This window comes from Aptenodytes patagonicus, chromosome 1 (assembly GCF_965638725.1).
Source record: "Aptenodytes patagonicus chromosome 1, bAptPat1.pri.cur, whole genome shotgun sequence".
In the NCBI taxonomy this organism is placed as follows: Eukaryota; Metazoa; Chordata; class Aves; order Sphenisciformes; family Spheniscidae; genus Aptenodytes; species Aptenodytes patagonicus.
In genome coordinates, this window is record NC_134949.1 from 59,219,731 (window position 1) to 59,280,010 (window position 60,280).

Below are 60,280 nucleotides of genomic sequence, written 5' to 3' on the forward strand. Positions count from 1 at the left end.
GCAAAAATACTCAGCTGAATCAATTCTGATGACAGCACTACATACCACGTCTACTAGGGCAGCAGCTACTGTATCATTTTGGCTGTGCATGTCTGTACGCTCTAGAATAATGGCTTCCCTCTGAGGCACCTGATGGTAGAAAAGTGCTGCATAGTTATGTTCAGTCACCAGCCGTAGAAGAAATTTGTTAAGTGACAGAATAAAGTGAACAAGAATAATATTCTTAAAAGATGTCTGCTCTCATCACAGATTAATCTGTAAAGGAAGTAACATTTTAACAACCACTGCAAGGAAGCTGAACATCAAATAGAAACACGTATAGCAGAGTTGGCCTGCAAGATACTTTCATTCAACCTACTGTTTTCAAAGGGTATGTGGAATATCTGTTTCTGTATGTCGTGGTTTAACCTCAGTTGGTAACTGAGCACCACACAGCTCCTCGCTCACTCCCCCCCACACCCCCCGGTGGGGTGGGGGAAAGAATTGGAAGAGTAGAAGTGAGAAAAACTCGTGGGTTGAGATAAAAACAGTTTAATAATTTAAATACAATAATAATAACAATAATAATAATAACAATGTAATAATAATAATAATAATACACAAAGCAAGTGATGCACAGTGCAATTGCTCACCACCCGCCGACCGATGCCCAGCCAGTCCCTGAGCAGTGGCCCCCCCGGCCAGCTTTCCCCCAGTTCATGTACTGAGCATGACGTCACACGGTATGGAATATCCCTTCGGCCAGTTTGGGTCAGCTGTCCTGGCTGTGCCCCCTCCCAGCTTCTTGTGCACCTCCAGCCTTCTCAGTCGGTGGAGCATGGGAAGCTGAAAAGTCCTTGACTGGTGTAAGCACTGCTTAGCAACAACTAAAACATCGGTGCGTTATCAACATTGTTCTCATCCTAAATCCAAAACACAGCACTGTACCAGCTACTAGGAAGGAAATTAACTCTATCCCTGCCGAAACCAGGACATTGTAGCATACACATCATTAGCAGTTGAGTGTCTTTCTTTCTGTGGTTGCTTGAGACCAAACTGCAACTGATAACACTGATTTGGGAAAAGTGATTTGGGGCTATATTCCATTTTCCATTCATATTACATACTTGTACAGATTTTGCTTTTATGGCTACCATCAGCTTTACAGAATGCTTTAATACACTTTTACAATATTTATTTTCAAATACAGTCATGTTTAAACTCCTTATCGTTACTATAATAGCACATGAATAATGAATTACAGCTCTGCAAAATTTTTGGACAAAAGTTACATAAGATAAGCTACTCATGTCTGCCCTGTAATCTTCAGTGCTCTTTTGCAGGTAGTGCTACAAAATCCTTAGAAGGCAGTTGGTCCAATGGTAAGTAACAAGACTCTCTTTCTTCAAGATATGCTTTCAGGACAGCTGAAAACAAACTCATAAAAAAAAAAAAAAAGTTGTTGAAGTTGTCCTATCTTTCTGAGCTTCAAAAAAAAAAAACAAAGAGGAGATAAGTTGAGCTGATTGGTTTTATATGCTTCATTAGATAATGACTAAATCCATATTGGCTTAGTGCATAGATATTCTCCCTGTCACACACTGTGTTGGGAGGAAAAAAGGCACAGGAGTATAGATAAATAGAACTTTGGAAATTTGCTTTGATTTAAATCTGGATACAGTTTCCCTGACTGCTTCTTTAGGGTGAAAAGTAACTAGTAGGCATTTGCAGAAACGGACTGTGATCATGCCCTGCTAATATAAACACAACTAAACAATCCATTGTGAACTAAGAAATTTAAAGATCAGCATCTACCACTGTTCCTGACAGTGAATTTGATGGTGTCATTTCTAGAATAAATTACTACTCAGCATGAAAGTACTTTACAGAACCAAATATTAAAGAAACAGCAGTCCTTTTTTTTAATGACATTTTTCTTGGAACATCACACTAAATCCCATAACTGAATCTTGGCTTTTGCACCTTAATTGCTTGAGCAAAACAAGGAATAAGTATTGCAGGAAAAAATACCCCCAAAAGTGAGGTTTTTCTTTAGTCATTATCAGCTATTTTGGAAATATGCATTCAACAGTATCATACTGGGTTTTGTTAGTTCATGATGCCATAGCCAGATCTTGCCAGCTTTTCTTATGCAGACCAGTATCACAAGCAGTATTATTATCTTCCTCTCTGTGGAAAACAATTTTTCCTTTACAATAAACCTGCTTCCTTTAAAAATCTTTTTAAAAAATACAGGATTTCTCTCTGATATAGTAGGATCACGTAAGATTGGAAGAGTTAGAGGAAGTCTTACCAGAACAGTAGTAACTTCTCCTTGATGAGCAATAGGGCTTTTTGTTCTTGCAGAGCTCAGATGGATATTGATGCCCAAGACTAGGCTAAGGGAGAAAAATGGAAGCTCAGAAACAGCAACAGAGCATTTCTTCATCCAGATAGCATGTCACTTCCAGAATAAAAGAGACAAATAGGGAAGAAATAGGGCAGAGCTTGAGATCTTGAGAGTCAAAAATCTGTCAGAGTTATTGCTACTCAAGACAAAGAAAATCCTGCTTCATCTGTTTCACAAGTTCAAAAGACCTGTCAAAATTACTCAAAAAAAAATTTCACTGAACTTTCCCAAATCTCAAAATAGGGTTCGGATTTGCTAAAATTTGTGCGGTGCTGCATTCAAACCATCCTAAGCTGTTCCTAATAGTTTAATTTCCCCATCCATTTGATGAAATCTTGTGACCAAATTCCTTTTACTTAATTTAGAAACTTTAGGTAAGTGCCTTTAGTTAAGTGGAACTTCTCTGAACAGACAGTGAAGAGAGACAGGCACCACTGGCCAGTAAATCAGAACTTAAGTGGGCCAACTCCCCCTCTGAAGGTTTTATCTGTCTCCTTGGAATATACATGAATTATAAAGTACCATATTCCCAATTTTGTCACCTCACATTCCTAAAGTTAAGGAAATAAATCTGTGCCTTACTGTGGACCTAGTTATTACTTGTATAAAGGTACCTTCCCATTCGGGACTCAGCTATATTTGGATATGCACTTTTACACTGGTATAATTGTCTTTACCCTAGGGGAGTTGTACTACTTAAACTACACTTAAAGAAGCACATTTTTCTGGTGCAGACATATCAGTCTGCTCGTTATAGAGAGTTTATGGCTCATTTTCTAATGGTTCATAAATTGGGACAATATTTCCTTATAAAACTAGAGGGCAAGGGGGCTAGAGATTAGGATAGGCAGGCAAGAGGCGAATATAGAGGCAATAAGTATCAAGATCGTGTAATTTTCAAAGTTCTGTTCTGTCAGTATTCCTCACAGCGTATACTTATAGCCTGTCTCACCTGCTGCCTCACCTACTGGCCTTTTATTACTTCAGCCTTTATTCCTTGGAAGATAAACTGTGGAATGAGCCCGCCAATTACCGTACCAATAAGCAATCTGATCCCAAGCCAGCTGTCAGTCTGTCCATTTGAAGTGTGGAAGGCTGCAGTTTGTGTCTCCCATACCTCAAGAGGCAGAAGGCTGCCTTGTTATGTGAAGCCGGGTCTAAATAAGAGACCTCTCAATTAACTGCATTTCGTTCAGCCACTGGCTTGCTATGTCATTCCTTATGCCTCAGCTTTGCCATCTGTAAAATGGGGCTGACAGTAATACTTTTCTCATGGCGGGAGGGTGAGGAGGACAAAGGCTCAATAGAAGTATAATTCTTTGGGAAAGTCAGGTGAAAAGTGAGAAACTACAGTCATTATCCGTAGCAACCCACCTGCACCCAAAATCACCTACAGTGCAAATTGAAAACAATATAAAAATGTAGCTCTTTAAAAATGTGCCAGTAATGCTCTGATGCCAGGCCTTAGAACTGATTCCCAAACCCTTAGAAAAGAATGTAGTTGCTAAACTATCACATATGTTAAACAGCAGTAGCCAATGGGCCTGCCCTACTACGGAAAAGAACAAGGAAACGAAATGAAGAATAGGTTTCTGCCCCAGAGTGCTATCTATCTAATCTGGGAACACATCATCCTGCTTGCAGATTGCTTCAATAATCTGAGCCAAACAAAGGTAATGGGGGACTTTGAGTTGTGGTTTCAAGAAATGAGTATATGGTGATGGAATCAGCTTAGGAAATTCCCTGTCCTCACATACTCTTGCTTTTTCCTGCCCCACAGGACGGCACATCTGAGGCTGTGCTGTAAAATACATCAGCTAACTAACCCAGCTGTAAAAACGTTTTTTTAAGCCACAGATCAATTTCCCAGCCAAGCTCACACCACAGACATCAATATGGAGAAGGAATGGGGAGGAAAACATTAAACCAGCATTGCTGCCTGAAAACTTTGTCTTACCAAAGCACTCTGACAACACAGTGAATGTATGTGTGTACATGTACATCCCCAAAAATTCAGGCAAGTGTACATTTATGTGTCTTGGCAATCCACTTCCACATACAGATGCTAACGCAGCCTCTCTCACACATATGCTTCAGGGTAATCTAACAGTGGTGTGGCAAGGATTTTACCGCTTTTATGATGTAAGGAAGGAGCCAAAACACACCCTCAAACCATGACCTTTTCTGTAATAGTTTTTCTGAATGAGATAGCTGCTACTGAGATAGTATCTAAAGAATCCAGTCCTTGAATAGCTGCTTCTCTCCGCTTTAGTGCCTTTGCCCTGTTTGCCAGCACTTTATTTAGTTTTCCAGATTTCACTACAAACAACTTGTATAAGCTCTTGCACAATCTGAATGTAGTGCCATTGCAGTGGGTTTCTCACCAGGAATCAGACCACAGGGAGGTGGAAAGGAAGGCAGAAAACTGTATGTCAATAGCACTTCTACATGAGTGAGAAGCGATTTCCTTGTGAAAGGACAAAAAGTAAGAAATTTTCAGAATAAAGGAAAAAGAGCAAGTGAAGGGGGAAAAAAAGGAAGAAAAATCAAACATCCCTGTTACTAAGACATACAATAAAATCTATTTACTACCCGAATAATCTTTGCTCCAAGCCAACTGGTTATGACACTCTCAGATATGTCTGCGGCAAAACAGTGAAAGGCAGAGGGGGATTGATGTCCCGTTCCAGTTCTTTCTGTTCCACCTCTCGCCTCTGAGTTCTGCTGAATGTGACATTTTTCCCTGGTGCCTAATACACAGAACTCTGCTGCTAATTTTATGCAGAGTTGTCATGCTGTGTAATTTGAGGCCAGAGACTCCTCCAACAGCCTGCCAGACAGAGTACGCACCCTTCAACACTGCTGCTGCTGCAGAGAAATGGGGGAAGGGAGAAGGAAATGAGCCAAACAAGAAACAAGAAACAAGCTTCCAAACTTGTCCAAGATGTTTGGCCGATTTTTGGCTCTCACATCTACCAGGGATCTATCTCCAGCTCTCCCTGTCCTGTTTGTCAACAGACTGGTCCAGTGGATTTGCCAGCTATTACAAAGACTCAGTCAACTTAAGGTGCTCACTTCTCCCCTTTTTTTCCTGTATTAGATTCTATCTGGCTGCTCTAATACTAAACCAGGCCGTTGGCCACAAGGCTCTTTTAATACTACCCTGAGACAGAATAAGAAGTGATTTCTGCAAGATTATAATCAATGATTTAAAGAGAAACTGATGTCTCTTTTTCCCCACCTTGGTTAACATCTCTGCATCTCACAGAGATAGTCTGCACTGTAATATATTCCACTAACATGAGAATGGACAAGTAACCTTCAAAACCTGGCCTGATCATACTCAAAAGGGGATTGAACTGGATGTATCCCCATTAACTGACTAGAAAAGACTTTGTGCCAGACACCCCTCTTTGCTTCCAGCTAACTGGACCAATTTTTGCTGAAGCCTTTTAGTGGAATCATCACTTTCCACAGTAGAGAAAGTATTGAATTAGACCCATTTTCGACACTACTTACTTCTACCCTGGTGCTGATAATGCCAGAAGGAGAACACCCCATACCACTGTCTTCTCCCAACCCCAACTTTTCTTTCTCTTGACTGTATCAACCAATAGACAGTGAGGGAACTACAGGTTAAAAAGAAAAAAGAACTTTGATAACAGAATTATATCAATAACTTCTCCTACTGCAAACACTTTATGCCAGAACAAAATAAACTGCACTACCTAAAGACTTCTTTGGATGGTACAGCATCCTCCTCACTAATGCTTCTTCTCTTATAATTACGTTGATCAGCAGAATTAAGTACAGACCTGGTCTTAAAAATAATGGATCTCAGGCCCTGCTGTACAGCAAGGGCTATTATAGCCCAGAGACCTATCTGAGACTAAATAAAATCTTTCTTGAGAATTTGAGAAGAGCTGGGACTTTTACTGCTGTTCCGCTGCAACAGAACATCATGAGCTTTGACATCCAAAGAACTTTCTTTGCAGTTCTTCTCATCATGAAATATGTGCCTACGTAGAGAGAGAAAGGGAGGAAAGACTGGGAAGAGGAACATAGTCCTTTATTCCATATCTGGGGTGTGGGATAAACAAAAGATTAGGCATAAAAGTCAGATAAGTCCATCTACTGATCTGGTACAGCCATCAACATGCTCAACTGGAGAAAAAGAAGAGAATGAGAGGAAAAATAGGGACAATGCACAGTTGACAAAAAGAGGAACGTAAAAGGGAAAAAATAGGGATGTGTGGAAACAATCAGATGTAAAGAAGGATTGGGAAGAATCCATCCCTCCTCTAAAGATATGCATTGCATTTCCAAACTTGACCCACATGTGTCTGGCTGTCTAATTTATGAGAGACATGAAGCTGACCAGCCAGCAGGCTGGCCATAAATTATATCTCTTAGATAAGCCAAGATGATTTACATTAGGAGAGAGGAAGGGAAAACTGACGAATAAGAATCTTGCCCTTGCCCTCCTGGGCACTGTCTGGGATATACTCTGTTGGCACCTAAAAATCTGCAGGTGTCCTGAGGTGGCAATATTCCTTGCCAAGACCTCTCCATTATAAAAGCTAATAGATCAGAGCCTTTTTTCCACTGCCTGATAGCATGGCTGCCTAGCACAACTACACTTTCAGATCCACGATACTTGCAATTTTGCTGACCACACTTTGCTCTTTTCTTGCTTCTTCCTCTTCTTTCATATATCTTCATTGTTTATCTATCTCCTTTATTTCTCTCTATATATGCACTTTTTTTTTTTTTTTGCATTAGCAAAACAGTAGCCAGTAGGTCAAGAGAAATTATTTTTCTTCTATACTAAATGCTTATAAGGGTGTATCTGGAATACTACCACTAGTTTTGGAGCCCCCAAAACAAGAGAAATATTGACAACCTGGATAGAGTTCAACAGAGGACCAATAAGGCTGGAGCATATGATATACAAGGAAAGGCTGAAGTAAATGGGTTTGTTTATCTTAGAGAAGACTGGGAGGGAGATTTAATTGCTAATCCAACTAAACAAAGTGGGATTAAAGAGGAGACATAGCTAGACTCTTCTTCTAGGTGCACAATGAAAGGACAGGAGACAAGGATCACAAGTTGCAACAAGGGAAAAGTCTCATTGGACATAAGAAAAAATAATTCAACATGACACTGGAACAAGGGTCCAGGAAGGCTATGGGATCTCCATCCGGGGAGATTTGCAAACTTTGACTAGGCAAGCTTGATCTATCTTTTATATTAGCCCAGCTTTGAGCAAGGCATTGCATAGATAACATCCAGTGGGCCCTTCTAATCTTATTTATCCTATGTTCAGATACCAGATGCTATCTTCAGCTAATCAAAGTCTCCATCGGAGTTACTGGTGACCTTATCCAAGACAGTCTGCTTGACCTAAATTAAAATCTCACATGCATTTGGCAACTGTGAACATTTCAGACAGTCTATGGTACAGTGCTATAAAATTAAATTTCCTGTATAAAAAGAAAAAAAAAAGGAACGGGGGGAAACACAAGTTCTCCTAAAAACAAGACTTCTAAAAACATTATCTTTAATAACTTCATAGCAAAACATATTGATGGATATTCTCCGACTGGATTGCCAGTAAGAAGCAATCAACTGACCTCTGTGCCTTGCTTATACTACCTACCTCATGCATCTGCAAATTCTTTTCTCTTTCACTACCAACTTTTCCCTCCTCACCATTTTCCCCTTGTGACACTCATAGAATCATAGAATCATAGAATCATTGAGGTTGGAAAAGACCTCTAAGATCATCGAGTCCAACCGTCGACCCAACACCACCACCCACTAAACCATATCCCTAAGTGCCTCATCTACTCGTCTTTTAAATACCTCCAGGGATGGGGACTCAACCACTTCCCTGGGCAGCCTGTTCCAATGTTTAACCACTCATCCCTCTCCAAGCCCATCTTCCTCCTCAACCTACATTCCTCTCCATGTCACCTTTTTTTGTCTTTTTTTGATCCCTATCTCACCCTTTATTCTTCTAGTCCTAAATCTCTGATCCTGAATCGGAAAAGAATTCTTCAAGGCACCTCCCCTAAAGAGCAGCTAATTATTTGGCTTTGGGCCTGCTCCTACTGTGTCAGCTCTCTCTTGTCAATAGGTCTATCAAGTGTGTGGGGAAGCTTTGGAATGACCAAGAAACCCATAAACTGACCCAGTGATCCCAGGGAAAGCCTGGTCTGCATTAATGATTCTTGTAAAATAAACAAGAGAGTTTGATGCCTAAAGTACCTTAAAGCAGCCTTCCTCAAATGTTGCCTGACACATCAAGTGTTCGGTGCTTGAAATGCGGGAAGGAGGGGACTATGGCTACCATGAAAATTAATAGAGAGGCTAAACTTATGCATCACACAAGCACTAGACCTGCACTAATTTTATTAGCAATAAATATAGTTCTTCAAGTTTTCTTTTGCCTTAGTAGCTTGGCTCCCATTACCCTCAGTCTCTTTATTCTTGTTAGTGCTGTTGCCATTAGACACCAAGAGTCTTACTGTAAGAAATAAAATGGTTATAAAAACTTAGCATGCCTGGCTGTATGTCTGACACAGTGAAAAAAAGGATGAAGAAAAATTTACACAACTCGAAATTGGACTCTTAAGACCATTAGTGAACAATCAGAAAGGCTGCAGAGCTTTGCAAACATATATGGTTCAGAGAACAAGGATCACAGAAGATAACACTTTCACCACATAACTACATAAATCCAATTGGTATTTCAGAGATATAATTTGAAAATTCAATGTAATTTTGCTCTCAGTTACAGAAAAGTCGCTGTTCATGTATGTTTGAATGCCAGACATAATGCTTACCAGTCCACCTATGTCATGATGCAAATATACAGAGTTTATGAACATCGGAAATTTTTATACTAGAAAAATTGTTAGTTTCTCTCACTCTTGAATCCATATTTTGATTCATCAGAGCAGACCTGTATTCCTACTCTGAATACTTTCTTTCCAATAGTGCTTTATTCCATATGTTGCAGAAAAAAAAATTTGAATACCAAACACACTTGCTTGCCTTGGCAATATAGTTCACATTCTTACTCCTACTGATGATTGTCTTATGCTTTCAAAGTCTACCAGATTTAGCTAGGCTAACAGCAGATACTCTACTTTTACATATAATCCTTCTTCAAATCTCAGTCAGCTCTTTGCTGAAATAATAGCCATCCAGCTGCTAAACCCACAAGATAATTAAACACTGTGTGAAAGGACCTTTCTTTTTAAGCAGATTTAAATTTTATCAAATGATTACTCCATCTTAATTTGAATAATAATTATTAAAATACTTTTTTCTTTTTAACCTGTTTTCCCCTAAGTCCTTTCTTGGGCCCTTGGGCAATAGAAAAACTAAAAATGTAACTGTGGGATAGCAGAAGAAGGCGTAAAGAAGGCAAGAAAAAAAAAGGCATGAAATAGTTGCTGGATTCTCATTTAGGCTCCAGATCTGGATTCAGAGGGACTATTCATAGTTGAAAAGTTAAGCATAAAGCAGAAGGCTGTGCAAGATCACAGTGTCTTTGGCACAAGGATTGTTTCTCGCTACGAGACATATAAGTACAATACTTATGAAAGGCCCGAGTCACAGTTGGATCTACAAAATTTGATGCAGTATAAAAAAAAGTGAGAAAGAAGCATCTAGGAAAAGAAACTTCTAGTAATTTCTAATAAATCTATTCTCCAAATAAATATCTGACTGAGTTTTCTTGTATTGATCTGGTTTGAGTCTCCATTTTTGACTGCACATATGAAGTACTGGTCAACACGTCTACTTTACTATCCACAGACAGTGTTAAGAAGATGCGGTAGCCAGTTCACACTCAAATTAATGCTGCCACAGAAGTGCAAAGACTTCATCTAAACATGACAGTCTATTAAAAAGATGCAATGGGAAAAGGAGTTAACAATAGCTATTTTTATGGGCTAGCAAACTATCTAGAGCTACAGGAGAAGGGTGTTTGCTATATGCTATTGATTCCAATCAGGATATCCTTTCCTTCACTTTGTAAAGGGAACAACTCTCTTAAATACTTACACATTTGGTTTTCTTTCTCCAAGTGTCTATATCTACAAAAATCCCTTCTCACCCCAAACCAACCTATTTATTTCTCTAAACTATGACTGTATGGTGTGCTACCATTCTAAGGGAGACTTTAGCAGATGTTTTTGTTTTGCTGTCTCATCTTCAGGCTCCTTTTAAGGAGCTATTAGTCTTTAAGGTTCCCTAATCCCCCAACTAAATTTATCAGCAGTTGATTGCAGCCAAGAGTTAAGCTAAATTAAACTTTGAAATCCCCGTACAGTGTATCAGATGCACTTCTGGTAGGGGAGGTGGAGCAGAAAGCTCCAAATGTTCCACTTACCAAGAGGTAGGAGAACCATGCTTTTCTCTAAAGGTTTCTCAAAGCTTCCACACATTTTTTAAGATCACCACAACTTCCCTGATTTTATAAGAGCAAGAACTCAACCACTGAAACAACTTGTCATTAAACTCCATATCAGGTGTGCGCATGCATATATGTGCATAAATTTGCACACAGGTACATACTTTCCTCTACAAGTTTGTGTATTATATATGGAGGAGGTATGTGTACACACACACTTAGGTTAAGGCTGCATGCAGGCTTAAGACATCTGTTCCAAATGACACACGTGGTGAAAAAGTATTTATCTACATATATATCTCTCTCACATACACACACATATATATGTGTGTATATATATGTATCTGTTCCCCGGTCTTTGTCCTCACACAATCAATCATTCCCTTGTTTGCTTCTCCCTGGAGGTATTTAAAAGACGAGTAGATGAGGCACTTAGGGACATGGTTTAGTGGGTGGTGGTGTTGGGTCGACGGTTGGACTCGATGATCTTGGAGGTCTTTTCCAACCTCAGTGATTCTATGATTCTATGATTCTCACTCACACTCATAAGTAATTATCAGAACAGGTATCCCTCCTGCTCTCAATCCTGCTCTTAGTGAGTAGTAAAATACACGGTCTCTTAAATAATTTGCATGTCAACATCAATAGTTGGTTAGTTTTTATGACAATATATGATAATCCCTTCTTATTCCAGAACTGTGAACTTCTATGGTACTGCTATGTCAGAAGAGGAACAATTATGTATCCTTACACACACACACAAAAACCAACCCAAAAAACCCCAAACCCCACACAAAACAAAACAAAACAAAACATAAAAAGGGACAGTCCAGTGTGTACTCTTTCTTAAAAAGAAAGAAGCACATCGAAAAAATATGGATGCTTAAGAAGAAATGGCGTAAGATGCGGATTTTTTACCTGTGGGCCAGTAATTGCAATCTAAACCATCAGTAGTTTTCAGAAGTCACTGATATCTAACAAGAGATCAGTACCCACATAGATTGATGGTGTCAATCAAATTCCTAACAGATTGGCCTTTTCTCTACAAATTAATTATTCAGTGGTACTAATTGATCCCTATCTCTTTGCAATTTCTGTAAAAAGCTTTAGAGGAGGGGCCTGGTGAAATCTCCATTAAAAACACCAGGAGGAGTCCCAATGACAACTGTGGAAGATGGCTCAGGTCCTAAAAAGACAACTGAGTTGAGGCTACAGCTCTCTGGATGTAAAAGCAATTCTTGCAAACCAGGTTACAGTAAACTGGTGAAATAAAAACAAACTTCCTTTCCAAAGACTTCATAGCTTTTACACTGAGGACACATCAAAGATTTGTTTCCAAAATCATTTGTCTATCATTTTCACCAGCTTTTTTTCAGGAGGGAAAGTGTGTGTGAGAAGTGTGATTTCTGCTGTCTGTATCCCCATGGCTACTAGAAACAGCTAGAAAGCGAATCGGGCACATCACAGCACACAAAATGTCAGGTTAACAAATTCCAACACAACAGCTCAGAGAAACAGACGCTTGCTTTCTCCCACCTTCATCCTCCCATATCACACCAAAAGAAAAGGGAAAAAAAAGTCAACAACAGAAAACTAGCCAAAGCCATGTATGGGAATCAAATACGTCCTTCAGAAATGTAAACCTCTCTAAAAATAGGATGAAAGGCAAAGCAAGTCACTTGTTTTTGCTCATAGCAGTAACAAAGGGTCCTTGTAAGGGATTCGCACAAGTTCTGTGCTGTTACAGTAGCATCTGTCTCCTCATTGCTGGAGAGAAACGGTGAAGAGGATTTAGAGCGTGTGTAACCTGAGAGAGAAATCATCTGTCATTCCCTCACAGGGCATTAGCAAACTTTCCCTCTCCTGGGAGAATGAAGAGGCACCCTCCTTCCCCTGCCTATTGTGATTACAGCTTTAAGCATTATTATAATAAACATGCTTATGAATAATATTAATAATTAGAAAAAATCTAACTCTATTAAGAAAGGGTAAGATAAGCCCAGCTGAAAAGAGACAACATTCCGTGCAATACACAGGGTGAACCTGGTAGCAAAGAAGAGGTCAAGTAACAAACAGATCCTCTCTGTGAAAGGGATGATCCCTTTGCTCCACCCAAGTGAGACTGCTATCACAAGCTATACTTCTCACAATCAAGATCTAGAGCAACAAAAAAGAAAAAAAGTCCGTTTTGGAAGTTATTATCCCAGGACAGGATGCAACATACAATTTCTTGTGCCACTATATTGTGTGGTCTCATGCAAAGAGTTGATTTGTCGGTGTTTCAGTTGTCTGCCCTTTAACAGGAGAAAGCGTTGTTGGAAAAATAAATCCCAAGACAGTCATAGTAATGGAAGACATGGAGGTACACTAAAAACCTCTGAGATCAACGAGGTTTTTAGTATGCCCTGCTACTTGTTTTTAATTTCCCAAATTAGAGGGTAGAAATGTCAACAGAAGTGCAGAAAAATAACAGAGATGATACATTTCAAAGAGGCAAAATGCTGCCAGCCAGCACATCACTTGTGTCTTGCGAGTCTCTGCTTCATCCAAAAGCAAGATATTAATGATAAATTTACTGAAATATCTCATTCTTCTTCAAGACAGCAGCTTCTGTGTCCCACTGAGATCAAAACTCAAAGGGCCTGGGAGCTACTGCCTCTTACAAATAACTGTCAAAATACCACAGCGTGAGCTAAAAGTGCTGTTGCATATCAATCAGATCTGTACCACATGCTACATTGATACCCCACTTCTAGATTAGAACTTTTCTTTTACCTACACAAGGAATATTCACAAAGTTTTGAAAGGAGGGGTGCAAAAAGGCCCTGCAATAAGGTGATTTATGCACGAGGTCGCCACCATGAACCTTTTTAGGAAGGAGAAACAATACAAACATCGAAGAAAAAAAAAGTATGCCCATAATGAGCATCAATTCAGATGTGCAGAATACAAAAGAACGTAATATAAGTTTCTATAAAATGGGTTAGTCCAATAAAACTATTTCTTTTTTTGCAAATAATGTTGTAAATAGTGGGAATAAACTTTTTCACATTGCCCAGGAAAAAAAGAAATCCCCACACATAAGATTATGAACAAGGTGATAAAATTATCAGAAGGAATACCTAAAAGGGAATTGTAAGAAGAAGTTGTGGTACACTGGTAATGGCAGGGAAGATATACTTCCCTTAGGAATATGCCAGTGAGTCCTTCTTCAATAAAATTCTCTCCAGAAGACAGAGGATAAGGATGTTACAAAAGATAAATTTTCAATCTGACATTTACCTGAGGGAATCCCAGATGCAGCAGAAGTGAATGCTGCTGGACAAGCTAACACTTGGATGTCCGTCCATTCTCTGAAGAAGTTTAGCACAGGTAACAAAAGTAGAGATTTCCTTACTGCAGTCCTCCCTTTAGACAACCTAAAGAGATAAAGAAGAGAAAGTACAGGAGAATTTAGTGTTTGGGTCTGATTGAGGCTATGAATTACATGGAGATATTCTTTTAGTGCCAATAAGTTTGTTTTGTGTGTATTTGTCTATTAACAACTGGAATGGGGCTGTTCAATTCATTTCATCAGGATGACTGAAACAGTACTACAGACTAATGACTTTTATTTACTGATATTCTCCTTGGCTGGATTCAAATCATGACCTAAATCTGAGAAGATATCTCCTTTAGCAATCCTGTAAGTGGAAGAATTGTTTTCTAATGAAATATTGACAATAAATAAACAGCTGACACAACCCTGCTCCTTTTCTGCTGCTAGTTATAGACTTTCTTAGCCAGCACTTTCTACTGGGGAGGTTGGCAGGAAAAGCCCTAACTTGCCATTTGAGCATCACTGCTATAAAATTCTTCCCACTCGCTGTTTACCCAGAAACATATGACTCCTTTACAAACCTCTGTCTTTTAAATCTGTCTCACATGTGCACTAACAGTTCTGTAACAAATTATAAGAGCATAAGGGAAAAAAAAAAAAAAAAAAACAACCCAGATTCATTAAAGAATAACTACCAAAATTTGGGTTACCACAGGATTCCAGCTGCTAAAACTGAAGTCAAATTTCCCCAAAAGCTGTTTACCCTGATCTAAATGCTTTGACTGCACTCCTACCAGCAGTCTAGTATAAATGGGAATAAGTAATGAAGCCATCTTTCTGCTGTGCTAGATTTCCTGGAATATAACCCCTGTGGTAATAATTACATGAGCTTATCCATCCCAGTGTGAACAACACCAGAGTGTCAATTATGACAAACGTCTGATACCCACAAGTGTCTGTTGTAAAGAAAACCAACCGCTTCCATTCTCTTAACCTTGGGTCAGGGTTTCCCACTGGGACTAACAGCTTTTTTTCCTGCTGTAAGCATCCATTTGAGAGTTGCTAGGAGGTGTTATGATCACAGACCTACTCTTTCAGCACTAGCTTTTTTCGCGTTTGGTAATCTGAGCCTAACTCTCACCAGGGGTTTACACAGAAACACCTATTGCTGTTTCTCATTTGTATTATCTCCTTTGGGTGATACTGTTCAAGACATCTCACTTTCTTTTCCACACCATTTGCAATACAAGCTGGAGAGTCTCCAAAGCCCACTGGTAGCATGGACTATTAGTGACCTACTTCTAGCCTCCGGGATATCTCTTGTAGCCATTTGCTATTTCCAGCTTTTGAGCCAATTATCAGAGGAGTCGTATGTAAAAATGGAACCACCAGGCTTTGATCGTAGGAATACAGACTTCTCTCAGGCAAACCAAAGAATAGTCCCTTGCATGGACTATGAAGAAGCAATGGAACCTAAAAAGCCTCAATCAGACTGATATATTCCATCTGGCAGAAGGAAATGGTAATTAGTATATACAAAACAACTGACACTTTCAGTCACGGGGTAGTAGTGTAAAATACACATACACCTGAACAAATATGCTCATATGCAGCCTAAAGAGGGCATATATGAACTCAAGAGCAGCATATAAACAAAGAGTCACAGTAAACATGGACTGAAGTTTCCTGGTTTATATTAGCGAGGAAAAAGATTTTTTTCTGTGAGTACTGTGAGTCATTCTTTTAACTGATTTATTTTTCATATAAATTCTGTCCACCTGATCCTTCCACTTTTCACACGTGTGTGGTATTATGAACTACACTGAGGAAAATAAGTTCAGAATGACCATACCGGATCAAAATAAGCTTCCTCTAGTCCTCTATTCCAGTACTATGTCCCCAACAGTGGACATAGACAAAAGCCTTTAGAGGAATGTAAGCACAAGGCAATCACATTATGACACTTTCCCCTAATCCTATCCCAAATCCCAACCACTTTAGCTCAGGAACTTCACAAGCTGGATGTGGCCTGTATGAGTTTGGTAACCTCCAATGGATCTCTCTTCCATGAATTTGCCCATTCTCCTCTCCAACACACAAAAGCTCTCAACGTCACGACATCCTTGGCAGACTAAATTTAATAGGTGCTACATTCTTTACTATGTAAATGTACCTTTTGAAAAAGCTACAAATTGTACTCACCAACATGAAAGGTTTAGTGGTACTTTTGTCAGGAGAGGTTTGTCCTAAAATTCTGGACAACTTCTAATGTGGGTATTGACATTTCATCTTCCTAATAATCCCCAATTGCGTTACATTAATTAAAACTCATATTTACTCCTAATTCTCCAAAAGAGTTTTGGTACAGGGTTTCTGGAATACTGAATCACAGTATTGTATGGTTTATGGTTATACGGAGCACCTAAGGCACGTCATTTCAGCTAAGAAGGATAGCAATATGGTATTTCTTCCTTTTTCAGAAGTAAGACAAAAGAGGACAAAAGACCTTATGAGAAGGGGCAAGTTTGATAGCAGGAGTGGGAGGAAGAAACATACACTTATGTCATAACTTACAGGGAAAACACCAAAGAAAATACTGCCATTGTAAGGATTCTTATCCGGCCTCTAAACGTCGGTGAGACCAGCACTGAGCTTTGCCTTAGAGGAAAATGAAGGAGTTCCTATATAATGGATGTTGGCTATAAAATGCTTCAAAATGTTTTTAACCAAAATATGCTGCAGGCATACAAAATATTTTTTAGAAGATTTTAAATTGTTGCATGAATTCTTTCCAAATCTAAATGCAATGTGGATGGGTACTAGATTGTATATGCATCTTGGACTGCAGCAAATTCAACCTGATTTGTCGTTCTTGTCTTATATAACAGGGTGGAGACTATAACAGACACTTTAGAATATTCTACAAGCTCAGACAGCAAAGTGTCTCCATATTATGCTGGGCACCACAATACCAAGAAGATGCCAACAAAACCAGAGGAATACCAAAAACAAGTAAGAAAAAATGATTACAGGTCTAGAGAGGCTGATTTATGAGGAAAAATGTAAAATAAATAATTCTGTATAGCTTGGCTAATCCAAGGACTGAAGGATATTATAACTGTTTGTAAAATCAAATGAAAGGCATAAGCACCAAGAAGACCGTGAAAAAGAAGGCTGATCCAGAGACTTATATGAGATATTGATGAGATAAAAATGTATAAGAGAAATGTTAACTGGCAACCAAGAAACATTTCTTATCAATGAAACCTCTAAATTTTAGAATATGTTTTCAGATAAAGGAAGTCATATGGCTTCTTTAACAAATAAGTAGGAAAAGAAATGCAGGGCGAGTGAAAGATGGCTGACCAGTATCCCTGAAGACTGAAGTCGCTTGTCACAACACATGTACTAGACATGGGCGATAGCAGCAGAACAAGCTTTCTTTTTAAAGTGCTATGCTAGCACTGTGACGATAATATCAAAAATCTCAGGTACATTGGCTGATACGGAGCTGGAGCACCTTATTATTCAGATTACAGTTATTTATGTGTGGTGGGAAAGAGAAAAAGAAATGATAATGGATGAGTGTCCCAATTAACTCTGCAGTGTCTATGTGTCCTAAAGGGGAAGCCCAGTCCTAATCTTTTCCCGAATGAACCTGGCTGAGATGATAGTAAATATGTAACCACATTACTGAAAGTGATGAGTGCAGTAACACAAACCTCCTCCCTAAATTCTACCATTTCACATAAGTGAACTCTCAGTGATCCTGCTGCCACAACTCTCCGTGTCTTTCAGCTTCAGGCAGATTTGTATGAATAACCTAGAAGTGTCAGGTTTTGATTGTGTTCTTCTCACCACAAAAAAATCCCAACAGCAAAACCCCTTTTAATTAATGAAATACTTGACATGTAACAAAGACCTCACTATATGCCCGATGAGGTCATAAAGCTGCTTCTCTCTTTGTAAATAAGCCATAGTAGGAACTAACTAAAAGGATAAGAAAGGATTTCCACTAATCAGGATTGCTTTCACATGGCTGAATTACACAGAGGAATCACAATGACTAGCCCTGCGCTTGCTCTCCTTTCACCAGTGGACAAATGCACTCATTCCAATGGAGCAGATGGAAATGGAAGTCACACAGCCAAGAAGTAGCCAAGAAGACGGTCCTACAATCCTTATCCTCTCCAAGCTGCCAGAAGAAGGTAAGAGAGAAAAGTTGTTCTGCCAGCTACCAAACGGAAATAGAGCATCCAGCTAACAACCACGAGATACTGGTATCTCTACACCAGAATCTAATCTTGGTATTACACCAAGGGTATATAATATGTGAAAGTGTAATGCAAACCCCACACCACTGAATTTAGTGAACAGCTTACTATGAATCATACTGCTCCAAAGGCAACACACCAGTTGACTGAAACATTTTGACCCACAAGAGTCAGCTATCTCACACTGTAATTAAATACAAAGTCTCACCTGCTCTGAGCTAGGGCACAGGCACAATGTTTGAGAGAAATAAAGGAGGCTACCTGAAAGGTAATGTTACTTCCCCTACTACTGTCGCACACTGAAAATTCAAAAACCGCTACAGGAAGTGTAATGAAAATAAATAAGAGAGAGAGCATTAAACTGATTGAATTAACCTTTGTCATGTTTGACTCAATAAAGCTTCCTCTCTAGAAATTACCTAAAGCTGCTGGAAAATTTCCAGTTTATCACAGAACTCGGCATCAAAATGATACTGGCAGTAGAGAAATATTTTTAAATATTCTTATCCTATACATACGTCAATTATCTTTCCTCCCTTCTAGGATCAATTAATCAAGCTAGAAAAATCAATTCTCACGTTTGCAGCACCTGCTTTTCCCAGAAGATAATTTCAGTTATATCACAACAGCCTCGGCTGCTTTTTAACCTAAGAACTGGTGGGTTTGAGTCCTGAAACGGGAAAGATTTTTTTTACTCACAAATATACTCCAGATAAATGTGATTCCTAGTTCTTTATAAAATGCTTTCCCTTGCCAGAAAAACATTAAGTATCAGGAAAGGTGTCCCCGGATGGATTGCAGAATGGCAAATAGGTCTCAATGGCATTTTTATTGTTGTTATTATTGCTTGACAGAGTAAAAATAGAGGTGCCTTCAAAGGTGTCTTTCCCTGGAATGAGCAACTCAGCATAAAGAGAATTTATATGCTGAAAAGATTACAGTCAATGTATTATGACTGCATATATGGTACCTCTTCGTGTACAACACTCCGCCTCTCCTAAGAAAGCTCAGGTTGTAAATTTTTTAGACTTCTACAGCACCTTGGCCATTGGGGCCCAGAATGGAGATTCTGGATGCCCCTGTAAGTATGAGCAACCATAATTACACAATCACGTTTGCTGTTGCCTGCAGGAAAAATTATTTCTGCCTTCCTTCAAGGCCAGGAGGTAAAGCTGAATGTTGCAGCTCTAGGTGCGGGAGGCACTCTAGGGCTCTTCTCTCTTGCTTCGAGCAGTATCTGCCGAGGCTAAGGAGAGAAAAGAACAAACTCCTGAGCGTAAGTCTTCGCTTTCCCTCACTCTGATGAGGAGGTTGCATCTTCCTATTCCCTTCCTTCTGAGCAGAGTCCCAGCTCTCGAACTGAACCTCCTGATTCATCGTGACAGTTCTTCCCGACGCCACCTCCTCCATCTGATGGAAGATGAAGCGCCTGTTTGCCCCCGAACAGCCGGTTCATACCGCCTGCCTCTCCCCTTAACAATAAAGTTTCAAGCGGACCATCAGTTTGCCGAGGTAATAGGTTTTCACAGCCAGGGGAAGGTGAGTGCCAAGGATTATTAATAGTGTACCTTAATTAGTTAAGGGAGAGATAAATGTGACACCGCCACCAAAATCCCTGAATATCTGATACCAGTGAGGAGTGGGTATCACCTGCCAAAAATAGAAAGAGCAAGAGAGATTATATAAGTGGGGTTCCTACCCCGAGTCCCACCTCTTTTTGACCTCCTCCATACCTAACGCCCTTTTCAAGCGTGCTTAGGAGAGATCCAAAAGGTAAGTAGCAAGAAAATGTTCAAACTTCCACAGCAAACGTGGATTCGCCCGCTCCCGGCAGGAACCCAGGACCTTCGCCCGAAGGAAAGCCGATGAGGATGCCTTCCATCACTCCGACCCTATCCCCCTTCCCACGAACAAAAGCCCAGAGACAAAGAGGTGCAAATCTTCCAAACACAGAGGAATGGCTTCCCGCAGAGAAGACTCCAAACAAGAAGAAAGGGACATTAAAAGGAGGAAATAGGTGAACACGCTGAGGGGGAATGAGGAGAAAAGGCGGGGAGAAAGGGAGAAAATGGAAGTAACAGAACAGGGAAGGGGAGAAAGTGAACCAGAACGCGAGCAACGACTCGGTGAACGGAATTTACCGAAATGCTCAGTCGCGAACCAAAGGCAACCCCCACCCCAAAACACGTCGCAGAAGTGAAACCTCTCTTTATGGACAGACGATCGTAAGCGATGGGGTGAAGTTGCTCCCCTTGGTGTGGTCATTAGGAAGATAAGGGAAATGTGTCACCCTTTTTGCAAAGGACTCCCGGCTTTCTGCTTCAACTTTTGGCGTGGGGGCTTCTTGCCGTTCATGAAATTCTCCCTGAATCGTTTGCTTTTGACAAGGGCGGGTTGATTTCTACTTAATTTACTGGATCGTTTCCTTAGTAAGACTATCATCATTCTGGCGCTGGTGGAAGGGGGAGTTGATCTATACGAAAGCTTCTGTGCAGACAACTTGGAAATCCGCGGTGTGGATTTTGCAAATAGTTCGGGCAGGAAAACTGGCAAAATCTCAGAAATAAAGAAGAACGCGTCATTCATCTCGCAGGGATGATGAGAAAAAGGTGAAGGGTCGAGTGTGAAACTGCCAATTCGTGAAACGCCTTTTATATTAGAATAACATAACAGTTTTGACTAAAGCTGGGTGGTTAAAAGCTTCTAGAAGTTTGCCAGCCGTCCTTAAAACGCACGCACTGCTGAGATGAGAGCCGGGCCTCAGCCGCTCCTCCGTGTGAGGTCCCCGCCCGCCCGCCCGCTTCGTAAACCTGGGTGTCGCTGCTTTTCGCTCCGCTGGCCGCGGACGGCCCGGCCTCTCGGCTTCTGGACAGAGGACGGGAACCTGGGGGAAATGCAGTTTACGCTGTACAGACGGCTCCGCCTGATCTGAAGCCTCATTTTTCCGGCACCTCTCACTTTTCGCCTTCACAGCATGATCAGGCCGTAGCGGCCTGACGGATCCGATGACGAGGGAAAGCGGGGCTGCTGGCGCATCGTTAGGGATGCGGAGGGAGCTGCCGGGCTGCCGTCCCCGGGACGCGGGCGCGGAATGCGCCTCAGACGCCGGGCAGCTACGCGCCTCTGCGGCCGGCTTGCTTGGCATGAGGCTAGTTAACCTGACTGGCGTCTGCCAGCACAGCAGGCAGCGCTGCGCCAGCTACCGACTTGAGTTACTTGCGAGGGCAGCCCTCCAAATGTGCTCTGCGTTGTCAGCAGAGCGGGGCTGACGCCGAAAGAGGAGTCAGCCGCGACGAGAGCATCCTCGCTGGCGGATGGTCAGGAGCGCTCCCGGTCGTAGGGACCTAAAAGGAGGCTCTGCGGCTCCCAGAACGAGGATACCTCAGCAACGGGTTTGCGAAAGGCTCGTAAGAAAGCAAAGAGACCGTGGAGACCGAGGCCCGGCTCCTTCGCGGGCTGCGCCGATGCTGAGCCTGGCACAGCAGGGGAGCGGACGGCGACGTCGTACCAGGCCGGAGGCGTCTCCGCTGGGAACACGAAGGGACTCTTCTCTCTTCCGCCAGCTAAAAAGTAAAGGGACGCCAATTACCGAAGATGACGCACATTGATTTCCCTTGTAAATAGCTGTATATTGATGGGTCTACGTTTAGCCGAAGCGTGAAACAGACTAACGATTGGGTTTTAACCTGTGCTACACGGTTCTCCAAGCTGAACTCCGCTAAAGCAAGAGACCCGAGCAACCCGAGTACTGTCTTTACTGCACCCCTTCACCTCCCAGCTCCGAAACGACGGGGGCAGCTGAGCGGGAGCTACCCATGCGGGAAGGTGCGCGGAGCCCTTCTGCGGGGCTGCGGTTTATCCCGGGTCGGCACCCCGGCGCACAGCTCCTCTTCCCCTGTAGACCAGGGAAGGATGCGTTCAGCCTAGGGAGGGAGAGGGACTCGGCTCCCCCATCCGTCTCCTTGTTTGTCCTTGGAGAAAACTAAGCCTCTCTTGCATCCCAGGAAATACACGGGAATGGGGGGGAAAGGTTCCAACGAGAGCAAAACGACAGCCCGTCGTCTACCCCTCCCCCCTCCCCCCCAGTGACGAGTCGCTGTTTAAAAAAGAAAAGGAAAAAAAAGGGGGGCCCCCATGTCACCTCCTCCTCCTCCGTCCTTCTGCGCTCGGTGGCGTGCTAACGCCTCTACCCGTTATCGCTGGACTTGGGCCGCGGAGAAGAGGACGGGGGCTCGCACTTCCAAAAGCGCCGAGGAATTACCGAGAGCGCCACCCGAGTTTTTGCAGCAGCCGCCTCCTTTCCAAGGCCGCTCTCTCGCCGTCCCGTTCAGGCCAAGGGTGCAGTCGCGTCAGCGGGATCGGGCCGCGCCCGCTGATGGCAGCCTTGGGGGTCTCGCTGCCACCGCTCTGCCCTCCCCCGTCTCTCCTGCAGCAGAGATGCCAACGCTCCTGCAGAGATCTGCCCTATTAACCTTGGCCGTCTCAGCCTGATGGCTCCCGCCCAAACTCTGAGAACGAGTTGGACTACTTGCCATATGGGCACAGTTTCTTGGAGAAAAACAGACAAACAAACAAACAAAAACCCCCAAACCCAAAACCTAGAAAACACATTACAATTCCTAAATCTTTTTTGACGGCGTCGGGAAGTGCCCGGTCCCTCCCGAGGAGCCCACCGCTGCACAGGAGCTCGGCACGGGCATGTCGTCACCTCGCATCTCGTTTCACCATATCACATCGCGGAAGATTCTGCAGCATATTGTGCATTACAAACGGGATCTGTAGGATTCGCAGGGATGTGATAATTCATTCAGCGAGGATGATGCTTAATATGGACTGGCCCGAAAGAAACGAGGTCTAAAAGGAATGTGTGTGTGAAGGGGAGGGGGAAGGGGGAAGGGGGAGACGTTTAAAGTGTTTGAACGATAAGGCAAATGTTCAAAACCTACATTACGTTTGCTTCCCGACCTCAAGAGCAGCTTGAAGCTTGGCATATGCTGCAGTTCCTTACTCATCACCGAATATAACTGGTAAAGCTCGTCCTGACTTACTAAGGGAAAAGGCTCTGCTCTGCACCACTAGCTCTCCCACCGCACCCGAGAACCTGACCTTGGCACAACTCTTTCTCCAGCCGGTACCACGACAGACTCTGGCACTGCTCCAGTAAGGCTGAGGCTCCAACCTCCCAGGGAGCGACCCCCACTCGCGTCCTCCCCCACCCCGGTCCCCGCAAAGGCATCCCCGTCCCCCCCTCTTTAGCCGAGCCCTCGCGTCTGTGGAATACTCGGTGCTCTGCAAACTGGAGCGCGGCAGCCCATGGCACTTATCCACGCAGAGCTATATAGCTGGCGCGGCTCCAGCCTTTCCCGGTGTGCCATCCCCACACAGCACTGCAGCTTTGGTCATATGAGCAGAAATGATGAGAAAAGCACTTTTTAATCTTTTCGCACTTGCTTCCCTGTTCAAACAGTTGCAGGATGGCTATGACTGACGTGCTCAGCGCTGAGGATATCAAGAAGGCTGTGGGAGCCTTTTCAGGTGAGTGCTTTTTTTTTTTGCCCCCCCCCCCCCCCCTCCCCTTTTCCCCCCTTTCGTCTCTTCGGCTTAGGATAGCAGTGCATTTATTTAAGATCGGGGAAGATTAGAGGATCCGGCTAGACAAAATATCAAATGAGGATGTGTTTTCAGAAGTGCAGTGAAAGCATGACAGGTTTATCAAGTGCAGGGCTGCATCCTCAGCAAAGTTGCTCTGCACATTACGGAGGTGAAATACTTATTTTTAAAGGAAGACAAGCAGTAACTGCGGACAGACTTTGCTTCTACCGAGAGGATACTTTCAAAGGGAACAAAACCGTGGGCGAACCAGGGTGGATTGTATCTTGATGTGGGATGGGGAAGTCGGCCGTGGATGTCGGCGGCTCACCCCCGAAATTCAGTTTCAGGTATTGCAGAACTGCTGTTTCTCGTTTCAAGGAGATAAGAAACTGCTCTTTTCTTACTTCTTATGCGGAATCCCCGGGTGGGCTTTGCTTTTCGGGATGGAGCAGAAGGCGACAGTAAGAGCAAGCGGGTGCACTGCTCGACTGCAGAAGCTTTCTGCAGGACGAATGGCTGCAGCGGTCCATAGTTCCCCCTCAGACTCCTCCGGGTTTCAGATATTCCCTACCCCTCTAGTTCGTCGCGACCCCTAAGCTGACAGCAAACCCTCTTCGTGCTTACAGAGATTCAGGCAGTTAAGGTTGCTCCCAAAGAAACGCCAGAAATGGTGCTCCGGGATGCACACGTTCTACCTCCCCCCAAACCACCTGGCTGATGGCACCACCCGGGAGAGCAGCCCCTCTCCGTCCCGCTCTCTGCCGTGACCTTCCCGAACGGACAGAAGCGCCAAACCCGCTGAGCCCGGATAAACTCAGCAGCCGGAGAGTCGAAGGGACCAACAAACTGCTTTGCTCGATCCAGCAGCTGTTTTTCTCATTAGCTTCCATTGTTCTGGGGCCACCTCCAAGTCCTGGAGCAGATGCAATTAGCAGCAACTAATGACAGATCTCAGTCAAGCAGATCCCGAAAGACTGAGCCTCCTTAATTTTATGTAATAGGAAAAGCTGCGGCGGGAATAAGGACGCACGGGGAAGGGGGGGGGGGGAGTCCACAGCACGTTTTGGAGGTCACTGTTTTGGATTTCGAATCCACACCTTTCTAATCCCCACCACAGCCGTTCGCAAGGCTACGTGGGTGGGACAAAAGCGGGTGCGGAGAAAGGCCGGGAGAGGTGGAGCAGGTAAACTCATTGATCTCGGCTCCGATTTCAAGGGCTCTGGGCTGGTTTTCTTTTCTTCCCCCGGCGACCGTGCCTCACACGGTCGGTCTTGCAGGCAGCACACAGCACAGCACTCCCTTGCAGTGACCGAGCTTACAAACCACCATCGCTCGTACCGTTAGCGATCGAAATGCAACACTGATTTCTAGTCCGTCTTCGGGAAAAAACGAAAGAGAACGGAAACAGCCATGTGCTCCGAAACACTTCTCGTCAGTGCTGGGCTCCGTGGTTGAGCAAGAGCGGGTCGGGTTTTTTTTTCCAGGGGTGGAAATATCAAAAAGTGACAGCGATCTAATAGTCAGAGTCCGCTCTCAGATGACCGTTTTACCGTAAAACTTAGCAAAAAAAAAAAAAGGGGGTTTAAGGCACTGAAACGAGTCCGAGCGGGTTAGACTTCAGCTCCCAACTCTACCACAGGCTTCCTGTGTGACCTTGGGCAAGCCTCCATCCCCCAGTAGCTCAGCTCTTCGTCTGCAAAACGGAGACCCTGCCCCTCTCCCCCTTTGCTTATTACAACTGCTGTCTGTGAAGCACGGAGGATTACAGTGCGTACATCTAGCTCCCACCACAGCTGGGCTCGACTGTGCCTCCCAAGGTAGGACGCGCAGCAGTATGAAAGAAAACCACGGGTATGTGTTGACATATGTTTCAGTGATTTCTCTGAGCAGTTCTCTGGCCTTTCATCTCTTATAGCGGCTGAATCTTTTAACTACAAGAAGTTTTTCGAGATGGTAGGATTGAAAAAGAAGAGCCCAGAAGATGTGAAGAAGGTTTTCCATATTCTTGATAAAGATCGAAGCGGCTTCATCGAAGAGGAAGAATTAAAGTAAGTAAAGATATGTCCTTTCTCAAATAACCTTGCCTTAAGAGTCTAATTTCCTGGTTTTTTACAAGACTCTAGATAATATCATACAATTCAATCTCTTGACCAGTATTTGTGTGCAATAATCAGTTGTTTGCTGAGTATGTGATCTAAAGTGTGTTGGAGGTAGCTAGCCATAGCTTTTATTGCAGGACCCTGAGACACACAAATGGTCAATACCCTACAGATAGTTCTTCAGCCACATGCAGTTTCAGAGTAAAGCGCTCCTCCTGAATGTTAAAGAAGATCAATAACAGAGGATACGACCCTGGATTCCAACTCATATATCAGAACAGTGGTACAATTAAATACAAAGTGAAACTGTTCTGAAAAACACTTCTTTTTCCATGCCTCCTCTTTAGGTTTGTACTGAAGGGCTTTACCCCAGATGGAAGAGACCTATCGGACAAAGAAACGAAGGCTCTTCTGGCTGCTGGAGATAAGGACGGTGATGGTAAAATTGGCGCTGATGGTATGTGATTAGAGGAGTAAACTTGGACAGTAACAATCGAATATTACTCTTACATACCAGAACTGAGGAAATCTAGGAATCACGCGGGGCTGTGACCTTCTCAAGGGCACAATTTGGATTTAATGAAATGCAAAGTCCTGCTACATTTGCCATACCTTGCTTGCAGGCTTTAGGGGAAACAGGAGGCGAGTTCTGACACTAGAGGGGGCAAGAGTTTACAGAGACCGAGATGTAGTTAAGGCACGCTACAGCACAGGACTAAGTACCGGTCCAACTTCTACTTCAATTAGTTTAATTTTCCCGTTGATTTCAGTGGAGTGAGGATCAGGACCCTGGCAGTTCAAAGACCCGGGCTTGACTATAAAACTTAGAAAGGTGAAAGGAAAAAAGCTGAGTACCAGCATTTCTGCTTGATGATTAGTAAATAAGAAAGTGATGCATGACTTAGCAAAGCAATGCTCTTAAAATCCGAAGTACAGTCAGTCTGCTAGGGAATTCCTATACAATAACTGTCTATCCAGCTTTGGCTAGCGTTTACGTGGGTCTTCACAGCTAAGAAAGCTTGTCACTCCCTCTTACTAAAGATGAGAACTACAAGAAAAGAACAACTTTTCCTCTCGCAGCATTGCTTAAAAAATCACTGCTGTTTTCTATTCCGTCTTGGGATGAATCCAATTAGCCCACATACAAAATTTCCCTTTTTCCTCTTTCTTCTGTATCCCTGAGACACATTGGAAGTGTGTCTCAGAAGGAAGACATGAAGAGATGCATTTCTGCATTAAATCTTTCCTCACTGGAGGAGATAGTAGCAGAGGTTTGTGGTCGGAGTACTAAATCACCTAGACTGCAGGCAATTGCTAAGTTTTCACCATATTGACAAGCCATATGATAGGGTGAAATCTAAAAACTATCTAAAAAACTTCACATCTCTCTGTGTTACCTGATCTCTGGGATTTGTAAAAAATGTTATCTCCAACTAAGAAGCAATTAAAAAAGGAATAAAAAGCAAAATAAGGTTAACTAACATAGCTTCCCAGTTTAGAAGCTGAAAAAATGACATACAAAATCACCCACTGACATATTAGTCAGGTGACATACTAGCTAAACTGCCTGTCCATAGCACACTGGCATGTCAGTGACTATGATCCTGTTTCTAGGCTAAAGCCTCTTAATTTCTCAGATCGTGATTATATTACTGTTGCAGAGGAGCAATTGTGAAGCATCTAGGGGGAAGTTCCTGCTAAACTTTAGCAGCGCTACTGAACCCGAGAAGTGTGTCATTATTTGAAATTTCATATGCTTTATTGTATGGGTCCTCCTTATTCCCATTAAAATTAGTGGCAGATCAGTGGGCAAGATTTTCAGAAGAAAACTTGATTCAGGTAAGTAAGCTTACAGCTGATCCACCAACCTCACGTCAGATACATTTTCAGTTATTCTTGGAAGGCTGCAAAACAAAAGCAGTATCAACTGGAATAAAAGAACTATATTGCAGAATGATTGTGGCTTATACAAGAGGATACAGCATTAACTTTTTTATTTAAGATTGACCAGAACTTTTTTTTAAAGGTGAAACAATGCCTGAAAGCCAGTACATTGTAACAAAGCAATACGAAACACCTCTTCTCCTTATCTCTTTCTTCTGCAACTTTTACCCTTCCTTAACTTTGAACTGGAATTACTCTGAACTTATACACGATAATGAGAAGAGAATGAAGGGCTTTCTTCTTTTGCTTCTTCTGGCCGTATCCCTAGTCTACAACATTATAGGTTTCTTTTCCATTTCTTAAATTTCTTAAATTTGACTCCAACAGCAAATTGTTACACCGGAAAGGCTTGAAATCCATGCAAAGTTAACAGCTGGGACTGTGACCAAAGGATGAGGATGACAGATACTGTCCTGCTTTTCCTTTGGTTCATAAATCCAATTCCAGATTACAACTGCCTATGTAAATAAAATGTAAAGTCACGAATGTACATCGCATTCATATTCAGTATCGCACTGCTGTGTTTCTGTTGCAATCCATTTGTTTGTGTCCCTGTAATTGAATTGTCAGGCCTCACTTTTACCCCTTGTTTCAAACATCAGCTTCGTACATCACTAAATGATCGCAATCACGCAGCCTTTCACAGGGGTTAACGTTAATTCACTAGATGGCCCTTGAACGCTGTCCCTCAGGAGCTCACAGCAGCTGTAAGAACTGATCTTCATGGATTTTGAACACCACAGAGCCATCTTTCTCAGACCTATCATTACAAACGTTAATCCCAACCTAATCAGCCTTCTTCCAGTTAGAGGCCTCACATTACAAATTTCCTCTTGGGTCTCCCGCTTTAAACCTTTTATCATTCCTGCAAGACTGTTCAGCTCAGAAATTGTTCCACCAGCTTACCTCTTGCCCGATCAAGATTTGTAATTTGTGGCTGATCTGCCAGTTTCAAACAGTTGAAAACTTGCAGCCTGTTCATGCAAGACATGATCATCTTCTGTGTGATGTCGAGCCCCCTCCATCTTCCGCTGATGTGAACAGGAGATGACGAACTGGAAAAAAATTGCAGGCCAAGGCCAGGTTGCCTAACAAAACTACAAACATTAGCTTCCAGATTGGATGGGGAAGCGATGCTGAAGCAGCTCTGTCAGCTTCAGAACATTTATAAGAAAGAGGAGAAAAGAAAATGAAGATTTCTGCTCATAATGTTTTTTTAATCTATTTTGTCTATTAGCACTGGACACGCGCATCACGACTTTCAGTTTCTTGATATTAATAGACTTGAGAAAGCACATTGAGAATTTAAAGATCATGCACTGTAGACAGAACAAACCCAAATTTTTATCCCAGTAAGTTTAAATGTTTTCCTTGATACAGCTCAACTTCTGCAGATATTTTAAAATACTTCAATTATTTTCTTTAAACGTTGTAAAAATGAGACATCAAGCATTCAAAATTACGACTGATAAGTCATGGCCTTGCCACAGGTAAAAGTCAAGACAAAAAAGAAAAATCCTTTGGAAGTCCTTCTTTTCTTATCCCTCTTCGTGCTTTTGTATCTTCCAAAATAAATTAGTGTAAGTCATTACTTATGAAGTTTCCTAAACAGATTTGCTGTTGTATGGATAATGTAAAAAACACAATCTGATGAGAGGAATCATTAGCCTACAACATGTCCTCTGTAATTACATCTGTCATTTCAGTAAAATACCGCCGGGCATGCATTAGGCTGGTATAAACTACTAAACTATACTGAACACAGCGGAACAACCCTCTCCTTTTAAGTCAGAGCTTTGACACAAGCTGGCTAGTAAATTATTTTACATGTCAAAATAGTCTAAATCCTTGTAATTTAAAACTATTATTTGTGCAAAGAAAGATACAGTTTTGTTTGGAAGGCGAATGACAACTGGAAAAGAGGATGTAGTCAATCACAAGGATTCTCTCGCTAACAGGCCAGTCAGAGGCAATAAACATTTACAAGAATGACCAACAGGCAGGGGCTAATATACGGTGCCTCATTACCTCAGAAGTTTTGCATATGTGAATGCGCTTTGTAACAATGCCTCCACAAGCCACCCGTGGTTGGGCTAACCTTCACAGGAAAATAAATGGTGAACTAGTTTACAAGATTATTCCACTGGAACATCTTTGAAATATTTAAAGTACGTTGAAAATCCTGGAAAAAGTATAAAGCGCATCGCAGTTATTCATGAAGGAGTATTTTATGGTCTGCTGGCTATCAGAAAGTACCCGTGAAATACATTGCCGTTAAGTGATAATACCACTATCGTAATGAATTATAGAAAATATTTGGCTGCAAGTCTGAATAACCTTTTCCAAATACATTCCGTAGATACAAGTTATTATAAAAATGATTTAATTTAGCTGTAGCAAGTATGGCAACTTGTTCTAATAGAATCTGCATAGTTAGTTTTCCCTTTTGGAAAGGTCTCATCCACTGCAGTTCACGTTTCTCTCTGCAGGATTTATTCACACAGTGATTCAATAATCATAGCCTTTTTCGGTTTTTGCCCAGAATAGTCTGGGTTTCTATCACAAGTACTTTATGTTATCTCTTAAATTCAGTTTGCCACACTTTCCATCTATGTACCCACTGTGTACAGGATTTATACACGTTTTGTGTTGAGTAATCTGCATCACTAATCCTAATTTGGATTTACATCTTTCAAAATGATGGATAAATGTGGATTTAATTTAAACCCTCTGACACTTTTATTTCTCAGTTTGGTTTGTTAGCGTTTGGCAACGTGTTTTTCGGACACGTCATCAAAAGTGCTATCTGTTTGTACGCACCAGTCAGTAAAGGTCTCACTTGTTAAGAGTTTAGCGTTTTTCAACTGAACGTTAGAATGTTCTTTAAAATGCCTAATTTTCATCTTCTATCTTTTTTAGTTGCAAGACATTACTCTGCATTATGTCACACTTCAGTAATTTTCTCTTGAGCCTTTACAGATGACTGCCTCCCCTATTTGCCATTTTCCTCTCAGCTGATTATGTTAAGCCCACAAACCACTCTCTCCGTACACCCTCTAATCCCTTTATCATCTTTGTTGCCCTTCTTGGGATTCCCTCCAGCCTGTCATTTTTAACGCTCTGAGGCACACAGAGCTGTGCAAGGTACTCTCAAGTGTTCTCATGTTCCAAGGTTAGGTGGAGTCAGGAGTGACGACCTCCCGGGGTAATACAGCATTCAGAGTGCAGTACGCCAGGCAGCTATTCACCAGGATACAAACGTGCCTTTTCCATGCCTTATCACCCTGCTGAAAGGCATTATGTATACCACAGCATAAAATAACCCCAAGCTGCAGATAGATACATTTATGTAAATATTATGGATGTAACACTAATAAAAGCCACAGGGTAAAATCCTGGCCCTCTGAGATCACAGGAATTTTTCTCGTTATCACCAATGTGGTCAAGATTGCTACGTAGGTTGGTGTCAGCCTTCTGTTTTTGTAATCTGTCGTTTTCAGCCAATTTGCCATTACAAAATTGAGTTTAAATGTAATATATTTATAATACAGGGACACGAATACTCGGAAAGACTCATTAATGAGTCTCTTTGCCAAACTCTGATATAAAGGAAATTTATCTCACTGCAAAATTCAATTTCTAGTTCTTGCCTTCATCCCGCTGAGATTTACAAAGGAATAACAGGGAACTAATCAAGTTCTTCGGATGAATAGCGGTGGACAGTCTCGACAGTCTGGGATGTGTAGCATTTCTCCCTGACCCTCAAAAAATCCTTTCATTTCACTGTAAGACTTCCCAAGTCATACTTTCCCTTTAATTAACTTGGATTTCTTTGTTCTTCTGTTATTGCGATGTTTCTGCTACACCAGTGACTCTGTAATCATTGTAATATGCTTCCTCCTTCTTTACATTTTCTTTTTTTAATATTTTTAAAAAATTTTTCCCTTCTCCAGAATTTGCAACTATGGTGGCTGAATCATAAAGGCTTTGACCAATGCAAACCCTTCACCCATCCTTCACTGCCCAATTCCAACCACCTCCTGCTGACTGCTTTGGCTCCTGTTCTATTTATTTATGTTATTTTATACTCCAGCTCTGTTCTCTGCAATCCTGCAACTCTGTAATTGTGCTGAAAGACACTGTCAAAATAATAAAGGTCACATCAACCTGGGCTTCGTTCTCTCTCACTATAACTTGTTTCTTACTTCATGTAGGCTTCTCTCATGCCGAGAGAAAATTTTACTCTTTTGCTGACATCCCTGTTGCTTTATCCCTAGCTAGGGTAAAGTGGGAAGAAATTTTAAAAATTATTTGGGATAAAACATGCATATAATGAGTCATCCAGTCCAAGTTCTGAACTGTGGCAAAACTGACTGCGTTGTTTTTAAGTCATCCCTGCTAAATGGAGGCATATTCATAGCCTGGAAAATCTCTAGTGATGGCAATTACCCAACTTCATTTGGAAGTTTGTTCTTTGGACTTAATCGGTATTACAGCTAAAAAGTATTTCCTAATATTTAACCTACATCTCCCCTGCTGCGTTTTGGTGATCAGTAAATCAATCCTTGTCTGTATCATTTGTTAAATTTGCCTGGTGCAGGGGGATTTTTGGATAAAAGGTTTGACAGGAATATCAGTTGGTGCCAATCATGCATGGGGATAACTTCGTAAACTATTAAAAAGCGGTGACTTCTGAAACACAGGGCATGTTTACTAGCAATGTTACGCGACTATCTAGGACAGGAAGAACAGAATACTCACAAGAAACAACAGTATGAATTTCAGGAAAGGGAACACCAAGATTCAGGTGTGATGCTACTGTTGACACTCCCACTGTTGAAATAGTGTATCAAAAAATCCCATCGCAAAACATTTCTTCTAAAACTTTACCAGAGAAGTGAATATCTTTCCTTGAGTTACGTATAGGAAACTGAGACTCAAGCTAAGGAAATGACTAGCCAACAGTAAGCCTATGACAGAGCCAAGAGCTAAACTCTTGTTTCCCAAATCCTGTTCAGTAACTTTGGCACCAAGCTCATGTTTTTTATCTTTTTTTTTTTTTTTTTTAAAGCAAAGATTAAAGGCGGGGGCGGGGGGAAATCACTTTTAGGCAACATCTTCCCCACATCTTGACAGAACATTGGTTACTACTGCAATAAAAAGGAAGGATATTTGCCATTTCTGGATCCCAAACTATTCCCTGCAGCAATAATACCTTATTCCATTCAGATTTATTATCACTAATTCAGCATGAACGAAAAGATAAGGCTAAAACCTTGTCACCGTCACATTGTGCAGAGCACCATTCTCTGCCACAGCGATTACCCAATGCTACTCGGGAAGCCAATAAACACTCCCTAAAGCCTTTCTAGATTTTCACTCTGTAGTAACTTGCAAGGAAGACTTTTTGCTAAAGCTGCTATGCGTTCAAAAGAAACGGTTTTGCACAATGTATATATGGATCTGAAGAATGTATTGATTTTTAAGTAGTCTAAATAAAGCAAATGAAAACGGATTGCAATGAAGCAAGACAGTTTATGTACTTCTTTTCCTCGGCAGCTGCTGACCTCAAGTGGCAATAAGGCGTAATTACAAGAGTATACAGGGCTACAGAGAAAACGTCTTGGGAACCCAGCTATTGAAGTATCATGAATAAAGATCCATGGAATCAGAGAATGGACATAAAAATCGCTATATAAACAAAGCCCTTTACAGTGTATTTCTATTCTTTGAACCTGCAAGCATTTATATTTTCATGCTTCATTGGACGGCATGAAAGCTGAAATTTTATGCAGGGCTTTACCAAAAAATAGCACAATAGAACAAATAGCAAATAAACACAGCCATTAATGAGTCTAAAAAAATATTTATAGTACATTATGTGAAATTAAGTAAGTTACAGCAACATTAATGGGGATATTTTACTGGCATAAAAGTCTGAAGACCTCAATGATTCCTATACCAGTCTTTCTTCACATTATTCCTCAATCACTCCCGAACAAGCAATGCCGAGTGCTTGATTTGGCCTGAAATTTTTCAGCTATACAGTAACGGATAAGATGAAAAGAAATATCTTTTTACTTTCAAACTGAAAAAGTTACAATATGGATACCACTTACAGTGGGTAGAGAGACCTCTAAAACACCATCTTTACTTTTCATGGTGACAGTACCTGATATTCTAAACATGCATTTGGTCAGTTTATTCAAATATGCAACTGGCATACTCAGAACCTATGTAATCAGAATTCTCATAAAATCTGTTTCAAACCACTTTTTTTCCTAACTGTCTTCTAAATTCAAAGTTCAAATTTCAGTATTTCATGCCTCTCTCACTGAAGCAAAAAAGAAAAATTCAAACACGCGTGTAATATAAATAAAACTCTGCCCAAACCTAAAATGACTGTTTTATCAATTATCATCAAACTATTACTTTTTTTCACTGCTGGCTCTTCAATGTTTATCTTAGATTCTTACTTTTCCCACCCAAATTCCTTCCGTACCTTCCCCAAATCTTGAATTGTTCCATTTCCCATTAACAAAAATTCTCAGAATTTTCCTGTTAGGTGGAAGTTATCTAGTCATGGCTCAAAATGCAGCACACAAATGCAAAATTTTAAGTTACAATAAAATATAAAATAAAACTTTATACATACAATGTATATCAATCTCATTTTAATGTCTTTAAGACTGTCACAGAAACTACTGTAAAGACTGAAGAAAGCAGAATTTACTACAAAATTTAATCAGGCTTTCAGCAGAGTGTGGATTACAGTACGCTTGAGAAATAAAAAAACGCCACATTACCCTGCAATGTACTATTTCACGAAGAAAGATGTTTTAATTTTCACATGCATAAGCAAAGGAGCAAAATGAAGTTTCTCCAAGAAACATTTACCTTAAATTTCTTAATTGGCATCTTACATCTTCTTCTTTGTCCTGAACAGTAAGTGTTCCATAATTTTCTCCCCTGTTGTAGTACAGTAGAAGTTACCAAAAAACCCAACTCCAGCCATCATGTTGAAGACAAAATTTTAAATAATGAGTACACATCCTTTCTTTAGATTCATAGCCAATGGTTTGTAACGAGACACAACTGGATGATTTAAGATACGTAAATTATGTTTACACATACAAATAAAAAGACACTACTTGTTCACATTGGTATTATACAGTGCCAGGAAAGAAATACAGCTCGCTCTCAGCTACAACTCGAATGGAAGAACCACCAAATCCTCAAGTCATAGACAAACCATAATTTCCTGACAAATGACATTAGCATTTAACGAAAAGGGTTTGTACCAACAGATTATCACCAACTCTTAAAATTTCTCAGACTACCATTTACCATTACCAAACTCTTAACCAACAAATTCATAATTGTTTATGCTTTGAGGGTCCATGGAGTTTCATGGATCAGCAATTTTCCACGTCTTATTTTGGGAATCAATGGACTGGAGGCCGTAACACCTGTTCACTTTGCAGAAGCTGAGCTAGGATTTATATTTACAGTCTATCCACCAGTCCTGAGCTCAACACTGCCTAATGTCTTATGATTGCTTCCACTCTTCGTTCACGTCATCAAAGCAAAACTTGCTTGTGTGCTTCTTTTGCCTTTTCTGATTTTGAATCTTTGGGGGGGAAGTAAGGACACTTTTCCCTAGTTTCTAAATACTTTCGAAGACTGGAAATGCACTTCTTGTTCCCCTTTCCAGCAACACACACATAGTTTTATGAAAGCGTCTGTGCTATAGTATCTAAACATTAACAATAGTCTGTCCAAAACCGAGTTAATATTGTTATGGAATTAAAAACTGTGGCATTGCACAATATTTGCAACAAGTTCTGCCTCAACAAAATAACATCAAAGATTATGAATTTATACAAGATTCATTGAAGACACAAACTAGCCCACAAAATTTTTATTAATGAGCATAAAGCACAGAAGAACTTCATTTGACTCTAAAATCCCAGATTGAGATTTAAGTGGTCAGTGGATAGAGAATATATTCTTTTATTTATAAATCAATTGCAACTGAAAGAGAAATTATATGGCATGCATTAACACAGCAAAATTCAGCTGTGGTTAAAGCATGTGCTGACATTCTTGTTCTACCACCACCCAGGAACCATGGGTAACACAGACACAAGAGCACAGGCTTTAGCACATGCCAGTAATTAAAATACCTCCTCTAGGTCCTGGACTCTCACATTGCTGACACGTGCTTGAACCTGAGCTGCTGCACCTTCATTCTGAGAGAGTATTTTGGCAGATTCTCTTTTTCAAAGAGATACAGCCTTTAGAAATCCCAACACTCTCTAGAGCTCCAACATTTAAAACAACTTTTCTCCTAAACAAGAGACAGCAAAGCCCAATGTTTCTAAAGGGGGTTAGCTGTTTGCATGAGAGATCAATTGTCGAAACCTTCCCAGACTGTAGGATCTCCTAATGTGGGATAATTACTTCACAAGGGAGGAAGTACATTTCTGGTTAGTGCTCTTCTGGTTAACAAAGTAGCAAAGCTTAACAAAGGTTGATAAACTTTTGAAGACATAATATAAATACAAATACTGGAGTCTCTTCTCCAGCCACCAGAAAAATAGAAGGGACTGCATGAGTTACAACAGTAAATGGATCAGAAGATCCAAATAAAAATACTGGAAAGCACTTAATAAGCCTATGGGACACGCAGCCAGAAAAGATGTTTTTTTCATAAACGCATTCAGTCTTCCACCTAGGAAAATCTAAGTGAAAGGATCTTGTCAGTGCCTGAATCAGAATGTTCAACTCTTACTGCAACAACAGTTTTTAATTCTAATTCTTTTAATTGCTAGTCTGAGCAATTAATGGTTTATGTACAAAAATACAGTTGGTTTCACTGATGTTACAGTGGTACAACACTGGCATTAACAAATGGATACTTAGGCCTTCAGGTGGTAAGAACACGGTAGCTCTCTATTAATTCCAACTTTGCCACTAGAGCTTCTAGACAGGTCAGAAGAGGTGCAGGACGAGAGGTCAAACGCTTAACCGTTGATTACTGGAGGGAAGGCCCATGGGTTGCTGAAAAGCCAAATGGTTCAGAGACATTTTCAGGTTTTGGAAACATTGCCCGGAAGGCTTTTTTTAATTCTAACATTTTAATTGTTAACAAACTCCACTTCCTGTATTTTCACAATGCAATGCAGTTTAAAAAAATGTATCACTAGAAAGATACTAAAATATATAGGTAATAGCGAATTATCAAGCACTTATTACTGCTTTAATATAAAGAGGAATAAGAGTTATGCGGCTGTGCTAATTTTATGCTTCCTTCTGCAGATGAATGAAGATTTTTTGTCTTAAAACATTTGCATTCCCCCCCTTAAAGTAATTTTCAGTTTTGCTGGATACAGCACAATTGCATCTACTCTTTCAGCTGCCATGGGTTGTTGAAATTGAGCTATTGCCCAGCACCTGCTCTTAGTCAGACAGCTGAAATCAGAGGTTAGGGGAAAAAATAAAGATTTTATGTGATTGTAATGCAAGTCTCCTTTTAGCTTTGCTGCAGTCAGTGTTCAATTATGTTCTCTAACAATCTCCATTACTAGAGCCAGTGTTTTTCTGTTCCTCTCTGCATGCATTAACTTTCTTGTTCACACGTGACAGCCTTCTTAGCAAAGCAGAGGAGTCTTAAGAAGCATTTGCCCATAGATTTAATGAGTCTACATCTTTTTTGGCCTGTTGAAGATCCTAGTGTTCAAATCTATCTTCATTTTTAATGCTCCAAAGGAATATAACTGATAGAATAGAACTTAAATTATTTCTCACTAAAGGCCTGATAGGTCAAAACTAACCTGAAATTTCAGCTAGTCTATTGAATACAAAACACGCAGCACGTAACAACGAAGGGCTCCCATGCAGTTTTTTTCCTGTGTGTATCCTATTTTTACAAGCTCAGGATCCTTCTCGTTCAGAATTTTTGTAAGTTCACTGTGTAGCCCAGATGGTTAAGACTTCATCAGAAGCAGGAACCAAGGCCCTACGCCTGTAGGAAGAAAGTCACAAAGACTTTGCCCAGCAAGGCTCAGCAGCGAATGGGAAGGAAGTAGCTGGAGTGAACAGCTACTGGGAACGCAGGAGGGGGAGCCTTGCTTTTGAAGTAGGAGAGCGCAACAATACATGGACAGAGAGCTCCGAGACAGGGGCCAGAGGGTGAACAACACAGAAATTCAGGGTCTGGGACTTGGGGAAAAGGAAATCCAGAGCAGGAAGGACTGGAGATTATTAGAGGGAGGATTTGAAAAGCTTAGAGCAGAAGAGGTTTTATTATAATACAAATATATTATAATAAATTGACCTGGAAAAGAAAGGACGTGGATAAGGTGGAAAAGTTTATGCCTAAAAATTAACCTGTTAGAAGAGTGGAGATGATAGAAAACAGAGTGCTGTAAATTCTTGAAAATTTAATTAGGAGTCTCAAATATTTCTCTTCTCCTTCTTCCATTAAAGCTCCAGGTCCTGGAGTGACATGGCTGACTCTCAGTTTTCAGCAAGGGGAAAAAAATTCCATCTGTCATGCCTGCAGAGAAAACCTTGCACATTCAAACCCTAAAGACATAAACAGAATATAAACCAAAACATAACCTTTTATTTTTTAATAAATCTCATTATTTGAATGTAGTCTTATAGTTTTTAACATAAGATGTAACATTAGTGTAAACCTAGCAGCTGCTTTCTAAGCAGACAGCATAATGACATAATGACTGGCATGCTGGAGTTATGGGTAGCTCATTTAAACATGTCATATATTCATATATTCTGTGTCTGACAGATTAACCCCTTCCCCACGATGCAGAAGCATACTCAACGGTCAATTACCAGCATCCAATCACCCTATGCACGACTCTGTGCAAAAGAGCATGGCAATGATTGCTCCAATAATAGCGTACTCACAGCTAAGAAAGGTTCAGGCCACACACCAGGCCACAGCAAGTCCTCAGCCTGTCATAGATACTCCTCCATGCAGAGATCTATACAACAGTAAGACTTTTTGCACGCAGTTCCAAATCCCTGATCAACTATCCACATCTAATGCTTTGGGGTATATTATTAAAAACTAAATAAAGATTGAGGCTTTGCACCCAGCACTTTTCCTAGCTTTCTCATTTTTCAGTGCAACCTGACACTGAATTGTGACTCCAATTTTCCTAGCTTCCGTGTGCAAGAACAAACAAATAAAGATTCAAGCTGGAATTTTTCCACACATATGCAGAGTAATTATTCCCCCCAAATTCTCCTTATCTTTATCCTTGTGGATTTGAATGCATCCTTGAGAAATCTGTCCCTCATTCCATATTCATCGGAAGAGAGGACATAACAGTTACAATTAGCATACTCAAACCAAATTTACAGCCTTGTAGAGGTACCTACCCTACATCTAATGATTTACCGCTTTTCATTGATGCCACAACCGCCATTGATTTCTAACTTCCACTTTCCCAACATAGTAGATCAGAAACAAATGACAGATATGCCAGATCAGTCAGAAGCGCTGTTGTAACTGCCAACAAAGCCTTTGGCTGATTCAACCATTTCATAATCATCTTACATTTCAGTGCACCGAGTCTCAGCCAAAAAGCCTTCATCTCTCTGTCTCAGTCCCTACCACAAAAGAGCAAAATCTGAAGACCTGGAACTATAATGCCGTTATCAACAGTGATATAGAAAGCATGCAAATTCATACTTCTCTGCTAATAGCCCCACTCTGAAGAGAGACAAAAGGCAATTTTGGGGGATGCTAAATGAAGTAGCCGTGAAAATGGATGAAGTTTCTATTTATTCTACTACTTGGGGAAAGTGTAAAGAACGGAAATCTACAATAAAATTTACACATCCGTTCCTGCAGTTTTCAAAGCTCTCCAGACATATCAGTAAACACTCACAGTCAATTCTGTAAGAATCTATACAGATTTTAAAAGCTGCACGAACTCTGAATATTCATCCATTTGCAAGATATTTCTGATGTTTTGTCATACTGTTTCCTTTTAGTAACATAAAATTTAAAAAAGAACTGATGAAACGCTTTGTATTTAAGAGATTTCTTACAGAAAGACCTACTAATTCCTTTCCTCAACATTAATGCCCTCTTGAGAAACATTGCTTACTCCAAGGAAAGCTACATTAGTTCCTCAGTAGCTTTTATTAGGCAGCACGTTCAAGTTACAGGTTGTAACCTGCTCAACTCAGAACATATCCAGAATGTTTGCATCTATACATGAGTAACTATAAAAACAAGTCCTAGGAATATTAGTGAACTCTGCCTCACAAAAATCACTTTTTAGCAGGTATATGTTGTGAAGGAGACAATGAAGTGACCTGCGCAGTGCCCAATAGATCTGAAGCACACGCCGTACATCAATCTAAAAGACTGTATGACCTTGGTTTAATCCTCATTGTAAAGCCTTGCTTCTGAGATTCCTTGCCGCTCCTGCTGGAGCTGCAGTTCCACCATCGCTGCCTTCTGTAGCCGGATGAAACGCGAGCCGCACATGGGCACGTGCAGTTTATCTGCTGTTTTGCGACCATTGCCTAAAGGAATGTGACTTCAAATTTCAGGGTCCTGTGGCTGTCAGGGCAATTTATCCTGCTCACATTAGAAAAGGGGCGCTTCTCACTCACAGAAATCTTGCTTTATTTGAGGAAGAAATGAAATGCGTGAATAAAAAGAGCGCTCTATTTCTCCTTAGCTGGTAAATACAGGATTTAACCTAATAAACACTTCTCTAGGGTAAGGACATCATACTCTGTTGTTGTTTTGGATTTTTTTTAAATCCACAGGGTTTCTCTTCCCCTCTCTTTCTCGCGTATTCAAGATGAGAGAAGCTTCAGTGAGCACAGCTACCAGTATTCCAATTTATTCAGCAGCAACCCCTGTGGACTGCTAACTGCAGACTGTGATTCTGCTTGGATTACAAGATGTAGATAAGTAATTCCATCCTTAATCTATCACTGTCAATGCCAGTAAGGGAACAAATTTTACCTGTGAGAACTCAGGCAGGGGAAAAGATTGAGACTAGGAAAAAAAAGCGTGGGGCAAAAGGACAGCAGAAATAGAGAGGACCCAAGTCCACTAAGAGCTCTATGTGCAAGTGCATGCAGAGGTAAGTAGGAAATGAGGGAATGGGACGAAGGACCAGGGTGCTAATAGAAAAGCAGTGAACAGAAGGAGAAAGGAGATAGCCAGATTCCAAGCAGAATTTTTCAATAGCAATGAAAATCTCACTTCCAACATAATCTATGCCTTCTATTACACTGATCCCAGTGTAAAATAGTAGAGATGTTTGAGACCTCAGTAAATGCTGATGGATACCACTACATTACAGCCACGATCAATAAATCTCAAGTACATCATAATGGAGCCTCAAAGCCTTCGCATACAGACCTGTCAGTAAACTGGGACAATATTACAAATAGACAACAAAGGATAATGCAAAGATTGCAAAAATGGAACAACACAGAGACAAGTGAATTTCTTGGAGGATGGAGCGGAAGGCAGAAAAGATGAAAAAGGAGGTAAGCTATTTAGACCTCAGTGATGGGAACATCAATAACCGCACACCTGTTTTATGTGATGGAGGATTCAGGAATGGAAGACAAAACAGTGAAAGCAATGATCAGACCTGGGATTAATTTTTCTTTTCCTTTTTAAAGGAACCCCTAGTAGTCACTCCATCATTATACTTCACCACAGTCATCATCTAATTAAAGTCTCTCCCCACTCAGGCTGGAGAAGTCCCCTGTCCTGGTTTCGGCAGGGATAGAGTTAATTTCCTTCCTAGTAGCTGGTACAGTGCTGTGTTTTGGATTTAGGATGAGAACAATGTTGATAACACACCCATGTTTTAGTTGTTGCTAAGCAGTGCTTACACTAGTCAAGGACTTTCAGCTTCCCGTGTTCCACCGACTGAGAAGGCTGGAGGTGCACAAGAAGCTGGGAGGGGGCACAGCCAGGACAGCTGGCCCAAACTGGCCAAAGGGACATTCCATACCGTGTGACGTCATGCTCAGTACATGAACTGGGGGAAAGCTGGCCGGGGGGGCCGCTGCTCGGGGACTGGCTGGGCATCGGTCAGCGGGTGGTGAGCAATTGCACTGTGCATCACTTGCTTTGTGTATTATTTTATTCTATTTCAATTATTAAACTGTTTTTATCTCAACCCAAGAGTTTTCTCACTTTCACTCTTCTGATTCTGTCCCCCATCCCACCGGGGGGGGGGAGGGGGGGAGTGAGCAAGTGGCTGTGTGGTGCTCAGTTGCCGACTGGGTTAAACCACGACAACCCCTTCATATTTTTTTCACAGAAACAATGGGGTCTATGCACATAGAAAAGACTCCTTTGATTTTGTTATAGGTACTTATTATTTTTTTGTTATTTGTTTGTCTATCTAGATGTCTGGCAGATAGGTCATGGAGTCCCAAACATGTAAAACGGGTCATTGATACTAGAAAAGACCAAAAAAGCTGCCTTCTAAGCAGGCACTACCTTGAGGTTAAAATAAAACTCGGAAAAATGTATTTGCAACCAAGCCTACTCTTGGAATGTCCAATCTTATAACCCAAATACAGATACATTATTGATTATTCTCTTCTTCCCAAGCTTACTTAGTGCTTTTCATAGTAAGCAGATTCTGTGCTTCACAGTAAACAATGTAATGTGTAGCCCAGCAAAGTTTATACCCTGAAAAGGTATTGTTTGTTATTGATGACATACTTTCTAGCAGTGTAAGATCTTTCAGAGGTTGGAAGGAGGGGAAAAACCAGGAAGCTTCACAGTCAGCTTTTTCAGCTCTAACCCAAACCCATTAAGTTTGACTTGGACTGCTTAAGGAAGACAGAAGATCAGTTTAAAGATTAAGAATAGGGCATAGAAATAGTTTAAGAGTAGTCAAGAGAGATCTTAGTAAAAATATTTGAAAAAGAAGAAAAACAATAATTAAAAGAACCAACCTACTGCAGTGTGAAAGATTACAATAACAAAGAGGGAAAAAAGGAACAAAATTCTGAGATACTAAGAAGAAAGCAACTAAGAAATTGGTGAGCAAGAAGAGAACTCTCTCTTGGTGAACAGTAACACAGTCAAAAGCAAGAAAAAGCATGAACTAGAGGAAAGGATAACAGATCAGATGTCGACCCAGGTTGAGAAGAAACAGTGCTCAACCTCCACATTGGACACACAGGCCTCATGAACGGTTTAAACACGCTGACCCAAACCCCAACCAACACCGTGAAATTCAGGAGATTTGTGGCCCACTTATAAGCAGAGAACAAAGCGGGGGGCAGACAGGGGCAGGGCAGTTCCAATTCCCGCTCCGATTTGACTCCAGCTCTGAGCCCCGAGGGAAAAGTGACCCAAATCACGGGACTCCCGCAGCCGGTGACAGGACACAGCCCCCCCCCCGGCCCTCTCCTGGGGTGGACCCCACACCTCCTGCCCCACGGCCGGCCCCGCTCCTCAGCCTGCATGACAGACGGCCCCCTGCCGCTAACGGCCGAGAGCGCGAGCGAGACACGCCCCCCCGCCGTTAACCGCCCGCGCGTGCGCAGAGCAGCCCGCCCGGGGCGGGTGAGTGGAATAGCGCGTCCCCGCTCCGGAGGACAGGAGAGCCCGAGGGGGGGGGGGGAACGGAGCGTCCGACCACGCGCATGCGCCGGAAGGCACTCAGCCAGGCGTGAGAGTGAGGGCGCTTCTGCACGGAAGATGCCATTCCGTGCGGTCGTGGGCAGGAAATGGAGGCTTCTATCCCTCACTCTCGCTTGTCTTTTCCCTCCTTGGTGCTGCCGCGCCCCTATTACATGGTTCTTTGCCCTTAACTTTATTATTATTTGGCCCGTAACTTTTATTATTTTCTGCCCTGTCCCCAGTGGGTTAATTTCGACTACGTGGTACGGTCCCCTGTGTTCTACCCAATAACAAACCGGCTCCTGACAACGTACTTAGTTGCTGGGCGGAAACCACTCCGTTATTCCCGTAACACCACGGCGCCGTCCGCTGAGCGCGCTGCCCCGCCTTAGATACTAGGAGGGGCGGGGAGTCGGGTTTGAATGACAGGATGCTTAGTGGGCGGGAAAAGACAAGGGAACCAATAACAACTCCGGGTAGCATTGATGAGCAGAGCTCACAGCCAACCGAGCTGGGCGGGCGGTCGCTCCCTGAAGGAGGTGGGGCGTTCGGTTGCTAGGGCCGCGCTGTTGCTAGGGCCGCGACAGAGCGCGGTGGCGGCAGCCGCTGCCCTCCTGGCCCGCCGCCGCTTTCCCCCCCACCCCGGGCCGGGGCAATGGTGAAGCTCGCTGCCAAGTGCCTCCTGGCAGGTGAGTCCGGCCCGTCCGGTCCCATCCGCCCCCCTGGCGGTAGGGGCCTAGAGCGGGCTCCGTGGGGTGGGGCGAGGCCAGCAGCGGGGCGGCGCAGGGACGCCCGGGCCCCCTCAGCGAGGGGGGAGCCCCGGACGGGTGGTGGCGGGCCGCGGCGGCAGGCGGCCTGGCTTCTCTCAGCCCCTCGTCGGTCGCCCGGTCGGCAGAAAGGTGGGGAAAGAGGCGACGAGAGAGCGGTGGGGACCTCGGCTCCCTCGGGACGGGAACGGTGGGAATCACGTTTATTGTTACCTACCCCGTATCCTCTCCCTCTTACGACATGCGGAGAATCAAGAGCTGTGTTCAGGGAGGGTGTGAAGCGTAGTCGGACCAGCTGAAATGCAAGGGCAGGATCTGAAAAAAAGAAAGAAGAAAAAAAAAAGAGTATTTCTACAGTGTGGAAAGGTGGGCTGAGGATGGGGGAAGTGTGAAGGGAGCAGGATAGACAGCCGAGTCCTGCCTCTTGTGGGAGGCTCCCTTTGTGCTGGAGGAAAAATTCATGTCAGAAATTGGGATGATTCTGAGAGTGTGGTGGAAAGGTAGAGCCTTAGCAAAGAGCAGAAGGACGAAGCATGTGCACTTCACAGAGGCGTCTTTTTCCCCAAGCAAACTGGAGGTTAACCTGAAAAAAAAAGTGAGGTGAAGACACCAGTTTATTTAGTCAGGATGGATTATGGAGGTGTTGAAAGTAAGTACAGCTGACTGTTAACACTGCAGGAAGAAAACTTTTTCTTTTTTTTCCCCTCCCTCTCCGTTGAAGCTCTGTGCAGCCTCAGCCAGAAGCACAAATCCATAAAACCTTTGTGTGCAGACAACTCCAGGTTTAACTCTTTGCTCCAAACCTGTTTTCTTTCATCCAGAATAAAGTGTTTGCCTTTTTTTAGCCTCAGAAGCAGCTAACCATCAACTCGCACAAAGCCAGGTGTGATCTTTGGCAAATGCAAAAGAATTAATCTCCCTCATGCCTTTGTTGATAGTTACCATGGACAGCATGAGTATCTTGCCTGTTTTTTAGATTTGAAACTTACGCATCATTTTCAATTTAGAAGTTTCCCAGGTCCTAATACGTAGGCTTTGCTCAAGTCTTTCAAGTTTTGTTGTTTAGTGTTACCAAAGGCCAATTCCATGACCATTTTAAATTCACATAGGTTTTCTTTGGATGATCCAGTTATGTGCTTAATCCTAATTGGGTCTGGAGCTGCCTTTTCAATTCTGTTCACAACACAAACAACAGGAACGTCCTGCCCCATATGTAGTGCTCCTAAGTGCTATAATAATATCCATGTATTATTAAAAATAATAAATTAATGAAGCAGACCAGCCAAAATAACTTCTCTCTTGCAGAAGAGACCAATATAGTGAAAGAGACATAAGAGATGAATAACTGCAACAACCTAAAGGGAACAAGAAAATGCAATTACATAGGTAGGAGCAAAAACATCAGAGATGGAACAGGGAACTCTTGTGTACCTAAGGAAATGGTTATGAAGAATAGAGTGGCTCACAGTATTGAGAGCTGCTCCAAGGTCAAAGAGAACAACAGGGGAAAAGGGCTTTTATTAGCAAAAGAGAGACTATTAACTTGACAATAGAAAGCAATTCCTGTGTTATCTCAAGGGTAATTTACAGACACAGAGTAAAAGATATTGTTGTTTGAGCTTACTATGGAGACACTACGAAAAGGTTTTCATTGTAGAAAGACAGTTGGTAGTAGCAGGCGTTTTAGAGACACACTACAGATTCTGGCAGAATAACAGAAATATGGATAGAATAAATACTGTGGGATGCAGTACTGGCAGATGAGACCAAACTAAATGAAAAGGGCAAGGAAACTTATTTTGAGAAAGTGTAGTGATGTAATGGGCTAAGAGGATGGCAAAGAATAAGAAGAGGGAAAGAACAACTGGGGCTGTCAAACTGAAGAAAGGCAACACATTAGTTAAGAATTTGCACCGGATGATGCCTGTGCAGTTTGGAGCAATGTATGCTTCTCTATCTCATTTTACGAAGACAGATCTAATTGTCTATTGAAATACAGAATAGCTTCCACTCAGAACAGAGTGTTGTCTTCAGCACAAGCTTGAACTGATCAGGGAACAAACAAGCTGACTTACCAGATTTTCCTGTCTAAATATTATGAGCCCAACTCATCCCAAAGTAAGCAAGCATGCTAAAAATGTTTAAACAAGAACTACATTTGGTTAATGCATCTAGGAGCAATTGTCACTATCCAAAACACCCTTCCTCCTCTATAATACTATGTGAGCAGATAGCTTTCCCAATTTCCTTCAAAACACCATCTAGGAAGCTGTATTAGGATCAAGATATACCCCTTTCTGGGTTTATTTATTAACAACATAACATAAAAGACTTGTATTCCAGGCTTGGCTGTCATGAGTGTTTCTCTAAGGGTAAAGCTAGAATCACTGAGGTATTTAATTCCTGGTTCCTGTCCTTTGAACTATCAAGGCTAGTGAGACAGTATGTGAAGAGAGGATAAGCCCTTTGGGAACATTAAGTTAAGGCTTTGTTTTGCAAGGATTATGATATTTTTCATGGAGTGATATGGGCATATGTGAATTCTGCAGTTCTCTGCCATTGCTTTGGATCTTACAGAGTTTTGTAATAGCAGGCCAAAGCAGGCAGCTGCCAGGTTTGTCTGAAGTGTTGTGCAAGCCATACCAGAAAGCCTTGGCTCTAGAAGAGCAAAAACTAAATCCCCTTGGTTTTCCTTCCATATAGGGATGAATCAGCAGGTTCTTTCTCTCCAGCCAAGTGATATTTGCTTCTGTTATGCCCAGGGTGCAACTAATGAGCCACCAGCAGCATTGAGTCAGCAATAGTTGCTCTCTTAGCAGGGTCAGCAAGAAGAGTTTGTGGAGGAATGTTACAAGCTTAAGCGACTTTGTAGTATATAAATGACCTGTCTCTTCCCTAGACTCAGTATATAATGAGGATTTGAATCTGGGGAAATGGGTAATCTAAGGAGAGGAAATAGTCTCCTATGCAGCCCAGTCTCCCTTATCACATTGTGTTTTTCTCTACATGATAACATGTCTGGGAAATTTTAATTCTTAGGTAAAGGCTATAGGGTAGACATGAATTTTAAACAAACAGCCGTTCCACCCTCATCTGGGGGCCCTTGACTGTCATTCATAGTGCAGAAATCTGATGTCAGCACCAGTATGCATAATGGCAATATTCATTTCCTCACGTGGGTATTACCTTTTAGATTGTTTTGTGCTTCTTGTGACAGTTATCTTGCCTGTATTCAGAGTTATAGCATCCAAGCTCTTATGACATGTGAGAGTAACAGAACTGAGGGAAAATAAGATTCTCTAAGATGAAACAAAAATCTTTTATGTTTTCGGTTTTGCAGGAGATCCAGCTGTGGGGAAGAGTGCTTTAGCCCAGATGTTCCGCAATGATGGGGCTCATTTTCAGAAGAACTACACACTTGTAAGCATACAACAGGCTCAAACTGCTACCCAACATTTTTCTAAGTTGCATGAGAAAACTAAGAAGGTCTAGAACAAAATAAATAATATCATTTTAAGTTGAGGCATTCAAGGTGGGGTCTTACAGGGTTTTCTTTCTCTTACACCCTAGATTCTGAAAATAAACCAATTAATATTCTATAAGTCTTTACATTATGTGGGTGCTGGTTTTGAAACTTAATGCAGAGTTATTTAGTTAATTTTATAGTTTTCCTGCTGAACCAATGTTTTCACAGGCTTTTGTGGTGTTAGAGAGTTTCCCCCTTTAGGGAGTGCTCTATGAAAAAGCATTGCTGAAGGAGAAAGCTTTTAACTCCAACTATTAAATGTGCGTGTGGACAGTGCTCTTATCACTATGCAAACATGAAGATGTGCTGCATAGCCCCAAGATAATTATAATCTACAGAAGCTGTTCCCAGATGAAGAGGATACAGTTTGCAGTCTTTCAGTGTGAGAATCAATGGTGATGACTAATCAGAAGCAGGATAAAAATAAAAGTAAATATAAGTAAAGTAAAAAAAGGAAAATATGAGTGTGGAGAAAAAAACCCCTAAAATATGTTTATTCATTGAAATAAAGATGGAAACCAGAAGTTAAGGATAGAAATAGAACAAACAAACAAGCTACAAAGCAGAATGAGATAAAAGGTAGAAGAGGCACAAATAACCTCAGTCCCATATGTTAGCTGATCACATGGTTGGTGCAAAATGCTCTAAGGCGTGCTTTAGAGCAGCAACGTGATAGTGAACGTAGCCCTGCAGATTTCAGCTAATACCGTTAGTTGTATATAAGCAAATCTCTGGACGTTGGTTGTTCTCCATCTTTTTCCCCCATCAGAGCAAATCTACGTGGCTTTGACATGTAGGTGGGAGTATGTTACCAGAGCTATGAGGAGTTCCCAGCAGTCTATGTTTGATGGGGTTGTAATGATGCACAAGAATTGCCTCAATCCAATGCATAGTTGGTATGCAGTCGGACAGGCTCTTAAAAACTCTTCTGATCCTTGTTTTCATGATTCTTCTTGACAGACAACGGGCATAGAATTGTTGGTGAAGGCTGTATCAGTTCCAGAGACAAGCGATAGTGTGGTGAGTTTTTCTGTGACATAAATTGGGTCAGAAACAGACATCTAGAGCTCAAACCTCACTTCAGTCTCATTCTGGTGGAAGATCGCCCTGCATGTTCATAAGGCCATTAAGATGCATTAAGGAAATGAGGCTGATCATGTACAATTGCTGATACTCCAGGGTTAGTTTAATCTTAAAAATGTAAGTTTTACATACTTGTAGCCAACATGACATCTTAAACCAAAGCTGTTGCCAGCTTTGTTAGGATTCTGTTCTGTCCTTTAGGGCACTCAGGTTTAGTTCATGTTTCTTAGAGCTACGGGAGCTGGAACTTATCTGTTATTTTTCCTTAATGCCCTATACTCCCACTAGTGGAATGTGGACCACGTGTATAATTTTGTATAATAGTGCAGGTTACTGTCCCGCTCCACATATTCTGCTTCCAGTAGGGATGGAAACCAGACTTGGGACCTTGGAGGTAACCCTTTTATTGGTTTACATGAAAAATAGCTATTTCTGTTCTCATACTATCTGAACTGGAGTATTCTCAGTGCGGGGAACTTGTCCCTTAGGGACACGACACTGCTGTACTCAACAAAATGCAGGAGTTACAAGTTCCAGTATTTACTTTCAAGACCTTGCCCTACACTGCATTTTCCTGGCAAGAGCCTTCTTTCTGCTTCTGCTTTCAGGAATTCTTCATTTTTGACTCTGCAGGAAAAGATCTATTTTCTGAAATGCTGGAGAAACTGGTAAGTCTTATGTAACAGTCCTCTTCTTCCAAAGAAGTGCTTTTGCTTTGAAGATCTGAACTCCCCAGTCTGGCAGATGTAGCAAACTTTGTCTTTGGTGTAAATGGGAGCAATCACCTCAGTTGCCAGTGCATCCTGTTCTACCTCTCTAAAACTTGTAAAGGTACTAGAAGAAATACTTTGCAGAGGAAGGCAGGCAGACAGTCATTCAGTTTTCTTACAAAAGAAATAGGGATGTTTAACTGAGAATCGCTGTTTGCTGTTGGTTAAAGTTATTTTTATTACTTAGAAAAACATCTATTTTGCTGCTACTCCAACAGTGGGATTTTTTTGTGTTATAGTGATGTGTTTGATCCAACAGGACTCATTCTTGTCCTTGAGCATAATACTGCCCTTGATTTTTTTCTTCATGCACTTGTGTCCTTACAACTGTACAACAGTTCTCATTGCGTTATCTCATTTTGAGATGTAGGATCAATTAATTGGTGTGAGGTTTCATAAGATGGCTAAGTCAACCTAATGGTTCACTGCTTTACAAGAGGCAATTCCACTTTTGCCCTTGCACTAGGTCTGGTTTGCAAGGGACCCCTCTAGAAGCTGGCTCAGCTTCTCAAACCAGAAGAAAACCTTTCTACTTCTTTCTCTAGGATTAATTTTGCACTGATTCAGCATGAAGAATCAGATTCCCCAGGGATCAGATGAGTGTCAGAGCTGATACAAGAAAAGGAGCAGGACTGTGCAGACAGGAATGGGGAAAGAGAGCAAGACCACCTCTTCCAGTGCCAGCTATCCATTTAGTCAGCTCAACTGAAATGTGAAACCTCAGCCAGGGCATAGGATTCCTGTATGTTAGGCTTTTTATTTTTGTCTTAGCATCTGTGTTGGCCGTGTTTACAGACTGTCTGTTGACCACATCAGTTTCATTAGAGCTGACAATGTTCCTTCGTGCTGTGCAGTGGGAGCAACCCAATGTCCTGTGCCTTGTGTATGATGTCACTAATGAGCAATCTTTCAACAACTGTGCCAAGTGGTTGGAGAAGCTGAGGGCTCAAGCAGTTGGAGTGCACATCCCAAGTAAGACATGGGTGAGATTCTTGTTATCTGCTCCCCTCTTGTATGACAGCAGTTGTTCCCGTTGAGATGTGGCATAGAGCGTTTATTTTAAGCCAGGCGCAGGCATGGCTTCCTCCAACTCATTTGCTTTTATCACAAAGCAGATAAGGCATAAATATGTTTCCTCTGTGGAACCTTTTCTAGGTAGTTGTAGACTGTTCTCCACGCCTCCAACTTTTTCAGCTACTTCTACAAATGTTCCAGTGTTTATTGCTAGTAAGTCTGCATTTCTGGGTGGTTGTTTTTCCTTTGTTTCATCGTTTTTTTTCTGTAGGTGTCTTAGTGGGGAATAAAACAGACCTGGTTGGTCGTCGAGTTGTGGAGCAGAAACAAGCACAGGAATGGGCTGAGAAACATGGCCTGGAATACTGTGAGATATCAGTGGTGAGTATCTGCTCCTTTCACCATCTGTGGAAATGGGTGTTGGTAAAGTTACGTTCTCTTTCAGGTAAAGAAAGATAATTGGGGGCGCTCTTCCACTTGTTCATCATCTAACTCACCCTCAGTTTTAATCTGTCTTTTGTGAAGCAGTTAGAACAGAAATAGTCAAATGCTTATTCCATCTGTCATTCACAACGTTCTTTTTTCTTTACAGAAGGAGATGAAGAATTTTGAGGCCCCTTTCCACATCCTGGCAAAGTCATTCCACCAACTGTACAAAGAGAAAGTGGAAACTTTTCACTCACTAGCTTGAGGGCCGTGACTGGGATGACTTATTTACCCTCTAAGCTTCTTCTAGTGCCCAGAATCCTGCAGGATGGAATACCAAGAGAAGAAAACAGATGAGCTATTTGCTTCTTCATGGTCATCTTCTGGTAATTCAAAATAAACTAGAAATAAGCAATGGAAGGACACTCTTCTGAAATTGCTACCTCAGCATTCCTTTCATGTCCTCTAACTTGATTCTCTGCTCGCTGAAAGTCTGCTAGGTTGGAGGAGGCGGGGAGTAAAAGGGGAGGGCAGAATGGAAATTGCCAGCTCTTTGCTTTGATACCGTCTTGTCTCTTGTCTGAACAGACTTCCTGCTGCTACAAGCAAGGATTTAGAGGTTTGGAGAAGGAGAGAGGAAGCTGACAGGATGTTTTTCAACTTAAGCAACCCAGCCTTGATACATACGTTGCAGGGCAGGACTGATTTGGCCCTGCCACTTGAAAAGAGTTTTCAGTAGGAGGCCTATGCCCTAAAATCAACACATGGAGACTGAGATGTGTGGGGACCGAGCTGGATTTAGGTGTGTTTCTAGGAGTGCCCAGAGTTTGAGGCCTGTTTTAACAGTGTTACCCTTATCAGTTGTAGGACTGATATGCTGATGACTAATATGTGTTTCTGACTGCTAGAATCTGGTTCTTTTCTTCAACGTGGCTCACTTTCACTGCCTGGTAGGAACTGTCTTGCATCTGTACTGCTGTCACTTGGTAACGCAGTGCCCTCTGCTGGTCCCAGGTCACAAGATTTCTCGAGAAGCTACCTCTCTTGAAGCGAGCAGGACTTCTTACAGGCACATCCAAATTGGCTTATCTGCAAAATGGGGTCAGATAGCAATTCTAGGGACGAGACCAAAATTTTAAACCAATCATCTTTCCTCCTTCATGCATTTGTCATCTTACGTGGTTTTGTGTCATTTTTCTTTTTGTCAGCTGAACTTGGCAATACCATGTTCTCATTAGGTTCAGTTCTCAATCCCTTACTAGAATCAGAGTCCTCTTTGTTGTTAAACTTTCCCTGCTTAAGTTTGGATTAAAGACCGTGATTCTGATGTCGCTAGTGGAAACAGGACTCAGGAAATGAAAGACAACCTGGCTAAGTTACTCTGACTCAGCCATGTCTGGCTGGAAGTTTTGTATCAGGAAGGGTAAAAGCCTAGAGAGAACTGCTCTTTTGTGTGGAGTACTGATGTTGCATGTGTGAGAGTCTATCTGCTAACGCAGTGTGTGAAAGCATCCATGGTAAGGTACTGCCTCGTAACTGAGCCTAACACCGAGGATTCAAAACTGTAACCTTTCTCTTCTCCCAGATTATGTTAGCCTCCCTTGGGCAAGGGAAGCTGAATTTTGTAGAGAGTAAGCCCTGAGTGATTTTTCAGACAGGCTTTTCAGGAATCTGTGTTTCAAGACTTTTATACGTGCATTTTATAGCCATTTTTATGCCCAATGCTAGGAAAAGTACATTGGACTGAACATAAGAAATATGGCTGCAGATGTTGTAGCTGAGTTTATGAAGCACTCCAAGAATCTGGAGAAGCAGCTGGGCTTATTTCACTGGCAACAGTGTGTTGATGCTGGGAATTAGCTAGGGAGCATGAATACCAGCTAAAGAGGTTAAGTAGGAGCTCAGCCCACACGAAAAGAAAATGAATAGGTTCTTTTGCTAGAAGCCACCTCAAAAAATGACAGAACCAGCTGGGAAAGTTCTTGCTTCCTCCAAAGAAGGAAGGACTCCTCCATGGGCTTAGGGTAACTAGAAGACTCACTCTTTTTTGAATTGGATTAGCATTACTGTCATTTTTATCTTACATGGCTTGTCTTGTTAATTCTGGGGGGGTGTCTGTTGATTTACATGGGCCAAGTAGAGTCTTGCCTGCAGGTGCTAGTACGTCTGACTATTAAGAATAAAAGTTATTTTGGATGCTGTGCTGATCTAGTTAAAGAACTAAAGAAGGTTTGTTTTGATTTGGCAGCTCATTTCCCCCTGGTTCTACTGATGATATGATTACAACACAAGACGGATATTTTTTCATATTGAAAACAGCATGCCAGGTGTGTATGCCACCTGTGACGTGGTATATAGGGGGGGTGAACGCCTTGGGAATGGGTGATAAAGTGAATCCTATGCAATCTTTAACCAGGGAGTTCAATCTCTCTGCACCAGAAGGACCTCCCATAACTTCAAATAAACAGTCTAAATGCAACCAGTAAGATGAAGATTGGTGAACGCTGTTTTATTAAATGTATGCAAAAGCTGGAGGATCTCATTAAGGGAATGCTTGCAGTTGTGATTTGTGATTTATAGGGAAGCTGCTTTTGAGAGGTTAGTGAAGAAAAATGCATCCCATGCAGGGAAAGATATATTGCCTGAGAGAGGAAATGTATGATCTAATTAGCTAGCAGTAGGGATTCACCCACTGCCCCTTTCCCTCTTTCCACAGGCTGTGACTAGAATTAGAAAAGAGGTTGTGTCTAAAGCATGTTGCCCAACTTGCTTTTTACAGGACTATTTCAAGCACTAATGTAGACACAATTTAATGGCTTTCAAAATGGTATGTTTGACAATAATCATCTCAGTCCTTCTGAATGCATTTTAAAAGCATAATAAATTGTCCTTCCTGGCTAATGTGCTATATAATACCAGCATGATGCAGGTGATGCTTGTTGCTATTTTCCTAGCTTATTTGTGACCCTGGTTATAGAGGATAGTAGTGAAGAGTGGGTAGAGAACATGGGAGCCAGATACAGGACGGCTGTGGAAAACAGTTTTGTGTCTGTGTGAGGGAGTTTAGGGTAGTGAGTAGATGAGCTAGACAAGCAGGATGAGTAAGAGTCTGGAGCCATTATTAAGTTTCTCTTACTGTGTTTAGTAACTGTTGCGGTCATATCTGTAAGGTGAGGATGCACGTTTGCTGCTTATAGCCTTAGCATCACTCTGAATTACAGACACTGTGGAGAACAGTGGGAGGAAGGCAGAAAGCCTGTCTGCTGACCAGGAAGCTTGTTGTCTTCTTACAGCTCCCCTACTTTGTCCAACTGTGCAGTGCTGCAGGTGCTCAGCATGGGTGTTTACAACCCAGAAGAGACCCAGCTCAACCAGAACTGAAATTTCAAAAGAAGGGGGAGGAAACAAACAGGCCTTTAACCGTTTTTAAGAGATACATAGTCCTTTTTCCTGCTTGCTTCTTTGATTAGACAAAAAACTTTCCTCCTTGGAGTCCCTCCTTCTTACCTTTCCTTTGGTCCTCATGGTTCTGCTGCACAGAAGCCCTGTTATACTTGTGCCCTGCTTTACTTAGCTTGATACATCACTAGCTGATTTTTTTTTATCCTTCTAATTTCTGCATTATCTATTCCCAAGGCTGCAAGACATTTCTTCTTAGAGAGATTAATAGACGAAAGAAAACAAAAGTGGAATTTTTAGTCAAATTGTCTTTGAAGAAAGAACCTTAAGAAGCTGACTGACATTCTGAAATTTTACTGGAAATTCGTTTGTGTAGAGTTGTCACATTAAAGATGCTTTAATGGTTTTGTTTTGTCTTGCCAGACATATTCTACTGTGGAGTGAAATGCAGGATGTAAAATTCCAGAAAGATCAGGTTTTATTGTGGGACTTAATAAGAGTTTCAAAGCTGATCATCCTGTGATAAGACCTGTTCAGTCTTAACAATGGAGTGGTCACTGCTGTTTGTAATAAAGCATTAAATATACTGAAATGGGGCTGTCAGAACAGCTTCTTCTAGAGATTTATTCATTTTAGAGACTTAAAACTTTAGAAAGGACATCTTTCAGAAAACTGATCTGATAAATGACACCATTTGGACCAGGGTTATTTCTGATACAACTTCAGTGACTTAAAGGGCTGGATTTAGTCTTTTATGCCAGTTGAGTCCCCTGGGTAAGCTTCATTTCTTTACCCGCTATACATCTTGGACCGATCTGACCTGATAGCAAAAGACACATGATGTTGTTGAAAATGAAATACTGCCTTGGGGCAGAAGGATAAACTGTGTGGCCTCCTGAGGTCCTCCCAGCAATACTTTCTGTAATTCCATTAGATTAAGTGGGGAAAGAAGTAGCATGGAAAGCACAAAACAGGCTAAGTCATAAACTAGCAATTAAACTGGGAGTTGGGCTGGGCTACAGCAGAAAACGTACAATCTATCCCAATTAAGAGCTGTATCTCAAGAGAAACCAGGAGCCTGACGCAGGTGCTGACAGCAGGGAAAACACTGCATTTCTGTTCTGTAGGCAGCAACTGCTTTCTACTGGTGCTTACGCAGATCCATGGGGGTCCATACCCCGCTCAAGACTGCTCTGCTTTTAATAATTACCGTATCTATGATGTTCAGGTGGCAACTGCTTGCAGTTATCTCATCTGCCTGTATAAAGCCAGCAGTGTGATGGCAGATTATCTGCTAGTAGCAGGAAGACATTCCTGTTCTTGACACCATCCATGATGGGACCCCTCTCTCCCCATGCATTCTCAGTCCTTCTTTTCCTATCTCATATCCGCTTCTTGATGGAGAATATCCACCTCTGCTTGTTCTTTACAAGATGGAAAAATTACTTGCTGATGGTACTCCATGGAAGCTGGGGCTAAGGGACTTCTAGGACCTTCTGCAGCAGAGGTGCAGTCTGAGCAGGAGCTCTTCAAGAGCCACGTTGGCCCCTGCAATGTCTCTCTTAGCCTACGGGCACATCATCTCTCTGCTTCTCGCATCCTATTTCCTCCTCCTGCTGTCATCTTGCCTTGAGAACAATGTCTTCTGTGCCGGTTGCCCTTGGCTCTGTTGACCCGGAACAACAATGCTTGGGGGAGGGAGAAAGAAGAGAGCTACTCAACCTCTAGTCTTTTCAGGGCTCTCTAGGTGTTGTGACTCCCTGTTGAAATCACCTGAGAGATGGGGATGTTGCTCAGTCTAGAGTGTAATTTCCTGGCAGGAGACCCCCAGCTGAGTCCTGGCAGCCTCATCCTGGCTCTTCAGAGCTTGCCGCAGTGTAACTTTCACAGGCACTGGCTGTTCTCATTCTGACTTGGAGTTTTGTTTTGGGTTTTGGGGTTTTTTTACTCCTTGGGGGTCTTTCTCTCATTCTTCTGTCACAGCTTCACATATTTCCTCCCCTAGAGCTGTTTGTCAAGAGAAGCCTAGAATTGCTCTCTTTCCTGGTCTCTGAGATCAAATCCAAATCTGGCAATGTTTAAAAGGGAAATGTGACAGACCCTACATGTCAAGCTGGGGTCAGGGATGGGGTCAGTTTGATGAGTTTCCCTCCAGCCAGATATGCATCAATTGGAGAAACGTGGAGCCTGTAATCTTTCTGCACAAGTACTGGAAAAATACATAATATGAGGACTTTGAGTTAGGGACTGTGAGCAGAGTAGGTATATAGGCAGAACTGATCAGCTGCTGTGTCCCAAACAGGGGAAATGCAGGAGCAGTAGGGGTATAGGAGTACGTAGGAAAGAGTGGGGTTCATATCCCTTCATAAAGAGCTCAAAGTATTTGCTGAGGCAGAGTGGGAGGGTGGGAATTAGGGGTGGGAAGACCTAAGGCTTTTCCTGGCTTGTAGAATGATGTATAGAAATAAAGTGGGAGGAAAAGTAATTTTTGCATGAGCCATTGAGGGAAAATGAGGATACAGAGTAGAGCTGGATGACACTGCAGGTGGGAGGGCAGGTGGTAAGAACAAATAACTGAACAGAGATTTTCAGGGCCAAGGTCAGTTCGGGGAATTCAGAGCCATGATGAGTAAGGTCAGTGGTAACCATCAGTTTAGGTTCAAGATGTAGAGCCTGCATTAGAGCAAGGCAGGATGAGTTAAAGTCTGCATGACAGGGTTGATGCTGGGGTTTAATAGGGCAATAGCGAGAATCCAGAACGATAAGCCTAGGAGTAGTGTGGGGAGGTAAGAACAGCATGCTGTGATGCTGTGAGGAGCAGTGGCTGGAGTCAGCGTATCCAGGTGAGACCAGAAAAAATAGAGTAGGTAAGCAAAGGACACTATCAGACTAAAAGGGTGGAAGAGTGTGAAGAGATGTTGGAAATTCAGACTGAGTACAGTTCTTCCGAGGGGATTTCTAAGTGGAGGGAAATAGACGCCTACAATTGTTACCCACACATCTTTGTATCATTTAAAACACAAATTAGCTCCAGTGCTATCTCTATTTCCTTTTGCCAGAAAGTGGGGTGATCTATTTGCTTAAACCTCTTTTTTCTTTTTTGAGGTGGGAGGGAACAACACATAAACTTATGCCTAATTGTGCTGCAGCGTCCTGAATACATTACGTTCATCCATTTAGGGGATGGAAAGAGAACCTGCACCTCACCCGACCAAGCGGAAGTGCCCACTGCAACTTGAGCATTGACACCTCACAACAAAAACTTCATGATCAGTTCATACGGCGGAAGACCTCCCCAGAATATCAATATTTAACCTCAAAAAATAGAAAAATGCAATGTGTGTGAGGTCAATGTAGAGCAGATGGAAATCACTTTGTTCAGGAATAAAATTACCTACAATAAAAAATGCCTTCAGCTCTGCATGGGAGGAATCTCTCTTCTGTATTGGTTTCCCTTCTCTGCTTTTGCTGATTTGTTCTGATTCCTGTGAAGCGTCACTTTCTCTCAGTCTAACAGTTGTGCGCGGCCATTGTGTGCTGCTTCTAGGACTTTGTTTTTCTGATGTTTTGGTGGCTTCAGTTTGGGGACTGCGAAACTGGAAGGTTTGAAATTCAGGTTGCAGTTGAAGCATCAGGCATAAAATCAGCTCGTAAGGACAGCAGAACAGAGTATCTAGGAAAGACGTCTTGCAGGGTTAAGATAATGCTTTTCAGTGCTATTGTCAGCAGAGAGAGATCAGGCTGCAAGGAATGTGAAAACGTTAGATGGGGAAGGAACGCTGGTGGGTTTGGAAATGGGTGACAAGTGTGGGTTTCTTGTAACAGGTAAATGCAGAGGAAAGGATGCTGCAGGTCTCTGGATGCAGATGTCTGGGGAGGTAGTGGAGGAGGGAAAGGAGCATTCTTGGACAATGTCACTGTATTGGGTTTGTGTGGCAAGGTTTTGGTAGCGGGGAGGCTACAGGGGTGGCTTCTGTGAGAAGATGCCAGAAGCTTCCCCCGTGTCCGACAGAGCCGGTTCCAGCTAGCTCCAAGACAGACCCGCCACTGGCCAAGGCCGAGCCCATCAGCGACGGTGGTAGCACCTCTGTGATAAGATATTTAAGAAAGGGTAAAAACTGCTGCACAACAGCAGCTGGGAGAGAGGAGTGAGAATATGTGAAACAACTCTGCAGACACCAAGTGAAGAAGGAGGGGGAGGAGGTGCTCCAGGCGCTGGAGCAGAGATTCCCCTGCAGCCCCTGGTGAAGACCATGGTAAGGCAGGCTGTCCCCCTGCAGCCCATGGAGGTCCATGGTGGAGCAGATATCCACCTGCAGCCTGTGGAGGACCCCACGCTGGAGCAGGTGGATGCACCCAAAGGAGGCTGTGACCCCGTGGGAAGCCCGCGCTGGAGCAGGCTCCTGGCAGGACCTGTGGCCCTGTGGAGAGGAGCCCACGCTGGAGCAGGTTTGCTGGCAGGACTTGTGACCCCGTGGGGGACCCCCGCTGGAGCAGTCTCTTCCTGAAGGACTGCATGCCGTGGAAAGCACCCACGCTAGAGCAGTCTGTGAAGAACTGCAGCCCGTGGGAAGGACCCACGTTGGAGAAGTTCGTGGAGAACTGACTCCCATGGGAGGGACTCCACACTGGAGCAGGGGAAGAATGTGAGGAGTCCTCCCCCTGAGGAGTAAGGAGCAGCAGAGACAATGTGTGATGAACTGATGGCAACCGCCATTCCCTGTCCCCCTGTACTGCTGGGGGGAGGAGGTAGAGAAAATCAGGAGTGAATTTGAGCCTGGGAAGAAGGGAGGGGTGGGGGAAAGGTGTTAAGACTTGGTTTTATTTCTCATTATCCTACTCTGATTTGATCAGTACTAAATTAAACTAATTTTCCCAAGTCGAGTCTGTTTTGCTTGTGACGGTAATTAGTGAATGATGTCCCCCTGTCCTTATCTCAACCCACGAGCCTTTTGTTATATTTTCTTTCCCCTGTCCAGCTGAGGAGGCGAGTGATAGAGCGGCTTGGTGGGCACCTGGCGTCCAGCCAGGGTCAGCCCACCACAGTCATGAAATTGGGTAAGGGCAGGAGGACAGTTCTGGTATGAGCAAAAGCAGAGTAACGCAGACTCTGTCCTCTAGTTTCTGCACCTATTGAGACCTGGGGATATTTCCCTTAAGTGGACTAAGTCTCTGCTGTTGATGGCCCTCCCAGCTAAGACTGCCAGTAGGGTGGCTTTCCCTCTTCACCGAGACAGAAGTGATCACTGGATGCTGTCTCGGTCCACAACCGTTTTGACATCTGATTCCTCTACACTGTCCATGCCTCTTGCCTTTTTCCTCCTAACTCTCTGCACATGGAGGTCTTGTAACTATACGTCCCCACAACTACACCTCCCATGCTAACAGCCCTCCCCATTACCTTAAGACTGCTTACATCCCCCCCATGTACTTTTCTTTGTGCGGTTATAAGCTGCTGTCAGAAAAAAACCCACTGGTCTTTCTACCCACTACCACCTTCTCCTACCCCTCTCCTCTCCATCTGGTACGAGGGTAGAGCTTGTGCCTTGTTCAGCTGGCTAGTTCTGGCACGGAACTGGACTGGTATAGGAG

The 60,280-nt window shown here is 42.3% G+C and overlaps 2 protein-coding genes across 6 annotated transcripts; both read left to right on the forward strand.

Annotated features, from left to right (window-relative positions):
* Window positions 1-23,350: 23,350 nt before the first annotated feature.
* On the forward strand, window positions 23,351-32,213 carry PVALB (parvalbumin). 2 transcript variants are annotated; one of them, XM_076338449.1, is made up of 5 exons: window positions 23,351-23,434; window positions 23,875-23,942; window positions 25,915-26,047; window positions 26,446-26,555; window positions 31,996-32,213. In XM_076338449.1, exons 2-5 carry the CDS (start codon window positions 23,882-23,884, stop codon window positions 32,022-32,024), a joined length of 333 nt encoding a protein of 110 aa, XP_076194564.1. In that variant the 5' UTR covers window positions 23,351-23,434; window positions 23,875-23,881; the 3' UTR covers window positions 32,025-32,213. The 2 variants fall into 2 exon arrangements, with proteins under 2 accessions (XP_076194564.1, XP_076194554.1); XM_076338439.1 differs by lacking the exon at window positions 23,351-23,434 and adding an exon at window positions 23,441-23,567.
* Window positions 32,214-44,302: 12,089 nt separating this feature from the next.
* On the forward strand, window positions 44,303-58,962 carry IFT27 (intraflagellar transport 27). Of its 4 annotated transcripts, none has more exons than XR_012995409.1 (8): window positions 44,303-44,392; window positions 47,811-47,890; window positions 48,957-49,016; window positions 49,688-49,747; window positions 50,704-50,821; window positions 51,135-51,244; window positions 51,456-51,675; window positions 57,869-58,962. XR_012995409.1 is itself a non-coding variant. In XM_076338409.1 (7 exons), exons 1-7 carry the CDS (start codon window positions 44,359-44,361, stop codon window positions 51,552-51,554), a joined length of 561 nt encoding a protein of 186 aa, XP_076194524.1. In that variant the 5' UTR covers window positions 44,303-44,358; the 3' UTR covers window positions 51,555-51,731. The 4 variants fall into 4 exon arrangements, 1 of the variants encoding a protein (XP_076194524.1); XR_012995408.1 differs by lacking the exon at window positions 57,869-58,962 and adding an exon at window positions 51,878-57,068; XR_012995407.1 differs by lacking the exon at window positions 57,869-58,962 and adding an exon at window positions 53,538-57,068.
* Window positions 58,963-60,280: the final 1,318 nt, after the last annotated feature.

Coding starts and splice junctions, on each gene's coding strand:
- IFT27 (XM_076338409.1), top strand. CDS start 44,359: ATGGTGAAGCTCGCTGCCAAGTGCCTCCTGGCAG. Junction 49,748..50,703: donor CTGAAATGCTGGAGAAACTG/GTAAGTCTTATG, acceptor CGTGCTGTGCAG/TGGGAGCAACCCAATGTCCT. Junction 50,822..51,134: donor AGTTGGAGTGCACATCCCAA/GTAAGACATGGG, acceptor TTTTTTCTGTAG/GTGTCTTAGTGGGGAATAAA.
- PVALB (XM_076338449.1), top strand. CDS start 23,882: ATGGCTATGACTGACGTGCTCAGCGCTGAGGATATCAAGAAGGCTGTG. Junction 23,943..25,914: donor GGCTGTGGGAGCCTTTTCAG/GTGAGTGCTTTT, acceptor CATCTCTTATAG/CGGCTGAATCTTTTAACTAC. Junction 26,048..26,445: donor ATCGAAGAGGAAGAATTAAA/GTAAGTAAAGAT, acceptor CCTCCTCTTTAG/GTTTGTACTGAAGGGCTTTA.